Below are 72,089 nucleotides of genomic sequence, written 5' to 3' on the forward strand. Positions count from 1 at the left end.
TATGATTCTGAATCATTCTTGAGCCATCTCCTTGCTGTGTTAGCCAGGAAAAGGTCTTCAGAGAACACCTTTTGCCACAGAGCTCCTGTGATCCAGTGTTTTCCAGATAAGCTGAGGCCCCCAGAGACCCTCGTGGATTGGATCCTGAAAGGATAGCCCTGATAAACCCTTGCTGTAACTAATATTAAATAGTCTGAGTCTCCCTGAGCATTAATGGGTCCCCAGCGATGCTTTGTCATCACCATTTACTTGACTTGCTTCCACCATGGGACACTGTTCTGATCCTTTGTCACAGTTCTAATCAAACTTCTCTTTCCTGTTGCAGGCTCCTCTCTGCACTTCTCTAGAGGAGCAGCTGATCCCGGGAAGGAGAATAGCCCCTGGCTGCTCCAGAAGGAAAAAGGAGACCCTGGGTATGATGATGTTGAACTAGGTGCCCTTGGAACATCTACAGTGGCTTTCCCATGATGTTGTATTAAAAATGAGATGAGACCTCAGATATTCTAACTGCCTGTATTCCAATTGAGTAGTGCTGACCTGTAATTGTATTATATGGAAATCGCTAAAAGTTTGATATTCTGAATAAAGTACTTTTTGCTTTGTTGATATTAATAATTTAGCAAGTTTGATCCAACTACTCTTTGTGGATTGCTCCTCAATCAGTTTCCCTCAAAGAAAATACAATGTGAGTGAACTGACCTGTTTTCTCATCTTCTCCACAAGCTACTCAAGGTATTACTTTGCCCAGGCTCACAAATGTTCCAGGTCATTCTTACTTAGACAAGGGACTCTAAACTTGGTCCTCACTCACACTCTCATTCCTATTAAAATGAACTCATGACAAAAATAAAATCGTGAATATTCATATATGCTCTTCCCTGAGATGTCACATCATCTGTTTTTAAACAATTCATAGACACCAGACATAGGTGTGAGGCTTAGGGTTTCAAAACTGAAGGTGGGGGATTGGCTAGTGGGAGAGAATTAATACGCTTTTTCTCATCCTGCCCAAATTTTCATGGAATAATTAAAAATGTAATTCTACACAACTGTATTGTTGTGTAATTCTACACAACTTCCTTCTTAATCTCTGATTCCCTAGGCTTCTTTTTCCCTTTATTACTCAAGCTCCTCACCCTTTCATATCTAGTTGGTTATCCTTTTAAATTCAGACTTTCCACCTCATCACTTCCTCTTATTTCTTTGGGACATTGTTATTTCTTGTCTGTCCGATTATAAAGCCTTCTAAATGAATTATATCAACTCATAGCTCTCTTCACTACAAGTTAATGGAGGACAAATTGGCACTCACCTACAGACCTGCATTCAAGTGGGTAAGAAGGCAAGGAAGAGGAGACCTAGACAGGAGATCCAGAAGGAATATAAACAGAAAAATCGGGAATTGGCTACGTGAGTTTTACAGATATGGATGGAAGGGTCTGCCATGATTAAACTAATAGAGGAAGAATCAGACCAGTGGGCTTCTTCTCTGAAAACATTGCTACAAGATTGCTTTGATCTGGTATCTATTTAAAATGCAAACGTGATCCTGCTTTGATTTTTCAGGGTAGAGAACTATTCTGTAGCAGTGGCCAAGTAAAGATTACATCTTCAAAACACTCTATTACATGTGAACTAATATAAGGACTGAGAATGGTGGCCTGGTTATGAGCTGAGCCCAACGTATTCCTTAACTGATGGCTCTGGAGGCTGTCTAAAGGGTCAAACCTACACTCACTCTTGCAATCTTCATAAGTCTTGGCAGGGCGAGGGGATTGGAAGATGCATAGAGCTTCTCCTAGTGTAATATACATGGCCATTGGCCATAGGAAAGTGATGAAAGCAATGAAAAGTAAAGTATACCCATCAAGATCATTAGCTATTACTTCTGATGTATGATGTCAACAAAGCCACAATAGAGAGCTGGCTATTATAATTTTTCGTGATAAAACTCAGGAAAATTTAAGGAAGAGGAAGGTAAGACAAGCTTCACTACTCAGATTTGGGAGTTCCAGGACAAGCCTTATTATGGATTGGGTGCTCAAAAAGCATTGAGGAGTTGGTGAACAGCAATCATTTCAAGTGATCTGTGCTGCCTATGAAGGAGACTTTTTTGAGTGGGTGGTTTTGGAGGGTATATCATTACATATTTAGTGGGTTTAGATTCTCTGTTTAGTGATGTTAATGGTTATTTAACAGAGGGTTTGATTTAACTGACCGATATCTTTACTGTGTCCAAATTTGAGAATATCAGTTTTGTATATCTTTTTTTCTAATTTCCTCACCCCCTTATTCCACCTGCTCCCCCCTCCAGTTCAAGCTGTTGTTTCTCAGTCTAGTTGTGTAGGACGCAGCTCCATGGCTCATGCTGGTATTATGAGCCTTGTGCTCCCCACCGGCTGAGACACTTGGTTGCCAGTCATCAGTCGGCTGCTCACAGCAGCTCACGGCAGCTCATGGCAGCTCTCACCGGCTGCCAGCTGCTCACGATGGCTGCCAGTCGTGGCAGCTTGGCACACGGTAACCCACGGTAGCCTGCGGCAGCACACAGCAGCCCGCGGCAGCTCATGCCAATCTCTGGCTGTTCACCGCAGCCCAGCTGTTGTTCACAATCTTAGCTGTAGAGTGCGCAGCTCACTGGCCCATGTGGGAATCGAACCGGCGACCTCGGCGTTAGGAGCATGGTGCTCCAACCACCTGAGCCACCAGGTCGGACCTTCTCATTTTTTAAAAGTGGGATGGATCTAGTTTTTGTGCAGCTAAAAGAGCCAACTTTTGCAACCCTTATTTAAATGTTCTAGATATAAGTAAATAGGAACCTCCAGACTTTATTGATGCTTTTATTTTTATTTGTTTACTGCTGTAACTTTGGAAGAGTAACTTAATCTTCACTAACTTCATTTTTTAAATCATTGTGTGGGAATTCTGGAAATGGCAGAGTACCTTGGATTAGACTAATCCTCACAAAAATAACTACTATAAACTCTAGGAAAAAATATAAATCACAACTATTTGAAGATACTGGAGAGTAACCAAATTTAGGTAAAAGCTGGAGGAAGTAAATTTTTAAAAGATGTAAAGTGCATTGAGTGAAATGCCTGGCTATGTAGCACAAGTGGCTGGAACTCAAGCAGAAAGCCATAGTCTTTCCATATTGAGGAATAAGAGAATGGAGCTTGGGAACACTAAGTGGCTAAAAAATGATGATGAGGAGAATCTCAAAGCAGATGGACATATGGATGAAAGAGTCCTAAAATCTACATGTAAATTGTTAGATGAACAAAAGATGGTATAAAAAGAAAATGGAGAGCAAATTGGTAGTGCTAAATCCAATGATATTATAATTATATTATATGTAAATGGACCAAATCCTCCAATTAAAAGGCATAGGTTGACTATTACACATCTATTTGAGCTGTTTAAATGAACAATAGCGATCATATCAAATGCTGATGAAGATACAGAGAAACTGGATCTCTCATATATTGCTGATGGTAATACAGCCGCTCTGGAAAACAGTTTGACATTTTCTTCAAACTAACCATGCATTTACCCTATGATGCAGCCATTATATTCTTGGGGATTTATCCCAGAGAAACAAAAATTTATGTTCACACAAAACGTGTATGCAAATATTCTTAGCAATTTTATTTCTAATAACAAAATACTGGAAACAGTCCAAATGTCTTCAATCAGTAAATGATTGAACAGCTCTGATACATCCATACAATGGCATACTTTTTAGCAATAAAAAGGAATGAACTACTGATACATACAATAATCTGGATGGGCCTCAAGAATATTATGCTTAGTGAAAAAGTCAGTTGCAAAAGGTTTCATTCAATATGATTCCATTTAAATAACATTATCAAACTGACAAAACTATAGAGATAGAGAAAAGATTAACAAGGAGATAGGTGAGGTGGGATGGGAAGTGAGTGTGAATACAAAGAGGTAGCATGAAGGAATTCTTTTGTGATGATTGACCAGTTCTACATCTTGATTTTGGTCACGTTAGGCTTTTCTTGTATTTTGTATAATTTTTCAAGTTTAATCTTCACTGCTTCCGTTAAAACATAATCTCAGTACTTTGCCCATAATAAGAGGAGATTGATGGGTGATAAAGTATAATATTAAACTTCCCTATTGTTTATATGTACAAATGTCCTATTGATTATGTACAAATATACATAACCATTTTTTACTTATTCACTTATTTCTTCTACTACATACTGATTCCATAGTGGAGAGTAGATTTCCTGTTTTATTTACATAATCTTTTGCATTTCTCAATGGATATGAGCTCTTTATCTTAACCTTTGGGCACCCAAAAATAACCATCCCTTTTGCAGTCATTAAGAAATCAGAATTAACTCTTCATTTAACATGCTTATTTCTCTTTAGTTCCTCTGTTCTTTTTACCCTGGTCCTATCATATAATTTTTATAGCCTCTTGTGAAAGCTGTTAGGCATTTATTTCTATATGATTCTTTTCTTGATTGGTAGAAGGTAGAGGTGCAACAATTTTATCCTACAGATCTCCACTTTATTTTCTTTGCACTAATTTGGATATTGATTTGGATTTGTAAATTACATTCCTGGGTTTATATGTAAATAGGGAAAATATGTTTCCCAACTGTCCCAGACCCATCTACCTGACTCTGGCAGAGCTGACTCTGGGATTAATGAGTTGGTATACACCTAGATCAGAGGAGATAATGACAAGAAAATAGTCCTCACACTGAGGTTGATGCAAAGCCATCTGAGAGATTCTCTTTAGAGCAAGAGGATCCTTATGATCTGAGTCAAATGGCTTCTCTTTGCTTTATGGGGCTATTTAGAGTCTGATTTTGATTTACTAAATAAGTCTTACTTCTCTTTCTTTCTTTTTTAAATTAAAATTTATTGGAGTGACAATGGTTAGTAAAATTACATAGGTTTCAAGTGTACATTTCTGTACAAGTATTACATCATCTATGTATCACATTTTGTGTTGCTTCTCAATTGGAACTGAGTCTTCTCTAACTGGGTAATTGATTCTGCATAGTGTAGTTAAGACAGTTACCAAGGAATTAAAACTCAGATTTGGTCCAGGGAATTATTACCACTTGGAGAGATACAGGCAAACTTTTCTAGCAGGATACACAAGAAGGTGAAAAGTGATGTGCAAAAAGGCCTGGATCATCAATTAATGAATTTGTCTTTGTGCTCATTTGATGAGTGAATGAAATTAGAGAGATTCTAGAAGCTTATTGTTGGTTAGCTGGAGTGAATGTTGCTTCTGTCTTTGCCTTGTATTTGAAATATGTGGCACACAGCGACAGAATCAATTCGTTTTACCATTTACAGAAAAAGGAACTGTGATAGCAAGAATCAGATAACATTCATTCAAGACGTGCACCTATTAAAAGAAATATATTCATCACCCCAATAAATTTTAATTAAAAAAATAACAGAAAAAAATATTCTCTGGAACGAGAAATTTATTCACTTTTAAAGTCAATTATTTTAAGCAGTACAAAATAAATAATATACAGATATTCTCCTGTAGTCTCTATCTCATTAAGTATTTGATGATTACACTAATTCAGTTTAACTTACTGAACTGACATAATTGGAAAATGATAACTTACTTAAAATTGGGAGAGATGAAGGTGAAAGAGGTAAGGACTGGAGAGTGAAGAGGGCTATTTCAGAGAAAAAAAACATGTATAAAACACAGAGCGGCAAAATAATCTGATGGTTTAGGAAATGCTGAACAGTTCAGTACTGCTTGTTCCTAAAATAACTGCAAAGAAATAGCTAACGATCCTGAAGAGAGTTCCAAATATGGGGAGCTTCATAGACTAAACAAAGGGCTTTGAGCTTTCTAATGTAGCTTAGTGTTTCCCAAATTTTGATTTAAGGTACATGGGAAGTTTCTGAAAAATAACTGTACATATAGTTTGTGAACTTTAGAAAATTTTCTATTATTTCATGAATATTTTTGGTAGTAATATGTATTTTATTTTTGAACAAAATGTTTCAGTTAAAAAGATAGTAAATGTAAAGAAAATCTTGGTCAAATAATTATACAGTTAGAATGCAGGTATGGAAACATTCATTATGCTGGCATGCAAATAACTGAATTTTGGAAACTTTGGTATAGCTAATATTGAACCAGTAGTATTTTTGTAGGCAGGAGAATTACATTGTTTGGCTTGCCTGCGCCTCTTCCCCCAGCTTTCTTTTTCTCTCTTTTTGATATAACTCCAGTAAACATGTGAGGATGGTTTGAGGTGGGAAGAGTTCAAAGTAAATACAACCATTTAAAATGCTTTTCAATTGGGCAGGTTAGAATTGTTGGGTGTCAAAACAAATACAGTTAAAGAAGGGAATGAAAAACAGATACTAATAGAAAAGGATGGAAGAAAATAGAATTTTTGAACAATAGAAGGTACAGTTTGATAGGTTAAATTTAGGATGTTGGGGAATAACTAGAAAAAAAGAAGTTAGAGTAAAAGATATTGTTAGGTAGTAGTAGATTTTTGTTATTAATATTCCATAAAACTGTGTGCAAAATTATAAGAGCTGCAACTATTTCTCTTCTACCTGACCAAACCTCACTTTGAACCTCATTTCTAGGTTTTATAGAAGATAGGTAGAATATTTTGGAATATTCAATTATGTGTTTCTGAGTTTATATTTCTAAGAGTAAGCCAGATTTCAGAGTTTTATGCTATTCAGGATAAGCGTGAACTTCTCTGTACCTAAAGGAAGGCAACAGTGTATAGTCTGAAGGGAGATAATAAAACAGATTTTTTAACTGAGATTTCACTTGAGGAAAGAAGAATATTTGAAGACTGAATTGTCCAAGGTCAGTGGGGGTGAATATATCTAGATTCTTAAGAGAATAGCATTCATCTATGAAGCTCAGAGTATTTATTATGAATAATTTATTTTTGTCTTAGATACATGTAAAAGCTTTGCAGTAGTGAAGAAGACAGAATTCTCATTTATTTGAGAAACAATATTACAGAAGGGTTCTTTGAAAAGATACTTGCACCAAAAATGGCAACTACATGCTGCTAAGCTCAACATCGTCATACCCAGGGTCTTGGCTTAGGACCAATGAGGATCCTTTCTCTCCCATGCCACAGTTGATAGCTTCTCTAGGAGACTGAAGAAAGATGCCTGAAACAGTAAGGAGAATCTTGGTTTCAGTGGTGACAAAAAGATAGGACAGAGTCCTCTGGTGGAAGGAGACTAGTACATAGTGCCTACAAATTATCTGTGGGGGCCCGGCACTTGTCTGAAAGACTAGATAGGACTACTTCATACTGACTCAGCTACTCTGTGTAAAGTCTTGTCTTGATCTCTACAGTTAGAAAGGAGGTGGATGAATAATGTCAAGGAGTGGAAAAGAGATATGAATTCTCTCTTCCACACCAGTCTGGTCTGATTTTTTAAGGAATGGAGGAAAAAGATGACCTCTCCTCAACACCTTGATAACAGATAAAGTCTGACCTAAAAGTATTCATGAGAACAATTTGGGTCCTTTGTCAGATGCCAAAAGAGAGCAGCTCAACCAAATCCCACAGTCTCCTGCTCCTCAGGGACCCCATGCTCACATATAAGCAGAAAGCCTAGACCTAAGGATGAAGGTTTTCATCTGCCAATTTAAATAAACAATGAGAGAAAATTGTACCTTAGTTTCCTTCTGGTGCTTAGATTTTGACTCTCCAAGGCCACTACACATGCTGCATTAATAGTGGGCAATGTCAACTTTAAACACTTGGTTACATGGTTTTCCCAAAACAAAATTTTATAGCCCACAAATTTAATTTACATTGATATTTAAAAAAAACTTTCCAGATTACTTTTCACAATCTGAAAGCCCTCAGGGTATAAAAAAATGGGAACAAGCCTCTGCAACTCATAGACATGTCTATATCAATTGATGGTGGGCATAGGCACAGAGAATACAGTATGTTTCTCCTCTCAGAAGAGGTGAAATAGCTACAATATACCTGGGATAAAGAAGAGCTGATCTTATCTAGGTATACAAAGCTACCCAGATTCTTATGGTAAAGAAAAACTGGCTACTGATGGTTCTAAACTCATCTTCTCCATGACAAGGAAGAAAGGTTATTGGAGACAGAGCTGTTCACTCACCTGTCTGGTAATGCCTGGCACCACCTTCCTCCTCTGGAAAAGAATAAATCTCCCTCATCTCAGGAAGAGAAGGAATTTCAGGAACAGGCAACTCTTCAACATCATCATAATCATTACCTGTGCCATTGACATGCTGACCTGGAGACTCTGAAAACAGATAAGGACTTAGGTGGAATAGCAAAATATGGGTTGGACTAGGTGATGTCCTAAGTCCCTTCTAATGCAGGGATTCTAATAGCTAATAAATATAGATACCATATTCTAGGATTGTCTCAAAGGCATATATTTAATCTCAATAGTCTCAGAAATTACTTAAATCTTCTAAATATTCCAATATATCAAAGTCAATAATAATTTTCTAACATGGCTTCTCATACCATAAAATATCCACAAAAGCTATTTTGCTATGAGTTTCAGGTACTATTTTCAAGTATATGATATGAAGTTATAACACATAATATGCCCATATCAGAGACAGAGAAAGGATGAATATGGACCAAGAGAACCCAGGCTGTCCACGTGCCTTCTGAAACTGTGGGAGATACAAAACTGACAGAGAAAGAGAAGCTTGGATATCTATCACTCAGAGACAGGAGATCTCACTAGTCCCAATCACAGGAGGTCTGGCTTTCAATTCCTTCTAGTGCTTGGTTGGCTTTAGGATCGAATCCCCAGGAGCCATTCTGGACAAGCTTCATCCCAAGAGCTGTGCATCTTTACTATTTGGAGAAGGTCCAGAGGGACATTCTCCTCTCTTAGGTCCCTTGTAAATAAGAGCTTCTAATAGTTGGTAAGTACAGGCACCAAACACTCAATATATTCCAGTGTTTATTAAAAGGAATTTTTGGTCTCAATATATACATGATCCACTAAATGATCCAAATATCATACTATCTCAGGATCCAACTGTACTTTACAATGTTCTCTCTTGACACAGAATTTTTGAGATGATCAGTTACAGATGTTTAAAGGAATGGCCTTTGAATCCATAATAATACATTAGAGGAACGTTTATAACTGAGTAGAAGTAGCTGTGGACACAGAGAACTGAGTTTGGTTTTTCCCTTTCTAAGGTCACAGAGTGGGCAGAGAGAGAAAAATTTGTTGTAAACTGGAGAGAAGACATCCTTGCCATCCTAATCACAGGAGGAATTCTCCTCAGATGAGATTCTTCCTTATTATCCCCACCATCCAAGGAAAGACTTATCCCTACTATCTGGGGTCTTCATTCTCCTCATTTCCCCCTGTGTAATATGGCAGCTTAGTCACTAAGTCATCAGACAGATTACCTGGCAGGGAGAAAAACATCACAGACAAACAGAAAAATCTTTCCTATCGTAGGAGGCCCAGCGTTACAGTTCAGAAAAAATCCTGAGGCTTCAGACTTATAGAGAGAAGACTTATAGCTTCTACCTTAGAAGGCTAACCATGTGAGGTTGGGTAAGTGGTTGGGTCTGTACTTGTTGAAGATAAACCATAGCCATCTCATGAACAGAGGGGAGGGCATGGAACACACCTGGGCTGTCCAACAGGTCCTCCTTCTCTAGGTAATCAATCTCCTGGTACAAGGCCTCATCAACAGCACCTTCAAAAGCAGGTAAGGCTGGGGAAAGTGGCATGAGTTTAGAGACTGCCCTCGAGATATTCCATTTACTAATAGACAAAGCCTTCAGTGCCCTCCAATGCTCGCCCTTAGAAAAACCCCTGTGGACTGCTAGGGCCTCTTTCTTAGCCTTGTGCCCTTTGGGGACAGAACGAGGTTTCCTGACCCTGATCTTGATCTTACACTGAATTCCACTGACACTGTTCACACAGGATGTCATAACTTTTTTTTAGGAAGTCATAATTTTTGAATAGTTTTACATTCAACCCAGGACTAAGGATTCAATACTTTCAAATCTTGAAGTCTGTAGTACAGAAAGTGGAGTTTTGCCAAGTAATGGGGTTGAAGACCAATACTTGTGTACTTTTCTTGATATCACAACTGGTTCCATACCCTTCCCACTACTTTCCAGATTATTTAGCACCCTTAAGGCCCACCTGGGTGCTCTCCTCTCCATCTGTGTAGTTGAATCCCCAGGATAATAAGGACTAGGAAGAGAAGGGCACTCAACATGACACAGAGGATCTCAGGTAGGGAGAAGATGCCAGGGACTGGAGCTGAGCCAGAATTGGTACCTGAGGAAAGAAGAGGTCATGAGATTTTAGAGAGGGTCATAAGCCCATGAAAATACCCCTTTATCCTAGTCATCTCCCGAGTCCTCAAGACCATGAAGTCACCATTCAGGTACAACGAATCTGCTTGAACTCCAAGACGTGATCAATCCAGGTCCTGCCTTGAGTGTTGTCAATGAGAACTGAATCTTGTTCTAAGGAATTTTTATAAAATGAAAACTAGTAAAGCTTTGGAGCATTACAGCTGCCACAACTTCATAGGATTATAAATACCTGATCATTAGGCCTTTCCTAAATGGATATGGTTGATTTTGCCAGAAATATGTAGATTCCATAGTGCAAGTCCCTAAAAATATGTGTGTCTCTTCTATCACATGATCCAGAGCAGAACCACTTACTTCCACGAGTGGGGAGAACTGTTGTTCTCTTACCTGGAGAGAAAAGAAGGATGATGGGATCACTGTCCTGAGTTGGCCTGGAAAAAACATAGGGTTATATCTACTATTTCTGCCATATTGGTTATTTCCCAGATATCAGGAGATCAGGCAATAGCCTCTCCTGTAGCCAGAGCACAGAACAGCAGGTTAGCCTAGGAAGTTCTGGGTACAAACTCACACCTCCTTCAATTCTAGCCCAATGTCCTGGCCCTTCCACTCACCTGAGCACCTCACGCCAGCATCCTCCTCATGCTTGCAGTTGCTCTGCTCCCAGGGCTCTGTAGCACAGGCCCACAGGGAGGACTCCTTGCCGCTGCACTGCACCTGGTCCAACCAGATGTGCCCATTTCCTGGGCCAAACGCTGCCTCCTGCAGGGCTTCCAGAGCAGAGCCACAGCCCAGCTGCTGACACACCACCTCGGCCTCTGCCAGGCTCCAGGAGTCGTCACACACCGTTCCCCAGGAGCCATTGTGCCAAACCTCCACTCGCCCTGAGCACTCAGTGTCTCCTCCCCTGAGTCGGAGCTTCTCTTTGTCTGAAAAGGCAGCAGCACGTCCTGTTTCCAGACCTGATGGGAAGGAAGGAGCCCCTGGGAGCCAAAAGGAGAGGTGGGAGAGGCTGATGTACCTATGCAGGGGGCAGCCCTTGGACAGCTCTTGGGTCTCATTCCTGCAGAAGGAGACAAAGGGGAAGCACTGGATCAGGGACAGCTCTGGTGGTGGGGTCTTGCCTCAAACAAGATTATTTAAGGTCTTTGGCTCAGTCCAATGACAAGTGAAAACGCAGACTTCATAATTAATATAATGGGCTGAGTTACTGAGACATTGACTGAATCCTGGTCCTTATCACCGGCTGAAGTTACTTAATATGTTTATTTGTTTATCACTTACCATATTCCACAATACACACACACCCCTGAATGAAAGCTCCACTGGAGGAAGGACCTTGCATATCTTATTCATCTCAGTGTTTCTACTATTAAGACAGTGACTGGTACATTGTATGCATTCACTCAACAAATATATATTGAGAATCTTATATAAATTCTATATATAGGGGCTTGATAAATATTTACTGAATAAATGAAAAGATGAATAAAATCCAGTGAAGTATAATTCACTAAATTCTTGCTAATCAGTAAGATAATAAAGGAAATATAAATTAATGATAATGGCTTGTGGTAATAAATAGTGGATATTAAAAACAAATAAGTCCAGAATTATAGAAGTAATTTGTGTTCAGTATTCTGCTTATACTTTTAAAGGGAAATTATATAACAGATTGTAAACTTTCCTTATCTATTTTTCAGTGTAACACATGGACAAGCAAAGGAAATTACTACAGGGACAGAAACCTTTTTTAAAGTATTACAATAAGTAGAATTTAGAGAAAAATTGATGAATAGACAAATAGTTAGCTAGTCAGACAGAAATGTCTGCATGAGACACAAATAAATATAATAAGAAAAACTACATTAAGAGAATTCAAGGATGGGAACAAAAGAAAAAACACAGATGAGAATTAAAACCAAGGAAAACAGACATAAATTCAAAACAACACAAGAAAACAGAAGTGTACATGGTACTTGCCATAAAATATCAGAATTGGCTTATCTTTCCATATCATCCTATCAAACCTCCTTTTTTATGCAGAGAACATCTCTGAAAATGATGGCATGACCCCTCGGGTGGTTGCTTACTTTCAGGACTGGAGTCTTCACTACTTCTCAACTCATTGTGTTTGATTATAGAAAATTCTCATCAATAGAAGTTCATATAGTTTAATATCTCTTCAGTCTTCCACAGGAGCAAGACAAAGAGGTGAAGAAAGAGAGGCAAGAAAGGGAGTGAGCCTCTGCTTTTGAAATATCTATGTCTCTCAGCTGTTGGATATGTTGGATTTCAGGCAACTTGCAGCATATTGTCCAAGGTATACCTGACTGGTGTGTGTGTGTGTGTGTGTGTGTGTGTGTGTGTGTGTGTGTCTGTGTGTGTGTGTGTGAGAGAGAGAGAGAGAGAGAGAGAGATTGAGAGAGAGAGAGAGAGAGAGAGAGAGAGAAGAGACAAACCAAGGGGCAGGATAAAACTGTTGAAAGGAAAGCACTGTGAAAATGCAAAAGAAGGAAAAAAAGAAGGAAGGGAGGGAAGGAAAGAGGGAAAGAGAAAGAAAGAGAGTGAGGAAAGGAAGTAAGGAAAAAGAAACCAGAAGCAAAGCAACTGTTATCTTTATTCAGACTTCAAATATCTTAGAATGATATCTGTGGGCTTTGTAAGCTTTTTGATTTTGGAACTTCTATGTGATTTGGCTCTAGTTTAGTAGTCAAGTTATTGAAAAATCCCAGCATCTTCTATCTAGATATGAAGAAGACAATTAAAAATAATTAGCCATCTTCTATCTAGATATGAAGAAGACAATTAAAAATAATTAGCCATAGAAAGTAATTTGACAGTATCCTAACAGTTGTGTGTGTGTGTAAGTGAGCGTGTGTATCCTTTGATCTAATAATATCAACATTGGGAGCAATCCTGTAGCAATAAACTCACTAGTATGTAGAGATACATGACAAAAATACAAATTACAAAATTATTTGTAGAGGAGAAAAAAATTGAAAATAATCAGACTACCAATAAATAAGCTAACGGTTATATGAACTGTAGTATCAACCTCTCATGAATGAAATATTTGCCATTGTTTTACAGCTACCTGGAGGAATATCCAGGACATATTATAAAGTGATAAAAGCCAATTTAATAATAATGTATATGATTTAATTCTAATTTTGTAAAAACAAATAACAAGACACCATCAACATAAATTCTTTTATGGGTATAAGAGTTTGGATATGCTTTAGTGAAAGTGGATGAATTTGGAAAATCGTACTTATTAGTCCATTAGTCCAGATTATATCAGGAGGATATGAACGGACAAGGAGTCAGAGGATACAAGTCATTTCTCCTTTTACATTTTATATATCTTCCCTGCTTACAATAAGTAAGCAATGTTTTTGTAATTTAAATGAAAGAGAAAGCAATTGGTTTCTCTCTAAGCATAAAAGGACCTAGTAGAAAGAACACAAATTCCCTGGTGCTAAGCATGGTACAAGCCCAGCAGGAGCAAGTGTGGCTCATTAAGGGAAGAGATGGAGAGACAGGCAAAAGGGGATATAATAAGGAAGGCAGGCTGGCCGTCCTTCTTAATTCCTGATAGTAGTGTTCATTCCCTGGGGACCGTCACAAGGGTGAGATTCCCTATGACACTTGTATTTAGAGTAAACCCAAAGCTGACTCCTAGTAATCTCCATCCATCAGTCAGGGTCTCGCTCACTAGAGCATCTCATAGTGAGTCCCTTTCCTCTTCCAAGGCAGAGTCCTTCAAAGTCTGAGGTCAGCAACCAAGCTACATCTCCTCTGGCATTTCTGCTCATTAGCCTAATTACCGACTTCCTGTAAAATGGTTTTTAGTTATTTTTGCAGTTGGCACACATGCACCTAGACAATGAAACATGTCAGCATCCATTCTGAAGGCTGTTTCCCCCACTGGGCATCAACAAATTAATCAACCTAGTAATTAAAAGAAATTTTTTTCCAGCATTGCATACAACACTCCAGCACCTTACTTCTTATTTTTCGCTCTTCACAGTTTCTCAAAAAGGCTGTGTACATTTTCACTATCACCTTATTTTTTTGATACTTTTATTTCTGGTTTCCACCCTCCACTCTCAAAAGTGTTCTTGTTAAGACACTCGATGACAGACATTGATCTACATCTATTGGGCAATTTTCAGTTCTCATTTATTCAATGTCTCAGTATAATTTAACACATATGACCATTCCCCTTTCCATGAAACTTTTTTTTTTTAACCTGATTTCCAAATACAATATTTTCTGGGTTCCTATTTCCTTGTCAGCTCTCCATCAGACTCCATGCCATTTCATGAAGTACGCTACCCAGCTTTTAAAAGTTAGTGTTCCTTGGATTCTGTTCTAGGCATGCTTATTTTCCTAGTGATCTCATCCACGCTGATCTAAACATCTCTATGAAAACTCCCAAATTTATATCTCCCTCCCAGATTTCCTTTCTAAATTCAAATCACATACTTCTAAATGCCTAATGACATCTCCACTTGAGTGTTCTCATCTGCTTGAAATTTAACGTATCCAAAACTGAGCCCATATAAATGATAAGTGTCTATTACATTGTTTTGTACACCTGAAAGTAATGAAAAAACAAAACAAAACAAAACCAAAAAAACAAAAAACAAAACGAAAACAAAACTGAGCCCATGGATTTCCTCCCAGGAGCTTCTGTATTTTCCATATTAATAAAAGGCACTACAATACTTCTAGCAGTCACCCTTGACTCCTCCAAGCTATTTCAAGTCACTATTATGCATGTATAGTTCCCCTGCAATAATCCTTTGTTTATCCTGTATCAAAGGATGTTTTCTTAATGCAAAATTGATTAACTTACTTCCAGCTTAAAAACCTTTCAATTAGTTTTGATTACACCTTCATGAAAATATCTTTAATTTTGACTACACAATCAAAAAGGTTATCCATTCATTCAAGAACCATTTCTAAATGTCTAGTATGTCAGGTACTATCTACCCCACTGGATATACAGTGGTGAATACAATATTCAAAGTCCTTGATCCCATGGAATTTACAATCTAATAGGAGAGATGGATAATACACCTGAAAATAAATGAATGATCATTTCACATAGTAATAAGTACTACGAGAAGCATAAAATATGCTATAAAATGTAAAATTGTTTGGGCAGAGGAATTAAAACCCTGTAGGAGAGATATTTAGAAAAGCAATCACTGTGTTCAGGGATAACCATGGATTGTCAGGAATATAAAGACTGTTGGGAGAGGTAATAACACTTAAATTGGTATGAGGAGCCTCACCAAGGAAATTAATTTAAAGTGAGAACTGAACGATGAGAAGTTGACAGGCAAGCAAAGCAGATAGAATAACTGGTGCAAGATTTTAAGATGAATAATACCATCTGTCTGGTAAAAGAATACTGAGGCATTAAATGATGGCCAGCCTGCCTTTCCTTACTTCCCCCATGCCTGTACGTTTCATAAATACAAAGAGAGTCAATATGTATAGCCGCTGAGTAGAAGAGTAATAGGAGAGGAAGACTTAGGGTGGGCAGGGGAATGTATGGCTTTGTCCACCAGTGTAAGAAATCTGAGGTCTATCTTAAGTTCAATAGAAAGCCACTGGAAGCTAAAAGGCAAAAAACAAGATACAAACTAATTTTTAAAACTCTTCTCTGGTAGACAGAGAAAGAATATACTGTGGAAGAGAAAGAATATACCATGGAAGAGAAAGAGTGGACTTAGGTGACCACTACTGACTTTTGGTTAATCCATGTAAAAAAGTGATCTTTTCTGGACTAAGATGGTAATGAAAATAGAAAGAGTAGAAGATTAAAGATATATTTAAAGATAGAGCCAACAGAACTTGCTGTTCTATTGCAATGGAATGGAAGGGCAGTGAAGAAAGGAAGGTTGACTCCTATATATCGAGCCTAAGTAACTAAGTAATGGTAGCAGCATGAACTGAAATGGGAAATATAGTGAGGCACAGGGATTGAGTAGGTAAAACCAAATATCATGCTTTGGACTAAATTTGAGTGGCCCATTGACATTAAAATGGAGACTGTCAGGTAACAAAAGCATATATAAGTTTGGAATTAATGGCAAAGATTAGCTGTGGAGGTATATATTTGGCAGCTATAAGTATATAGAAGTCATAAGGTCATGGGCCTAAAGGAGGAAGTATAGATAGCTAAGGAAGAGTAGAGAGTCTGATACTGAGCCCTGAGAGTGTCTAAAATCTAGAGGCTGAGCACAGGAGTGTCAACCCTATAAGAACAAAAACAACAATCAGTGAAGCAGACTAAGGAGAACAACTAATGAGACAGCATGATTGTATGGAGGCAAAAGAACAATTGAGAAGGAAAGAGAAGTCAACCTATTGAATGCCGCTGACAGGTCAAGAATAATGAAAAGAGAAAGATTTGCTATATTTCATTTCCTTACCGATTCTGAGAAATGGTAGCGCCTAAAACTTAAATGGAAGAGCAGACGACACAAAAGTATAGATACAGTGAATGATTAATAACAATACCACTTAGGAAAACTTAGCTGTGGAGGAGAGAGAAGAGGCATGGGGAGTAGTAGTTAGGGAGGGAATTGGGGTTGAGGAAGAATGTCGTTTGTCCGGTACTTTTCAAGATGTGTGACACTCAAGCTAATAAATATACTGATGAGAATCAACCAAGAGACAGGAGAAGTTGACGATGCTGAGGAAGAGGGCATAGTTGAAGAACCTAAGACTTTGACAAGGTAAATGTTACTAGGATCTATAGCCCATGCAGAAGAGCTGGCCTAAGGTAAGGACAGTGGCAACTGACCTTGGAAGCCAAGTAGAGAGCATGTGCACAGACCACAGGTCAGTAGATTTGGTGAAACGAAGATGAGTTTTCTCTGTTCTAATTTTTCTGTGAGGTGAGACGCAAGATCATGATTTGAGAATGGATGGTGGGAATCAGGTTTTGACAGTGTGAGGACAGAAAACATGTAAAATATAATTTTAAACAGAGGGCAAGCACAGTACAGTAGGGTACAGTAGCACTTAGGGACAGTATAGAGTGACCATTAGAGATTGTGTCTAAGAATTTAAAAATAGACTAGCAACATACCATGTGTTCTTTTCTTGCCTTTTTATTAGTTCAGTACAGGCAAAGAGTAGTTAGGTAATTGACTTTAACCATGCTTGTGTGTGCCAGTTAAAACTGACAAAAAAGAGACAAAGGAGTTGAATATAGTTAAAGGAAAACGATTATAACGTTGAATCATATTACCTAATCTAACTAAGGAAAAAATGTGTAGATATGAAGAAAGAAGGAAAGTAAGAAAACTGATAGGGGAAAACATTGGGTATCTCCATGAGGATGAAAAATTATTGGGAAAGGAACATTACAGTTTATAAGCCTTAAGAATAAGAAGCAATGATCAGAGAATAGAATTTAAAGAAATCAAGATTTCAAGATGTGCAGTTATTGATAGTCAACAGTGTGCATAGACAGTGGTGGGATAGAAGGAAAGGTGTTTAGAAATGAGGAACTATAAAATGAGAGGCCAGAATGTTGTCCCAGTTGTGTGCAAAGATGTTTAATTAACTATTCATGGTTCCAGGAGTAAGACACAGATGAAGAACCCGGTGAGCCTGGTGCTGCAGCCTTCAGTGGACAAGGGGGAGTGACGAGATGACAGCAACAAATAGAAGTAGTGGGGGGTATTGCCTCATCGTGTGAATTTCAAAGTAACTGGATGTTGAGAAGAAACAGAACAGGAATTGTTGAAAATGACAACTGAGAGCAAGGAGCATGCGTAGTCAAAGTCAGGAGCCAGAGAAAAGTCCGTTGAAAGACAAATAAACACACAGCTTCTGGTAAATAGGGAAATCGGTATTTTCAGGGAAAAGCCAGGTTTTGATCAGAACATAAAAGTGAAGGAAACATTGAGGGTATAATGGAATTGGAAAATAATGGGCTCCAAATTCTAGCAGGCTCTGAAGATTTGGGGGAGTAGAATGAGGGGAACACAGAAGTACACAATAATTAGGGAGAAAGGCACAGGGAATAAGAGATCAGCCAAGAAGACTGGGATTCTGAGGGCCTCTTACAAGAGATAAATTCAAGCGGAAAGATACGAAGAACCTAGGTCACTGACTTCCCAGCAGTTCCCCATAATGTGGCAGCCAACAGGAGAAAAAAAATTTTCTTTTTCTTTTTAACAAGTCTGTTTTCTTGGGCCGTGCCCAGAAGTCTTGGCTCTGCTCAGCATCTCACCATTCCAGGGTAATCCTGCATCCCTCCCCTCACCCTCTTCCTGACCATGATGGAATCTTCTCAGTACCTCATATTTACCTTGTCCCCTCCCAACTCAGTACTTATATTGACCAAAAAGACCTTTCCACTTTCTTCTTTTGAGGAAATCTCACTCATCCTTCAGGTCTCATTTAACTATGATTTCTTCTTTTGCCCCAGTTGCACACTTCCAAGCATTTTCTCATTCTTCATGATACTTGAAATTTTTGCCTAATGAGAGTTTTCAGCACTGGATTGTAAGCTCTACAACAGCAGTGACTCTATTTCCTTCTCTGTCTTCTTGCCTGGAATATAAATTTGTACCTACAAGGAAGTCAATTATTATTGACCAACAGATTGACTTGAGAAGTAGCCTAAGTGATATAGACACATTTCGGAGTAAAATACCATGAGTTTAAAAGCCAGAGCAATCAGGATTGATTCTCTGCTCTGCCCTACTTTAAGGTGCTGGGCACATGATTTAACTACTCCTAATTAGTTAGCAGTTCCTTAAAATGTTTACCAGAGTAAACATTCATGCTAGCCACATGTTCATTCCAATTTCCCTGATATTTTTCACATAAACCGCTGTCAGCAGAGTTTCCCCTATTTTTCCTTGGAAACAAGATTGCAACAGGTGGATTAAATCATTTTCATCCATTTATGTTTTGTACGCTTATCTTAAAACATCACTTAGATTTGAAAATATGAAATCTCATTAACAACATCCTGCAGGGTGGGACAGACACATAGAAACAGGCAAAATTCACCTGCACACGAGATATAAGCTTCCTCCTTTGAAGAACATGAACTGTTTTTCCAAGGGTCAGAAGGACATTGCCAGAGAGAGAGATCAGTTTTCCGACACTGGATTCCATCCACCCACCGGGGTCTAGAACCTTCCCTAAAATCAACAGAAGAGTTAAGGGTCCCACTGTCCCCACAGCCAAGCTGTCTGCAGATTGTGGACAAGGTCATGGCTTCCATGGGGCTGTGGCAGACACTGCCCCAGGTCCTGTTGTAGAAAACTTCCAGCCAGCCAGCACACTCCTGGTCGTCGCTCACCATCCTAAGGGCCAGGAACTCTAAAATAGAAAGGGGGAAAACACGGCACAGTGAACATTCCACTCAATGATCTAGTTTTTCTCTCTCCCAGAGATTGTGAACACTTATCCCTGACTCTGCTGAGGAAGACCTCAGAAGACTGAAATTTGTCTCCCTTTTCTTTACTTTGTTGGTTTGTGTCTGTTTATTTCTACCACAATGATGCAGTAGAATATGAACTGAGAGGAACACCAACCTGGACACTCTGCACAGAGGGAAAACTGAATCTGCTTCGTGACAAACCTTCTGACAGAATATGTGAAAGGGAGCATGGATAGTGAGTGGGTGGTAGGCAGAATGATGGACGCCCAAAGATGTCTACATCCTACTCGCTGGAACCTGTGAACATATTATGTTTTATGGCAAAAGGGACTGTATAGTTATTATTAAGATAAGGATCTTGGGAGGTGAGATTAATCTGGTATATTGTGGACTAACCAGGTGAGGCCAGTCTAATCGCATCCTTTTTTCAGCTATTCTTAAAAATGGATGAACTTTCCCTTCTTCAGTCAGATGGAAATGAGATTAAGGAAGAATGGTCAGAGGGAGGCAATGTTCTTTGTTTGAAGAAAAAGAAAGGGAGCTAGGAGCCAAGCAATGCATACTTCCTTTAGAAATAGAAAATGCAGGGGAAAGAAATCATCCCCCGAGTCTCCAGAAAGAATGCAGGCCTGTTGGCGCCTTGATGTCAGTCCATTGAGACCCTTGTTGGGCTTATAATATATAGAACTGTAAAATAATAGATTTTGTTGTTTTAAACCACTAAATATGTGGTAATTCATTACAACATCAATAGCATCTCAAGATTTTACTACCATAGGTAACTGATGAGTGAGCCCTGCTTTCAAATGGAAACTCTGTAGGACATGGCTCTGCCAGTCGGTATTTTTGAGAAGGAAGGAGCAGAGCCTCAGCTGCTGCAGGAGGAACTAAAAACACCAATCTTCAAATCTGCTGGAAAGACAGGCACTGTGGAAGGAAGCTTCCTTCTCCTCTGGCCCTTTCGGCAACACCCCCTCAGGGCTCAGACTCCATCCTCAAGAGCTCCACTTCCTCCCACAGCCTATGGACAATGTGCAGCACAGACCTGAGCAGATGACCCCTGCGTCCTCCTTGTGCCAGCAATCGTGCTGCCCCCAGCCCCGGGAAGGGCACTTCCACAGGTGGGACTCCTTTCCCGTGCAGTTCACATCATCCAGCCAGATGGGGTCTGATCCCTGCCCGAAGTGAGCAAAGGCCGTGGCATTGAGAGCTTCTCCACAGCCCAGCTGTCTGCACACCACGTGGGCATCGTTCAGGTCCCAGCTGTCATCACAGATGGTGCCCCAGGAGCCCTGGTGAAGGATCTCCACTCTGCCAGAACAGCGATTACCACCATTCACCAGACGGAGTTGTCTGCTCTCTAAGGAGAGAGAGTCATGCCAGTGGGGCTCTTAACAGGGAAAGAGAAGGGTTTTCTGGTCCTGTGGGACCCCTCACCTGAGCAGTTGGCAGTGCTCTCCTCTGAGGCTGCAGAACCTGCTGGTTCAGACATGGAGTCATCACACTGGGGCAGCACCTGGGTCTGTTTTCCTACAGAAATACGAGTGCTCAGAGGTTTAGTTGAGTTAAAGAACAGGAAATGGAATTAAACTAAATAGTGTTTATTATTTAAAATATACTATAATTATATGATTTAACAAATATGCACCTGAAAACTGCAGAATACACATTATTCCGAAGGGCACGTAGGCCATTTACCAAGACTGATTGTATGCTATAGCAAATATAAGTTCCAAAAATTTGTCAAAGGAAAAATTAAGAAAAAGTAATAAAAAATCATTTTTGACTGCAGTAGAATTAAGCTAGAAACAAACAAAACTAGTACAATCACCTGTATTGAAGTGTACTTTTAGTGCAATAAAATACACCTATATTAAGAGTACATTCTGATAAGTTTTGACAAAGTTGTATACCTATATAATCTACCACCTCAATCGAGATACAACACGAGTATGAACCCAAAAAGTTTCCATTTGTCTCGGCAGCCAATATGTCCTCCACCCCACAACCTCAGGCTCAGGCAAACATTGATCTGCCTTCTGTCACAGAGTTTAGTTTATGCCTTCTAGAAAGTAATGGAATCAAATAATATGTATCCCTTTTTGTATGGCTTCTTTTTCTCAGCATGTTTTTGAGATTTATTTGTGCAGTTACATTTATCAGTTGTTGTCCTTTTCATGGTTGAAAAGTCTTCCATCATCTGAATATACTACAATTTGTTTATTCATTCTTCTGTTAGTAGAAATTTAAGTTGTTTATACTTTCTATTATTGTTAATAAAGTTGGTATAAACATTGATGCTGAAATCTTTTTTTTGTTAGTTTCAGGTGTACAAAACAATGTAATAGTTAGCCATTTATCATTTATACCCCTTACAAACTATAACTCCCCTCCCTCAATTTACTACCCCTCTGACATCGCATACAGCCATTACATTTCCACTGTCTCTATTCTTAATTGATGCTGAAATCTTTCTGTGGACCTATGTTTTTATTTCTCTCAAGTAAACATCTAGTAGTAGAATTGTTGGGTAACATTTTAATTGTACGTTTAACCAAATAGTTTTTTTTCTGGCTTTTTCAAAGTGTTTGTATCTTTTTACATTCCCACCAGCAAAATATGAGAGCTTTAGTTGTTTCACATCCTTGCCAAAAATTGGAATGATAAGTCTTTTAACTTTAGCTATTCTAGTTAGTGAAGTGGTATTTCTGCTTATACTTTAATTTGAATTTCCTTGATGAGTAATGACGTTGAGTATCTTTTAGTTTGGTGATTGGCCATCAGTATATCGTCTTTTGGGACACGTCTCTTCATATCTTTTGCTCATTTTTAAATTGGGTATTTGTCCTATTTTTGAGTTGTAAGAGTTCTTTACATATTCTGAATATAAGTTCTTTGTCCGATACACATATTGCAAAAATTTCCCTATCAGTTGAATACTTTTTCATTTTCTTAATGTAGACTGTCAAAGAGCAAAAAAGTTTTAAATTTTGATGAAGTGTAATTCTTATTTAAATACTTAATGCCTTTTGTGCTTTAGAAAAAGGTTTGCCTACGCCAATATCACAAAAATTTTCTCCTATGTTTTCCTTTATAAGTTTAATTATTAAAAATTTTATATTTAGGTTGGTAATCATTTTCTTAATCTTTTTTCAATTTTTTTAAAATTGAAGTTTATTGGGATGACAATTATTAGTAAAGTTACCATTTTGAGTTCATTTTTTTGGTATGGTGTGAGTAAGGGTTATTGTTCATTTTTTACCCATACAGATATTTATTTATTCCAACATCATTTTTTAAAAGACTATACCCCCTCCATTGAAATATTTTGGCTTCTGTATTAGTTTGCTAGGGCTGCCATAACAAAGTGCCACTAACTGGGTGGTTTAAACAACAGAAATTTATTTTCTCACAATTCTGAAGGCTAGAAGTCCAAGATCAAGGTGTTGGCAGGGTTGATTTCTTATGAGAGCTATGAGGGAAGGAATTGTTCCAGGCCTTCTCCTTGGCTTATAGATGGCTATCTTCTCCCTGGGTCTTCACATGATCTTCCCTCCATGTGTACCTGCGTCTTAATTTTCTCTTCTTATAAGGATAATAGTCATATTGGATTAGGGCTGTCCACATGACCGCATTTACCTTAATTACCTCTTTAAAAGGCCTATCTCCAAATACAGTCATGTTCTGAGGAATCGGGTGTTAGGGCTTCAACATATGAATTGTGTGTGTGTGTGTGTGTGTGTGTATGTGTGTGTATGTGTTGTGGGGGAACAATTTAGTCCCTAGTAGCATTTTAAAAAATATAATCAACTTATTACACATATATTTGGGTTCATCTCTGAACTTCCTGTTCTGTTCCATTGATCTATATATCTATCCTTACTCAGAGACAATACTGTCTGGGTTATTGCAGCTTTATTGTAGGTCTTGAAATCAGGGAGCTTTCAAATGGTTCTTCTTTTTCAAAATTGTTTAGTGCATTCTATTTCACATAGATTTTAGAATTGGCTTATAAATTTCTACCAAAAATATGGTACCTTGGCTGCTTTTGTTTGTGTTAGTGAAGATAAAAATAAGAGAAGCAGTTTGAAACTGCCATCGCCTCAGAGTTATAGTTGGTGATTTATTCACCAACACCAAAAAGGAGTTGGGTGTATATCTTCTAAGATCAGAATATGGTCCTTGTCTTACTGATGATCACTAAAAAGATCTTGCATGTTGCAGGAATTCCTAAAACAGAAGAATATTAAGTCAAAGTTTAAGCCACTTTGCGGGACAGTATAAACATTTTTTTCCAACTCCCTTTTGATAGATTTTGTTCATGGGCGATCAAACAGATATTTTCTTTGTATTATATATTCTCTGCTGAATGGAAGGACATGTCTAGTATTACTCAAGATCCTCAATTTGCTGCAGATTTTGCAGAAATGTGGATAGAGAGACAAACTCTCAATCTGGTGCTCTTACCTGAGCAGATGACAGAGGCTGTGTTTCCACGGGTACAGTCAGGAATGCCCAGGGCAGTCATAGGGCAATTCCATAAGAAGGACTCAGCCCCTGAGCAGTGAAATTGGGCTTTCCAGATCTGATCATCTCCTTCCACAAAGTATGCTCCTTTTGGGGTAGAGATGGCAACTCCACAGCCGAGCTGACGACAGACGACATTGGCGTTGGCCATAGTCCAATGGGAAGCACAGAGCACTCTCCATTCTTCAGAAACATTTATCTCCACTTGTCCCACACACTGAGAGGTGCCATTTTTCATGAGCCGGACTTCTGTGTATGCTGGTAGAAGAGAGGATTTTAGCAAAATCTCATGGTTTCCCAACAGAGTATGCAGGGAAGTTAAAGTCCTGCTCTACATCTTACCTGAACACACAACTTGAACAGTTCCACTGTGCTGACAAGTGCCTCTGGGACAGGGCACTCTAGGGCAGAACCAGAGGCTTGTCTCTTGCCCCTCACACCTGAACTCTTCAGCCCAAACCCGTCCACCTGACTTTCTGAAGGGCACATCCACCAGGACAGACACAGCCTTGCCGCACTGCAGCTCTGCACAGATGACGTGGGCAGTGGGAAACTTAAAGTTCCTGTCAGACACTGGAGTCCAGTCTCCACCAGAACGTACTTCTACTTGCCCTGAGCAGGGTCCATCCCCTCTGACCAGATGCACAAATCCTAAGAAAAAAACAAACTCAGTGAGTAATCACGATCATGGTTTGGCAATTGGAGACAAATCACATGCAATGATATGAAAGCTTTTTTTTTTTCCAGGGGTAAGACATGAACTGAGACTCTGACCATTAGTGTCAGAATTGCATTTTCATGAGTGAGTTTCTAAAGAGAAATCCAGAAGGCTTTATAGGGTCAGTTTGGAATGGCTTGAATCCCAGGAACATACACTTTTAGGTTGGTTAGAAATATGACTTCCTTGTCTAGGGGCCTAGAAACTACAGGGCCCAATGGAATTGTACTGTAATGGGCTTTCAAACTGGGTGCAGAGGTATGACGAGCTGAACTAACCCACAGTGAAAAACAGCCATAGGATTCAAGAGGTTAGAGGGCTATCAGGCCGACAAGGTTAGAAGGACATCCCGAGATTTCTTGGGCTAGAATTCTGAGCAGCTTTCTCTCAGCAGCCAATCTTTAAGTGACTGAGGGTAGGGAAAAATGAGGGCTGGATTCCCGAGTACATGCCTAACAGTAGACAGACTACAGTTCAAGGGAGGAAACATGGATATTAAAACTAGTCCAGTTTTATGATTTCACATTTTACTTTTCTGATAATTTTTGATGGTGAAAAATTCAAGGAATTTCTTAGGTGAGCTGATGGTAAAAGAAGTTGCCCACAGATGAGTCTGGATGTTAAGAAAGCTCAGAGTGTCATAGGAACATGAGTGGCTGGTCCTAACCATCTCTCTTGAAACCCTAATGTTTGTCAATGAAGCTGAGAGACTGAGCTCTCAGGGGGAGTATGCAAGAAAGCCGAGTTTGCTGATCACTTCAGACTAGGGTTTTTTCTCCCTAGACGTGGGAATCTCATCAAATGCTAAAGAGTATAGTTATTGATGTATTTTAAGCTTATTTTTTGTTAAATGTGTATTCCTCTCTTATTTGAATTCTTGAGATAAGAAACCAGCATGTTATACAAAAAATGAGTAAGAGGAAGGAAGCAGAGAGCAAAGAAGCAATAATGTGGAGATTTCAAATTGCAAAAGCCTCAATATGGACGAAAGATATAAATATTTGGGGAAATATTTGTTGAACAAGTTTTTTAAATTAAATGTATTGGGTGACATGGGTTAACAAAATTATATAGGTTTCAAGCATACAATTCTATAATACATCATTTGTATATTGCATTTGTGTTTACCACCCAAAGTCTAGTCTCCTTCATCACTGTATATTTTACCCCCCTTTACCATTTTCTGCCTCTCCACTTCCCATTTCCCCTCTGGCAACCATTAAACTATTGTCTGTGTCTATGATTTTTTTTTTGTTTGTCTGTTTATCTTGAGGGTAAGGGGGTTTGGGGGTGGGAGATGAGGGTAAGGGAGATCAAATATATGGTGATGGAAGGAGAACTGACTCTGGGTGGTGAACACACAATGGGATTTATAGATGATGTAATACAGAATTGTATACCTGAAACCTATGTAATTTTACTAACAATTGTCACCCTAATAAATACAAAAAAAAGAAAATTTAACAACATACTGCGCTCCTCCCATCCACCACTAAACTGTTCCCCTTTCCCATTTCTCCCACTGCACATGAAAAAAAAAAACAATCACAAGAGCTATGAATGGACAGAAAGGAGAATCCAAACAAAAAGCACTGTTGTAGAAGTGGAGTGTGTGTGGGTTATGTGGTAGGTTACGTTGGGAGTGGATAAAATATGAAACTGAAAGAGGGAGACCAAAGAAAAATAATCTTGTTCATGATTTGGTCATTCAGGGACCATATTTTAGATAGAATGAAAATAAAATAAAATCCCAAATCATAGAGAACAGTTTTTAAAAATAAGCTTGCCTGGTTTCTGAGTGTGATCATGATTATTTATGTACATGGTAGAATCCTTTCTAGTAAAGGACTCTGATTAATAAGCATACAAACTTTGAGGCATGCATGATCGAGATTCAGAAATGTTCTAAAAGAATAAAAAGTCTGCCACAGAGAGCAGGAAAGCAGAAATTATACCACAGGAATTAAAGACTTAAAGGATAAGTTTGACATCTTGTACAAGAATGAATGGTGAGAAACAAGATGACCTGCTTGTTTTATATTATTTATCCATTTCTATCTCCCCAGAGAAGGTCAGGTTAGGAAACTTCATCTAATCTGGTTGGGAGGTTCGTCATAGGCTACTCATTTTAGCTAAAAAAATTTTTTTTTTTAAATTAAAGTATGAGGGCAAAGGGGATCAAATATATGGTGATGGAAAGAATCTTTTACATAACAAGATGTTGTTTTCCATATTAATCCCATGAGATTACAAATTTAGAATGTACACTATTTTACTTAGTGTGACATATATGTATATCAGATACTCAAATATATGCTGAATAAGCAATAAGGTCTTGTATACATCAGGATAGAGCCTTCTGAAGCAAATTTTTATTATTTTTCATTTTCTACTTGATTTTAAAATTGAAATGGAAGAATAAGTATGTGAAAATTGCGAGGAAATTTATGAAGTGAAAGGCTGATGTAAGGGTATGAGACATTTAAAATATTAAAACCAATTATGTTTTTGTGTAACAATAGACTAGAGTACAATGGAGCAGAATATAAATACCTAAGACTCAAACACACACACGCACACACACACACACACACAGAAATTTAGTATTTGAAAAAGGTAATATTTTAAATCATTAGAGAAGATAGATTATTCAATAAATACTGTTGAAAAACTTAGGGATAGATTTAAAAACAATAAAGTCAAATCTCTACATGATATCAATATCCAAAATAAATTTTATAGTAATTAAATATATACATATCATAATAAGACATTGAGAGAAAAAATACATTATATGTTTCCTTTGAAAAATACAGTTGAGGCCTTTTGAGCCCCTTCTTTTGCTTGGCCCGCTCCAAACTCTTTGGAGTGTACCTTTTCTCCTAATAATGACGCCCTGGGCTTGGCCCTTTGGGCCTTTGAGCTTTGTGAGCCTTTTGAATCACGCTTTTGTTCAGGCCCACTCCAATCCCTTTGGAATGTACTTTCTCTTCTAATAATAGGCCCTTGAGCCACTCACTGCCTTCTGCTCAGGTCCACTTCTATCTCTTTGAAGTGCACTTTTTCTTTTAATAAACTGCTCTTTCACCACTTAAAGAAAAAAAAAGAAAAAAAAAGAAGAGTTGATTGTAAAGAAGATTCATTTTAGGTCTCTTCTATTAACATAAATTTTTTCAGCATGTCATCTAAGATGACCACACATTTCCATATTGACTAAAATCATTCACCTCTGTGATGTGATAGAGATCCTTTCATTTGTCTATAATTCTGTAAGGACATTTTACTATCTGTACAAGACTGTTAGTAAGAAGTGAAGTTTTAATAATCCAATAATTCCCTAAATGTTATTTGAGGTAAAATAGAATTTGGGCTCACCACAGATAACACCAGTCAGAGGTGGTCAGCATGAACTTTCCATCAAGTTGTATCACAGAAGAGAGGGTCACTGGAAGCCCAGAAAAAGGGAAAAATTGAGCCTCTGATTGGGAAATGAAAAAGGAGAGATAAAAGAGGCTCCAAAAGAGGTATCTTTAAACTCTCTGAGCAGGTCTGATATTTAGGTAGGAAAAAGTTATTTGAAAGCGCTATTGAGAGTCCATTTCATGCTGCTTTATTCAAAATACAAATACCTTTTTAGAGTTTGCCATGTTTCAAGAACTTTGGTAGGTTCTGGGAATGTAATTGTCAATAAAACAATGTTCTTATCTTTGTGGGGCTTTACTTCTTCTAGTGGAGGAGTAAAACAAGTAGAGAGTTTTAAGCCCTTTGGAAAGCCCTCTGTGAGACCTGGATAGCACAAAGAAGGAAACTGTGCATTTAGAGGGATATATATATATATTTTAATTTATTGGGGTGACAATTGTTAGTAAAATTACATAGATTTCAGGTGTACAATTCTGTATCACATCATCTATAAATTACATTGTGTGTTCACCACCCAGAGTCAGTTCTCCTTCCATCACCATATATTTGATCCCCCTTACCCTCATCTCCCACCCCCCATCCCCCTTACCCTCTGGTAACCACTAAATTACGTTCCCCAGATTAATTTTGAAAACCCCGTGGCCATCTTGTAGTTACTGATTGTTTTCTAATCCCCTCACCTTCCCCCTTACCCCCACCTCCCCCCCCGCCCATCTAGCAACCCATTTAGAGGGATATTTATTTATATGAATTAACCCCACCTAAGGCAAAATGAAAATTATGGTCAGATATATCCTTGCGTGGTTTCTTGCTATATAGATATCCTGTGTCCTTAGACAAGTTACTTAACATTTCATTACTGGGACCCTTTCTTCAACCATTCTGACCTTTTCTGACCTCAACCTTGAGTCAATCTTATAACTCATTCTTCTCCTTTTCTACAACCATCCATACAGGATTTACATAAAGGTATACATGGCCTTCTCCACACCATACCTGGACCCTCAATGCTGCTCAGAGAACTGTGTATGTGAAACTTGTCACCTCCTATTGCCGTTCCCCTCCACAGCAGCTACTATAAGTCTCTTCTACCTTATTAAAAATTATGTTTGTCCTCTTAATCCCCTTTTTAGCAAATAACCCCCAAATGCAATTTTCTTATACCATTGAGCAGTCAGGTATAAATTATATAATCTCTTACCATAAAACACATAAATTAATATTTTATTTCATGGCTTAGTTTCCCTCCAAAGTCTGATTTATACTGATTTTTTGAAAGGAAAATGGAGAGAGAATCTTTTCAAGTAACAGTGGAAGGAGAACCTACGAATCAGAGTATTTTATCCATAGTTTTCTGGTCCTACTGAACAAATAACTATGAATATTGATGTATGAATTTGCAAAGGAGACTTGCAATTTGGCACAAATTCATAAGTTCCTCTTTGATTTGTTTAATGACATTCCTTGTGCCTCTATTCCTATGAATCTAATGCAAAACAATGCCTTATACTACATATACAGAGACTATTCAACCAAAGAAAATACATCTTCATTCTTGTCCCTCCCTTCAACAGACTCACTACAAAGGAGACGTGTGTGGTGATTTGCAGAAGTTCATTATTACTAAAGTAAATTATAAAAAATTTATAAAGATTAATTTGAATTGGGATGATACTAGAATAAACTATTTAGTCACTGGAGAAGGAAAGAATAACAGCTGAGACAATAAGGAAAGTAAACGAACTATCATTCACAGATGCTTTGTGCACTCAGGGGCAATGGGTAGGTTCTCAGACCTCTCTAGCCTATCCAGCTTCTGTTGCCCCAGTGATCACATACCAGCTTCCTTGGAACTTTCCATTCCCTCACCCAGTGGACAATGCACTGACCTTACCTGAGCAAATGACTCCTGCATCCTCTCTGTGATCGCAGTCATGCTTCCCCCAGCCCAGGGAAGGGCACTCCCACACATGGGACTCCTGTCCTGTGCAGTTCACGTTGTCCAGCCAGATGGAGTCTGACCCTTTCCCAAAGAAAGCCACGGTCAAGGCACGAAGAGCTTCTCCACAGCCCAGCTGTCTGCACACCACATGGGCATCATTCAGGTCCCAGCTGTCATCACAGATGGTGCCCCAGGAGCTCTGGTGAAGGATCTCCACTCTTCCAGCACAGGGACTATCCCCATTAACCAGGCGGAGCTGTCTACTGTCTGAGGAGAGAAAGTGATGCCAATATGGCATTTAACAGAGAATGAGAAAGGCTTTCTGCTCCTGTGGGACCACTTACCTGAGCAATTGGCAGTAATCTCTTCTGTGGTTGCAGAGCCTGATGGGCTACACTAGGACCACACCTTCATCTGGTTTTCTAGAGCAGTGATCGAAGAGTAATATGGTTGAAAAATAGGAAGGAACAGGAAAAGTTAAGCTGAAAATAATCTAGTGAGTAGTCTGAGTTAGAAATTGTTATATAGATCTTATCTGAGTTAACCTTCTGATTTGTAGCGTTCTATAAGGCATTTGAGAAAGATATACAGGAAATGTTAGAATCTCTTCCCTAAGCAGTTAAACGAGTTCAGAATCACTATAATGGGCTAGCAGCTGGATGAGTTTCTTATAAACCACACACATGTCGGTGCCATCAACCTGAGAGTTAGATGAATTTGCTAAAAGAAAATGGAGTGAAGAACTGAGGTGAGCTCATCAGAAGCCTCAGGAAGTAGCCATGAATCCTATTCCATTCAGAATTGTTCTTCTTGGTATAGTCATTCAGAGCTGAAAAATGAATGGACCATGAGACAGGCCATGGTCTATCCCAGCATATTTCACTTATGATTCTAGGCTTCCGACTCCAGATCTGGATACTGAGTTTAAAAAAATGTACTCCTCTTTGAGTTGATTGGTCACCCTCACATGAGAGATGATGTCAGGTGATATTGACATTGGCCTGATTCCCCTGGGAATCATAGAATGTTGCTTCTTCCCCCAAACAAAGCTAACCTCTATTTGGACTTCATGTCAGGAATTGCTATTTAAAATTTGGAAGATCATGTCACAAACATGGCAGTATGAGGAGTGCGTCTTGAAATCTCCCCTGGAAGTTACAACAAATTGAACAGCTATAATTCAACAAAGTATAACCTAAGCAACACTCAAGCACCTCTGAGAGATCAGTGCATTGAATCATCTGAAGGTGGGCAAATCGGGCGAGCAAGGGAGAAAGGAAGGGGGAAGTGTAGAGATGCTTGCCGCAGGCTGCAATCCAGAGTTCACTGCAGTCTCAGGAGAGGGAAGAATTCAGGCTGCAGGTGCACTTCTTGGGGCTCAAAGTCCTCCCTGAGGGATCAGCGTATAATACAGCTGAACCTAGTGCTCGGGGTAAAGACCTTGGGTGAGACTGTGGTTTAAGCCCTCACTGCCAGGCAGAAAACAGAAAAAAAAGACTCAGCGCCATATCAACTCCTCCCTCACAGTGCTCACCCCCATTCCAGTATTAGAAGTGGGCTCCAGCAGAAATGGTAGCAGTGTCAGATTAAAGAACAGAATATCTACAGCCCTAAGAACTGGAGAGATAAGTCCTGCAACCACAGATACATAGTATGACTAATTCTGGCAGTAGAGAAAGAACTGTAGGGGTGAGACAGCTGTGGGCTGGAAGTCTCCATTGCTTGGAGTCACAAACACACCAGCCACCTCTCATAGGCCACACTGCCCCCCCCTTTCTGGGTAGATCCCTGCAGGGGCAACCAGAGCTGCTCAGACACACAGGCTCTACATTGGGCTGCAGAGGCAGCACTGGGGTTTCAGAAGCTCAGAAATCTATTGCCCATCACATCCTCCTATGGAGGAAGTGCCCTGAGATACAAGTGATCTGCTCATAGAGGAGAAGCCCACCTTCCAGAGAACCTCCCCACATCCCCACTGCGTGAGAGGCCAGAACACAGTGCAATAGAAAATATAACGCCACGGTGTGAGAGAGAATAAAAGGCTGCAGCGGGAGAGAAAATCAAACATTCCACCGACATCTACTGGAAAGCAAAAGAAAGACCTCTTCATATCAACCTGCTGCAGAACCCACTCCTGTAGATGCCCAGGAAGAAAACTAATAATTCATTAATTGCCATGAATAACCAAGGTAACAAGACAGATCAGAAGAAAATGAAAACTCTCCAGAAAATGAACTCAAAGACATGGAAATGTGTGACTTAAATGTCAGAGAATTCAAGATTGCAGTTCTGAAAAAACTCAACGAGATGCGAGAAAACTCAGAAAGGCAGTTTAATTGAACTCAGAAACAAAATCAACGAACAAATGAATATTTTACCAGAGAGATTAAATTTTTAAAAAAGAACCCAATAGAAATTCTGAAGATAAAGAACTCAATTAAAGAAATGAAGAATGAAATAGCCAGCTTGGGTAATAGAGCTGACCAGATGGAGGAAAGAATTAGTGATTTAAAGATAGAAATCTGGAAATGACAAGGATGGAAGAAGAAAGAGACTTAAGAGTTAAAAGAAAAGAAAGAAATCTGCAAGAAATTTCTGACTCCATCAGAAAGAGCAACATAAGAATAATGGCTACACCAGAAATAGAAGAGAGGGAGAAGGGAACAGAAAATATACTCAAATAGTCGATGAGAACTTCCCAAAACTGTGGAAAGAACTGGATCCTTGAATCCAAGAAACAAACAGAACACCTAATTACCTCGATCCCAACAGGCCTTCTCCAAAGCACATTACATTGAAGCTGTCAAATGACAAATAAAGAATTCTCAAGGCAGCCAGGGGGCGGAAAAGCAGTAATCTATAAGACTATCATCAGACTTTTCATTAGAAACTCTACAAGCCACGAGGGAGTGGAATCAAATGTTCAAACTATTGAAAGAGAGAATTATGAGACAAGAATAATATATCCAGCAAATATATCATTTAGATATGAAAGAGGAATAAAGACCTTTCCAGACATACAGAAGCTGAGGGAATTTTCGAACACACGACCTGCATTACAGGAAATACTGAAGGAGGCTATTTGACCTGAAACAAAAAGTAGAAAGAATACAAAACCCATGAACAAGATTATGAACAGATAGACAGAAGCAGGAAATGGCAACCCATACACAAAATAGGGCACTATACACTTAAACATAACAGGAAGGGTAGAGAAGATAAAAACATTAAAAAAAAAAAAGGAAAAAGAGAAGAAAAAGACAACTCGCTACTGCAACTCCAAAATCAACTCACAGCATAAGTAGGGATAACTTGAGACAACAAACACATAAAAGGGGAGAGAGTAAAGGTCTGGATCTGAAAAGGGGAATGGAGATAAAAAGCATGCTTAAAAAAAAAAAAAAGGACTACTTTATATATGAAACTTTCTTTTACATAAAGTAAATGGTAACTACTCAAACAAAATCCAGAAATGAGACATATAACATTAAAAAAAGAAGAAACAGGAGGAAAAAAAAAATCACAGAATACCACCACACTAAAATAACAGACAGCAACAAAAAGGCAAGGAAACAATGGATGCACGGAAATACCAGAAAACAAAAGATAGAATGGCAATAGAAAATCCTTATATATTAATCATCACCCTAAATGTAAATGGACTGAACTCACCAATTAAAAGTCACAGAGTAAGAGATTGGATAAAAAACAAAACCCAATCATATGCTGCCTCCAAGAGAACATGTCAGCTGCAAGGACAAATATAGACTCAAAATGAAAGGGTGGAAATCGATATTCCAAAAAAATGGTATCCAGAGAAAAGCAAGTGGCAGCCTTTATATTGACAAGATACTTATATCGACAAAACAGAGTCAGGATAAAAAAGGTAAGAAGAGACAAAGACGGACATTTCATAATGATAAAGTGGACAATACAACAAGAAGACATAACACTTACCAATATACATACCCCAATCAGGGAGTACCAAAATATACAAAGCAACTACTAACAGAACTGAAGGGAGAAATTGACCAAAACACAATTATAGTAGGGAACCTAAATACGCCATTGACAGCCACGGATACATCGTCCAAACAGAAAATCAGTCAGGAAATATCAGCCTTAAATGACACATTAGACCGAATGGACATAATTGACATTTATAGAGCACTTCATCCTAGAACATCAGGCTACACATTCTTTTCTGGTGGATATGGAATATTCTCAAGGATAGACCATAAGTTGGGACATAAAACTAGCCTCAGCAAATTTAAGAGCTTATTCTCTGGTCACAAAGCTTTAAAATTAGATATCAACTGAAAAAAGAAACAGGAAAAACTACAAACATGTGGACATTAAACAACATGCTTTTAAAGAAGCAACAAAAGGAGAGATCAAAAGATACATAGAAATTAATGAGAATGAAAATACATCCTATCAAAAGTATTGGGATGCAGCAAAAGGAGTATTAAGAGGGAAATTTATATCATTACAGGCCTATCTCAAAAAACAAGAAAAATCCCAACTAGACAACCTAACATTACACCTTAACGAACCATAAAAAAACAACAACACACAAATGAAACCCAAATTCAGCAGAAGGAAGGAAATAATAAAAATTAGAACAGAACTAAATGGAATAGAGAACAAAAAGACAAAAGAAAAAAATTAATGCAACAAAGAGCTGATTCTTTGAAAAGATTAATAAAACTGACAAACCCTTGGCTAGACTCACTAAGATAAAAAAAGAAAACACACAAATAAACAAAGTCAGAAATGAAAAAGAAGTTACCATGATTACCACAGAAATGCAAGGGACCACACAAGAATACCATGAAGGACTATATGCTACCAAATTCAATAACCTAGAAGAAATGCACAAGTTCTTCGAAACATATAGCCTCTCTAGACTGAATCATGAAGAACTGGAAAATTTAAATAGACCAATCAACAGTAAGGAAATTCAATCAGTCATCCAAAATTTTCACAAAATCCAAAGTCCAGGACCAGAGGGTTTCACTGGTGAATTCTACAAAACATTCAAAGAGGATCTAACACCTGTCCTATTCAAACTCTTCCAAAAAAATTGAAGAATAGGCAATACGTCCTAATTCATTTTATGAGGCCAACATTACCCTGATACCAAAACCTGGCAAGGGTAACACAAAAAAGGAAAATTACAGACCAATATCTTTGATGAATACAGATGCAAAAATCCTACACAAAATTCTAGCAAATTGAGAAAAACAATACATTTAAAATATTACACATCACCATCAAGTGGGGTTCATCCCAGGGGCACAAAGATGGTTCAGCGTACACAAATTGATCAATGTGATACACAACATAAACAAAATAAAAGATAAAAATTATATAATTATGTCAATAGATGCAGAAAAAGCATTTGACAGGATACAACAGTAATTTATGATTGAAACAGTTAATAAAATGGGTATAGAAGGAAAACACCTTAACATAATAAATGCCAAATATAACAAACCCTAAGCTAATATAATTAATGATGAAAGCCTGAAGCCATTTGTTTTACATTCAGGAACAAGACAGAGTTTTCTCCTATCACCACTGTTATTCAACATAGTATATTGGAAGTCCTAGCCAGAGCACTCAGGCAAGAGAAAGAAATATTAATAGAAGGCATCCAAGTTGGAAACGAAGAAGTTAAATTGTCACTTTTTCCAGATGACATGACACTATATATTGAAAACCCTAAAGATTCTACCAAAAAGCTATGAGAAACAATAAACAAATACAGTAAATTTGCAGGATGCAAAATCAATGTACAAAAATTCATTGCGTTCCTACATACTAAAAATGAAATCTAAGAAAAAGAAATTAAAATAAATAAAAAGAAAACAATTTCTTTTGCAATTGCAACAAAAAGAATAAAATACTTAGGCAAAGACTTAACAAACGATGTGAAGTATCTATACACTGAAAACTATAAGACATTTTTATAAGAAATTGAAGAAGACAAAAAAATGGAAAGATATTCCACATTCATGGATTGAAAGAATCACATAGTTAAAATTGCCATGTTAATTAAAGCAATGCATAGATTTAATGCAATCCCCATTAAAATCCCAATGGCATTTTTTTTTTAACAACTGATAGTTAATTTATTAAAAAGATTGACTAAGCATCTGCAATGGTGACTTCAACCTCGACTCCTGGCTCAATACTGATGGAAGTAATCTGCTTAACAATCTCAGAAGGACTGTGCAAGTTAATCAGTCGCTTCTGGATCCTCATCTGAAAACGAGCCCAAGTCTTAGAACCTTCCCCACAGGGAGTTTTTCTTATAGTGATGCTCAGAGTCTTGATAGGCATCTGAACTGGTCCTTTTACTTTGAGATTTTTTTCCTTTGTGCCTCTGATCAAGTCAGCACACACCTTCTCCAAGGATTTTACTTTGTGGCTGGTTAAAGTAATTCTAATTTGGTGAATCGCCACTTCTGGTTCCACAGGTGTCTTTCTGGTATATTTAAAAGCCATGGCTGGGGCACGGCTTCCTGACCGACTTGTTCCTCTGCGAGAGTGAACAGCGGTGAGTCAGGAGCAGGAGCGGGCGAAAATGAACAACGATTGAACTACGACTGCGTCTTCCACGAAGAGCAACATTTTAAAAATAGAAATAGATAAAAAAAATCATCAGGTTTGTATGGAATCACAAAAGACCCCAAATAGCCGAAGCAATCCTAAGGAAAAAGAATAATGCTGGAGATACAACACTCCCTGACTTCAGCTGGTATTACAGAGCAACAATAAGCAAAACAGTATGGTATTGGCAGAAAAACAGACACACAGACCAGTGGAATAGAATTGAAAACCCAGAAATAATCCCACATATATATGGGCAGAAACATTTTTTTAAAGGAGCCAAAAACATGTAATGGAGAAAAGAAAGCCTCTTAAAAAAATGGTACTGGGAAAATTGGAAAGCTACATGCAAAAGAATGAAACTGGACTGCTATCCATCACCATATGCCAAAATTAACTCAAAGTGGATCAAAGATCTAAACATAAGACACGAAACAATAAACTGCATAGAATATACATATACTAAACTTATGGAGCTCGGGTTTAAAGAGGATTTTATGAATTTGATCTCAAAGTTAAGGGAAATAAAAGCTAAAATAAATGAATAGGACTATACCAACCTAAAAAGCTTCTGCACAGTGAAAGAAACCATCAACAAAACAAAGAGGCAACCAACCAAATGGGAGAAGATATTTGCAAACAATGCCTCCAAGAAGGGGCTAGTATCCAAAATATATAAAGAAGTTTTACAACTCAACAACAAAAGTAATCCAAACAATCCAGTTAAAAAATGGGCAGAGGACCTGAACAGACACTTCTCCCAAGAAGACATACAAACGGCCAACAGATATATGAAAAGATGCCCAACTTCAGTAGCTATTAGGACAATGAAAATCAAAACCACAATGAGATATCACCTCACACCTGTTAGAATGGCTATCATCAACAAGACAAATAATAACAAGTATTGGAGAGGCTGTGGCGAAAAAACTCTCATACACTGTTGGTGGGAATGTGAATTGGTACAGCCGCTAGGGAAAACAGTATGGAGTTTCCTCAGAATTATTAAGAACAGAATTACCATGTGACCCAGCAACCCCTCTCCTGGGTGTCTACCCCCAAAATCTGAAAACATTTGTCTATAAAGATTTATGTACTCACTGCAGCATTATTTACGGTGGCCAAGACATGGAAACAACTGAAGTGCCCTTTGATAGATGATTGGATAAAAAGATGTGGTAATATATACACACAAGGAAATAGTACTCTACCATAAGAAAAGATGAAATACTTCCATTTGCAACAACGTGATCGGACAATGTGATCGGATCCTAAGATAATCATGCTAAGTGAAATAAGTCAGACAGAAAAAGTCAAGAACCATATGATTTCACTGATACGTGGGATATAAAACTGAAGGAACAAAGGAACAAGACAAACAAAGAAACAAAAACTCATAGACACAGACAACAGTTTAGTGGTTACCGGAGGGTAAGCGGGGAGAAGGAACTAGTAGAAGAGGGTAAAGCAAATCAAATATATGGTGATGGAAGGAGAACTGACTATGGGTAGTGAGCCCAAAATGTGCTATATAGATGATGTATTATAGAAATGTACACTTGAAACCTAATTTTACTCAAAATTGTCACCCCAATACATTTAATTAAAAAAATTTGGAGTTATTTTTTCTCTGGGGGAGAAATATCATGTATTTCTAACCCCACCTCAGAGCAGAAATAGGTTATATTCCTGCTCTGAAAGCAATTGAACAGACAATTTTGAGAGACCCACTGTATTATTAGTCTCTCCTTTAAGAGAGTTACATGTCTATCAATGCTGCACTTTAAGTAAATGATGAAGTAGAGATTAAAATCTAGAACTTCTGCTTCCATGAAGATAGGAGGTGTTCACAGCAGGCAATGGTCCTACTGGGTATAACTAAAAAAAGCTGAAAATTGTTAAAAAAAAAAAAAAGTAAAGGCATTAGACATCAGTGGATACAACGTGGACTAAATATGCTAAAATTCTAAAGCGTGGAGTTTATTTCATGGTTATCCAAGGATCTACAGCTTCTTTTTCTCTATGGGAATTTCCCAATTCAATGCATGGGTTACCAGCATAGAATCTGGGCTTAGGCAAGGCAGAGAACTCCTGCTGGGACAAAGAAACCAGCATAACTTTGGGAGTTACCTATTGCTAGAATGACAGAATTGAATGCTTGAGGGCCACTCTTACACAGCAGGTTTTCTCTTCAAATATTTTCCCAGTATAAAAGCTGTAAAGAGTAGGAAGACAAAGAACTATGCCAAAAATTTTGGAAAGCAGAGTAGATATTCCCTCATTCTTTTGGGTGCTAAGCTATCAAACCATCCAGGTTCTCAACTGAAAACCCTGAAATCCCATGCCATAGGTACAGGGAAAAATCAGAGGTAGACTGAGTGTTATCAAAACTTAAACCCAGATTTGTTCCAGCTCAGTTCTACGTTGTATTTAGATATTTTGGTGATCAGGACCCCTTCCCCACCTGCCTAGAAGAACAGAAGATGAGTCTTTTCAGATCTTAGAAAGTACAACTGAAATATCTTTTTTTCATATACAATTTTTAGCATTCAATAAAAATTTACATGACATGTAAAGAGATGGGATCACATGAAAATTAACAAAGTGAAAAAAGAAGATAAGAGAAGGCAAAACACACATGATAAAGATGTTGGAGTTAGCAGATAAGGATTTTAACTATGATCGATGGATTTAGGAACAAGGAAGGAGAAACAAACAGGTGAAAAGATTTTTAAAAATTAACAAAGAATTGTAAATATATTTTAAAAATCAAAGTAACAATTGGAAACTGAAAATAAACTGTCTAGAATTAAGAATTAAATGAATAGGTTAAAAGAATTTCAGATAGCTGCAATGAACATCAGAGTACATATATCTTTACAGTTAAATGTTTTTAGATTTTTTGTGTATATACTCAGGAGGGGGATTGCTGGGTCATATGGTAATTCTATTCTTAATTTTTTGAAGATAGATGATTGGATAAAGAAGATGTGGTATGTATACACAATGGAATACTATTCTGCCATAAAAAAGATGAAATAGTGCCATTTGCAACAACATCGATGGATCTTGAGATTATTATGCTAAGCAAAATAAGTCAGACAGAAAAAGTCAAAAACCATATGATTTCACTGATATGTGAGATATAAAACTGAAAACAACAAAAGAACAAGACAAACAAATGAAGAAACAAAAACTCAGACAATAGTTTAGTGGTTGCCAGAGAGTAAGCAGGGATAGGAGTGGTAGATGAGGGTAAAAGGGATCAAATATATGATAATGGAAAGAGAACTGACTCTGGGTGATGAACACAAAATGTGATATATAGATGATGTATTACAGAATTGTACACCTGGAACCTATGTAAGTTTACTAACCATTGTTACCCCAATAAACTTTAATTAAAAAAAAAATTCCACAACCTCAAAAAAAAAAAAAAGAAAAGAATTTCAGATAGAAATAAAGACAGTATAGTGAGTTAGATGAGGCCTAGAGAAGAGAGAAGGCAAAGAAGAGAAGGAGTAAGAAGTGGAGGAGTGGTAGTGAAGAGACAGAAAGAAAGCCACAGATGCAATATTTGAAGAGATAATGGTTGAGAATTTAAAAAATGGATGAAAGTTATAACTCACATATACAAGAAGCTCAAAGAAGACTAAGAAAGATATAAAAACCCCACACCTAGTAAAGCTGCTGAAAATCAAAGAAGAAGAGAAAAGCCTGGAATAATAACAAATGTGTCTAATATAAAGAAGGCAAAAAGAGAGAGAGAGAGAGAGAGAGAGAGAGAGAGAGAGAGAGAGAGAGAGAGAGAGAGAGAGAAAGGAGTATAAAGCAGGTGGGTCAATTAAAAGCAAATGGTAAACCATTCCCTGCAAGATCAGGAACAAGGCAAGGTTGCCCACTTTCTCCACTTCTATTCAACATAGTGCTGGAAGTTCTAGCCACAGCAATCAGACAAGAAAAAGAAATAAAAGGCATCCAAATTGGTAAGGAGGAAGTAAAATTGTCATTATAAGCAGATGACATGATACTATATATAGAGAACCCTAAAGACTCCACCAAGAAGCTATTAGAGCTGATAGATGAATTTAGTAAAGTAGCACGATATAAAATTAATATTCAGAAATCCGTTGCATTTGTATATACCAATAATAAAACATCAGAAGGAGGAATTTAAAAAACAATCCCATTTACAATTGCTTCAAAGACTATAAAATACCTGGGAATAAATTTAACCAAAGAAGTAAAAGATCTGTACTCAGAAAATTATAAGACACTGAAGAAAGAAATTAAAGAAGATACAAATAGATGGAAACACATACCATATTCATGGATAGGAAGAATTAATATAGTTAAAATGTCCATACTGCCTAAGGCAATATACATATTCAACGCAATTCCTATCAAACTACCAACGTCATTTTTCACAGAAATAGAGCATATAATCCTAAAATTTATATGGGACCATAAAAGTCCCTGGATAGCTCGGCAATCTTGAGAAATAAGAACAAAGTGGAAGGTATAACGATACCTGACATCAAATTATACTACAAGTCTACAGTAATCAAAACAGCATGGTACTGGCATAAAAACAGACACATAGATCAATGGAACAGAATTGAGAGTCCAGAAATAAATCCATGCCTATATGGCCATTTAATCTACGACAATGGAAGCAAGAATGTAGGGTGGGGTAAAGACAGTCTATTCAATAAATGGTGCTGGGAAACGTGGACAGACACATGCAAAAAAATGAAGCTGGACCACCTCCTTACACCATATACAAAAATAAATTCAAAATGGCTTAAAGACTTAAATGTAAGATCTGAAACCATAAAATTCCTAGAAGAAAATATAGGAAGAAACTTCACAGACATTACCTGGAGTAAGATTTTTACTGATATATCCCCTTGAGCGAGGGAAGTAAGAGAAAAAATAAACATGTGGGATTACATCAAACTAAAAAGTTTTTTCACAGCAAAGAAAACCATCTATAAAACAAAAAGGGATCCTACTGAATGGGAAAAGATATTTGCCAATCATATATCTGATAAGGGGTTAATATCACAAATTTATGAAAAACTCACTCGACTCAACTCCAAAAAAACAAACAACCCAATTAAAAAATGGGCAGAGGACATGAAGAGACATTTTTCTAAAAAGGACATACAGATGGCAAACAGATATATGAAGAAATGCTCAATCTCACTAACCATCAGAGAAATGCAAATGAAAACCACAATGAGATACCACCTCACCTCAGTCAAAATCGCTATCATCAATAAATCAACAAACAACAAATGCTGGTGCGGATGTGGAGAAAAGGGAACGCTTTTGCACTGTTGGTGGGGTTGCAGATTGGTGCAGCCACTATGGAAAACAGTATGGAGGTATCTCAAAAATCTGAAAATGGAACTACATTATGATCCAGCAATTCCACTCCTGGGTATCTATCCGGAGAAATCCAAAACTCTAATTCAAAAAACTTTATGCACTCCTATATTTGTTGCAGCACTATACACAATAGCCAAGACGTGGAAACAACTGAAATGCCCATCGGTAGATGACTGGATTAAGAAACTGTTGTACATTTATACAATGGAGTATTACACAGCCATAAAGAAGAAAGAAATCTTACCATTTGCAACAACATGGATGGACCTAGAGAACATTATGTTAAGTGAAATAAGTCAGACAGAGAAAGACAAATACCATATGATCTCACTTATATGTGGAATCTAAAGAAAAGAATAAGTGAATGAACTAATCAGAAACAGTTTTGGAGACATAGAGGAAAAACTGAGGGTTGCTAGATGGGCGGGGGGGTGGGGATAAGGGGGAAGGTGAGAGGATTAGAAAACAGTCAGTAACCACAAGATGGCCACGGGGTTTTGAAAATTAATTTAGGGAATGTAATTAATAATGTTGTAAAGATTTTGTAGGGTATCTGATGGACACTTGTCTCATTAGGGAGACCACCTCAGGGATGATATAGATGCCTGATCACTGCACTGTACACCTGAAGCTGAAGCTGAACAATAATGAATGTCAACTACAAGTTTATATATATATAAATATATATATACATACATATGTATATATACATACATACATATGTATATATGTATGTACATATATACTTACAAGAAGTGGAGTACAGGAATAGAGACAGTGGAAATGTAATGGCTCTGTGCGATGTCAGAGGGATAGTGGATGGGGGAAGGGGGGTTCACACAGTGTGAGGGATATAAATGATAAACGTCTAAGTATTACTTTGTCTTATGCACCTGAAACTAATAATAATAAAAAAAACACACGAGGTACCATCTACACCTCCTAGTATGGTTATAACCAGAAATACAGAAAAAAAAAAAAAAGCAAATGGTAACTACTAAGCCAACAATATTAGTAATTGCATTTAAAGTAAATGGATTAGCTTTCAAGTAAAAGCCAATCTAGATAAAAAACAAAATTCAAGTAAAGGTTATGTGCAAGATACTCACCTTATATATGTGACCAAAGAAAGGATGAAAGGAAAATAATGGAAAAAATGTATTTAAATACTATATAAACATTAACCGTAAGTCAACAGGAGTAGCTATATCAGTATCACAAAAAGTAGACTTTAAGGTAAGATTCACTAATTGAGTTAAGAGGGTTTTTTCATGATTATAACAGGATAAGACCTAATTAAGATATTATAAATATCAAAATCAACCATTATTAACATATGGCCCAAAGCCAAGGAACTGGAAGTTTCAAGAAACATAACAAGGCTATTTCTGTTTACTTTGCTCATTTATTCAGTTCTTTAGATTCCACACATAAGTGAGATCATATAGAATTTGTCTTTCTCCGACTGACTTATTTCACTTAGCATAATGTTCTCTAGGTCCATCCATATCGTTACAAATTGTTGCTAGATGGGAGGAGGGTGGGGATGAGGGAGAAGGGGAAGGGATTAGATAGCACAAATTGGTAACTACAGTATTGCCACGGGGATATGAAAGACGGTTTGGGGAATATAATCAATAATGTTGTAAAGATTTTGTAGGGTGTCAGATGGACATATATCTTATTAGGAAGACTACTTCACGAATGGTGTAGATGCTTGACCACTGTACTGCACACCTGAAGCTGAAGCTGAATAATATTGTATGTCAACTATTATTTTATATATATATATATAAAATAATAGTTAAATAATTGTCACGGGATAGGGAGTACAGCATAGGGAATATTGTCAATGGAGTTGTAATAGATTTAAATAATTGTCACGGGATAGGGAGTACAGCATAGGGAATATTGTCAATGGAGTTGTAATAGATTTATGCAATGTCAGAGGGGCAATAGATTGGGGGAGAGGGGGTATCATTTTGTGAGGGGTGAAATATCTAACTATTACATTGTTTTGTACACCTGAAACTAATAATAAAAAAATAAAAGAAAGAAAGAAATATAACAAGGGAGTGAGAAACAGAACTTCTTGCTCCTGTTGGGAGTAGAATTTCCCAAAGAAGAGAGACAGAGACTTCTGACTGGAAGGGCTTGAAATGAAGAGGAGACATGAGTTAGGGAAGGGATAGAGAAGTAAGGAGTATTGCTAAAGCAGCCAGAGACCAAGGCTCACACCTAGAAGACCTGATTTTCCAGGCATGTGGCTGGATTATTCTCATTTCAGGAGTTCACACTGATATTTTGAGTCAAGAGCCTAATGGAGGCTAGATTTCATGTAGGATCTGAGGGAACTACAGGGAGAAAATTCACCACAACGACATTGATAAGCATAGGATTCTTCCTAAATAGCAGATCCTTTAGGATCTCAAGTACAAGCGCAAGTACCCCAGTGGGACAGGGAAAAATTGACCAAGAGAAGCACATCCTGAAGTCGCTAAGGCTGGATGCCTCTTCTGCTTTCGGTGCTAATATCAATCCATTTATGAACACTTATATTTCACATCAGTTTTCTCTGCTGCACAGTGAGGTCAGAGGACCATCAATCCAAGAGGTAGGAATGGAAAACATCACAGGCAAGAATACAAAGTTCTGCCAAAAAACCCAATACTGGGGGAAAAGTACAGTAAAGCAGAAAAACATCTGAGCTGTGGGTTTGTGGGGAAGAAAAAGAAGCTCAAAGTCAGGCTTAGACTGCAGGTGCAAGGTTATTGGGGGGTGTAATTAGAGTTCATATTGGGAGTGCTTTCTTTATAGGCAGGAAGGTTTCCATATCTGCCCTCATCATATACACATACACACCCATCATCACCACCACTACCACCTCCACCACCAAGTCCACCAGTCTGGCTTAAAGAGTGTGAGTTCTATGAACTTCTATTTGAAAAGTTGACTTCCACTGGGCAGACATATTCTTATTCACACATTTAGTCTTCTAACTCTTCTTCCTCTCTCTCTTTCTCTCTCTCTCTCTCTCTCTCTCTCTCTCTCTCTCTCTCTCTCTCTCCACACACAAACACACACACATACACACACCCATTTGCTAAAAGAGCAGAAATACCAAAATACTGGTGGGGAGAAACATAATATAGAATACAGAAAGGACAGATGAGAGAGGCAGACTGGGGTAGTCCCTCAGCCATAATCCATTACAGGAAGTGATCAGACATTTTCTGAGCTTTTAGATGGTGGAGAGGGCTGAAAAACAGATTCAGGTTAATCTGAGAACACAGTTTACATCTCTGCAATATTTTACTTGTGAACTTGGAAAACAGAATCCCCACAGAAGAAAAATCAACATTGATTGTCACTAAAGATTATTTTTGGTCAAAACCAAATGGTCAATAGAAAGGCATTGTCTTTATAATCTCAGGGGCCGTTCCCCCCCGAGTTTTAGAGCGAATCCAGCATCGCTGCTGATTTTAAGGCTTAAGGCTATGCTTACCTTGAGCACTCGCTAGGACACTAAAGAGGAAAAAAGCAAGTCCTTGGAGAAAGTAGTGTCGATTCATGGTTGTTTTGACCGTCTTGTCTTCAGGTAATAGTCTCGGCTTCCTCACACCACGCAAGGAATCCTCCCAGTCCTTAAAGGGAGCTCCTACACCAGGAAGAGCATTACATAGTCCCACACCCTGACATCGCTATCTTCCGGGAGCGAATAGAAGCTCTGCTTAACATCTTCCCTACCGTCAGAGACTATATAAAAGGAAACTTTCTGAAGTTCAAACACCAATGAGATGCCGAATCTTAAATATCTCCTTATATGAGATACAAGGTTTTCTGACATCAGGTGTTATTCTGCCCCCAAAGCTGATACGGTAAAGCTATATTTAAAAAAATTTATATATGTGGCTTTCTCTTCTCCACCTCAGAGGTCTGGCTCAGTGACTGGTTCAGCTCAGCTGGTGAGATCAGTCAGATGCACTGTTTTTGGGTCAGTTCTACTACCCCATGAGCCCAAGCCAAAAATGATTTTTGTTTAATTAGGCCTAGATGAATGTCAAATGACCATCATGTTGTGACGTCAAAGAAACAAAAAGTATCTAACAGTAACAACAAAAATTCAGCTGGGTAGAAAATAGGATTAGAAAGGAAAAATCAGCTAAATAAAGAAAAAATGTGAGACGGACATTAAGGGGACATGATTATTGGCTACATAGTAGACTTTCCTCTCATTTCATTTCTGGTTGGTAAATGAAAGCCTTATAAAGATTCAGGATTTTTTTTTTCTTTTTTAATTAAAGTTTATTGGGGTGACAATGGTTAGTAAAGTTACATAGGTTTCAGGTATACAATTCTGTAATGTATCATCTATATATCACATTGTGTGTTCACCACCCAGAATCAGTTCTCCCTCCATCACCATATATTTGATCCCTTTTACCCTCATCTACCACCCTCCTCCCCCTTTACCCTCTGGTAACCACTAAACTATTGTCTGTGTCAATGAGTTTTTGTTTCTTTCTTTCTTTGTCTTGTTCTTTTATTGTTTTCAGTTTGATATCCCACATATCAGTGAAATCATATGGTTTTTGACATTTTTTTGTCTGACTTATTTCATTTAGCATGATATTCTGCAGATCCATCCATGTTGTCATAAATGGCACTATTTCATCTTTTCTTATGGCAGAATAGTATTCCATTGTGTATATATGCCACATCTTTATCCAATCATCTATCGAAGGACATTTCAGTTGTTTCTAGGACTTTTGACGGCAACAAGGAGAAAGTCTGCTTTTTTTTTCCTTCCCTCACACCACAGATTATTTTTTGTCCCCGAGACTACCATAATCAGTACACACTTCACCTAGGAATACATTACAGTTTCCTGGGACATGGTGGGTTACAGATTACAAAGTAATTACAACATTAATCCCCATTTTACAATGTGTCGGTCTGTACCTGGCAATCCAGTCTTCAGTGGTTAGAAAGAGCCTGCCCTCCTACTCTTTGGTCCTTTTTCTCAACATTTCTGTTCCTATGCCTCCCCTTCTTCTGTTCATTTTCATATAAACCAGTTAATCTGCTTTCACATTCTTTTCAGGACCTTTGAGTAAATAAATAAGATGGATGTCATTACAGTGCTTGGAAATGAAATCAATTTTACACAAATTGCTTATCTCACCTTTGGTATCAATAAAACAAGTACTCATAATGTTATCACTTTAAAAATTTTTTTGTTGAGATATATAGGGGTCCAAAGTCATTTTTCTGAATGTGGTTATCCAGTATTCCCAACACTTATGGAAGAGACTATCTTTCCCCATTGAATGTTCTTAGCTACCTTGTCAAACATTAGTTGACTGTATACACAGGGGTTTATTTCTGGGCTCTATTCTGTTCCAATGATCTATGTGTCCATTTTTATGCCAGGACCATACTATTTTAATTATTACACTATTGTAATGTAGTCTGAAATCAGGGAGTATAATGCATTTGGCTTTGTTCTTCTTTCTCATAATAGTCTATTCTGTGTCTTTTATGGTTCTACACAAATTTTAGAATTTTTTTTCTATTTCTGGGGAAAATGCCATTTGAATTTTGCTAGGGATTGTGTTGAATCTATAGATGGCTTTGGGGAGTAGGGACATTTTAACAATATTAATTCTTTCAATACATGAACATGGAATATCTTTCCATTTGTGTTTTCTTTAATTTCTTTTGCAAAAGTCTTGTATTTATTGTACAGATTATTTTACTTCCTTGGTAAGTTTATTCTTATTTTTTTTATGCTATTATGAATGGGATAGTTTTATTTCTTTTTCAGGTGTTTCATTGCTTGTGTATAGAAATGCAACCGGTTTCTGTATGTTGATTTTTACTGAATTCATTGATTAGCTCCAACAATGTTTTTGTTGAGTTTTTAGAATTTTCTATATATGTGATCATATAATCTGCAAATAATGATAATTTTACTTCTTCCTTTCTGATTTGGATGCGTTTTATTTCTTTGTCTTGCCTAACTGCTGTAGCTAGAACTTCCTGTATTATGTTGAATAAAAGAGATGAGAATGGGCATCCTTGTCTTGTCCCTGACCATAAAGGAAAAGCTTTCAAATTTTCACTATTGAGTATAATGTGAACCGTGCGTTTGTTGTATCTGACCTTTATTATGTTGAGGTATGTTACTTATACCCATTTTTTCAAATATTTTTTCTGTATCTATTGAGATGATCATATGATTCTTTTCTTTTGTTCTATTAATGTGATGTACCACACTTATTAATTTGTGTATGTTAGCCATCCTTGCATCCTAGGGAAAAATCTCACTTGTTCATGATGGCTAATCTTTTTAATGCATTATTAAATTCAGTTTAGTAATATTTTATTGAGAATTTTTGCATCTATATTCACCATGGATATCGGTTTTCTTTCTTGTAGTGTCCTTATCTGGCTTTGGTATCAGTGCAATGCTGGGCTTATAAAATGAGTTTGGGAGTTTCCCTCCTCTTCAATTTTTTGGGAAGAATTTGAAGATTGGCATTCATTTCTTAAATGTTTGGTAGAATTCTCCGGTAAACTATCTGGTCCTGGGGTTTTCTGTTTGGGGAAGTTTTTGATTACTGATTCAGTTTCTTTACTCATTACTGATCTGTTCAGATTTTCTGTTTCTTCCTGGTTCAATTTTTGGAGGTTGTATGTTTCTAGGAAATTATGAATTTCTTCTATGTTATCCAATTTGTTGGCATAAAATTTTTCATAGTAGTCTCTTACGATCCTATGTATTTCTGTAGTATCAGTTATAATGGTTGTGCTTTTGTTTATAATGTGGTCTTCTTTTGTTTTTCTTAGTTATTCTAGCCAAAGTTTTGTCAATTTTGTTTATCTTTTTGAAAAACCAGCTGCTAGTTTCATTGATTCTTTTCTTTATTGTTTTTCTGGTCTCTATTTCATTTATTTCTGTTCTGGTTTTTGTTATTTTCTTATTTTGCTAACTTGGGCATAATTTGTTATTTTCTTTCTAGTTCTTTGAGTTTTAGAGTTAGCTCGTTTATTTAAGAACTTTCTATTCTCTTAATGCATGCATTTATTACTATAAATGTTCATACCAGGGCTGTTTTTGCGTCATCTTATAGCATTTATTACTATATATGTTGTGTTTCCATTTACATCTGTTTTGAGGTACTTTTTTATTCCCCTTTGCCTTTTTTTTTTTTTTTTTTTTTTTTTTTTTTTTTTTTTACCCATTTGTTGCTCAGGAGTGTGTTGTTTTATTTCCACATATTTGTAGATTTTCCACCTTTATGCTTTTTGATTTCCAGTTTCATACCACTGTGGTTGGAAAAGATATTTGGTATAATTTCAATTTTCTTAAATTTGTTAAGACTCTTTTGTGTCCTATCATATCTCTCATGGAGAATGTTCTAGTGCATCTTAGAAGAATGAACATTCTGCTGCTATTGGGTGGAATGTTTTATAAATGCCTGTTAGAAGACAAACAAATGAGAAACAAAAACTCATAGACACAGACAATAGTTTAGTGGTTACCAGAGGGTAAGGAGGGTGGGGAGTGGGAAATGAGGGTAAGGGGGATCAAATATATGGTGATGGAAGGAGAACTGACTCTGGGTGGTGAACACACAATGGGATTTATAGATGATGTAATACAGAATTGTACACCTGAAATCTATGTAATTTCACTAACAATTGTCACCCCAATAAATTAAAAAAAAAAAGATAGGTTGGGGGTAGGGTGGGATTCCTATAACAATCATTCTTTTAATAAATGTGCCCAAATCAGTTGGAATTTAAAGATTTTTAGGTACAACTGAGCAGGATGTTTTTATGATCACAGGATTTTCTTTTTAGACATGTTCAAGTCCTGATAAATATAATAATAACGACAATAATGACCCTTATTCAAAATTTCACTTAGCATCTAACAAAAGAAATTTACTTAAGATAATTTATGTAAATACTTAAGATAATTTATGTAAATTATCTTAAGGAGCAGCTTAAAAAGGGGCATAAGAACATGACTCTAAGTCTATGTGTTACAAGAGATGTACTAATAAAGGGCTAATTAGCTAACTGATGATCAAAAAAAAAAAATGCCTGTTAGGTTTGTTTGGTATATCATATGGCTCAAATCCAACATTTCCTTGTTGATTTCCTGTATGGATGATCCATCCATTGCTGAAAGAGGGGAATTGAATTTCCCTTCTATTATTGTATTGTTGTCTATTTTCCCCTTCAGATATATTAGTTTTCGCTTAATATATTTATTTGCTCCAATGTTGGTTGTGTATATATTTATGATTGTTACATTTTCTTAATGAAACAACCCTTTTATAATTATATAATGACCTTCCTTGTCTCTTGTTACTACTTTTGGCTTAAAGTCTATTTTGGCTTAAAGTGTGTATAAACATAGCTACCCTGCTCTCTTTTGATTTCCACTTGAATGAGATATCTTTTTTCATTTCTCTCACTTTAGCTTATGTATGTCCTTAAAGCTTAAGTGAGTCTCTTGTAGGTAGCATCGTTGAGTCTTGTTTTTTTTTTTTTAATTTTATCCATTCAACTACTCTGTTTTTGTTTTTTTTTAAAGATTTTATTGGGGAAGGGGAACAGGACTTTATTGGGGAACAGTGTGTACTTCCAGGACTTTTTTCCCAAGTCAAATTGTTGTCCTTTCAGTCTTAGTCGTGGAGGGCGCAGCTCAGCTCCAGGTCCAGTTGCTGTTGCTAGTTGCAGGGGGCGCAGCCCACCATCCCTTGTGGGAGTCGAACCGGCAACCTTGTGGTTGAGAGGTCGCGCTCCAACCAACTGAGCCATCTGGGAGCTCAGCGGCAGCTCAGCTCAAGGTGCTGTGTTCAATTTTAGTTGCAGGGGGCAGAGCCTACCATCCCTCGCGGGACTCAAGGAGTTCAACTGGCAACCTTGTGGTTGAGAGCCCACTGGCCCATGTGGGAATCGAACTGGCAGCCTTCAAAGTAAGGAGCATGGAGCTCCAACCACCTGAGCCACCGGGCCGGCTCCTACTCTGTGTTTCTTGATTGGTGAATTCAATCCATTTACATTTAGAGTAATTATTTATATGTAAGGACTTACTAATGCCATCTTATTAATTTTATTCTGGTTGTTTTGTATTTCCATGGTTTCTTTTCCCCTCTGTTTTCTGCTTACCTTTTAAAATTGGTGATTTTTTTGCATTGGTATGCTCTCTTTTACTTATCTTTTGTGCATATATTCTAGGATTTTGCTATTTAGTTACCATTAGGCCTACATATAACATCTCACTGATAAAAGTCATTTTAAACCTTTAGCAACATACCTTTGCTTGCCTGTTATAACTCCACCCTTTCATCTGCACTTTTTGTATTTTTGATGTCACAATTCTTAAATTGTGTATTTGTTAAAAAATTATAGCAGCTATGGTTATTTATAATAATAACTTATTTTAACCTGTATAGTATAGTTAAGGTTTATACAATGTTCTAGTACAGAATTAGAGTTTTCTAAATCTAACTGTGTATTTACCTTTACCAGTGTGTTGTATACTGTTATATATTTTAATGTCACTGATTAGCATCATTTCATTTCAACTTGAAGAACTCCTTTTGGCATTTCTTGAAAGGCAGGTCTAGTGGTAATGAACTCCCTCAACTTTGTTTGCCTGGGAAAGACTTTATTTTCCTTTATATTTGAAGGATAACTTTGCTGGACACAGTATTCTTGGTTGGAATTTTTTTCTTTCAACTCCTTTAATGTGTTATCCCACCCTCTCCTGGCCTGCTGGATTTTTATTGGAAAATTTGCTAATAACCTAATTGGGGTTTCTTATAGGTTAAATTTTTTCTCCTGACTGCTTTCAGTATTCTCTCTTTATTTTTGACTTTGACAATTTCATTATAATGTGTTTTGGATAAGTCCTTTTTTGCATTGGGATAATAGGGTGATCTATTAGCTTTGTGAACTTGGATGTCCAAATCCCTCCCCAGGTTTGGGAAGTTTTCAGCTACTGTTTCTTTTTTTTTTTTTTTTTTTTTTTTATTTATTTATTTATTTATTTTTTTTTATTTTTTTATTTTTTTAATTTATTGGGGTGACAATTGTTAGTAGAATTACATAGATTTCAGTTGTGCAATTCTGAATCACATCATCCATAAATCACACTGTGTGTTCACCACCCAGAGACAGCTCCCCTTCCATCACCGTACATTTGATCCCCCTCACCCTCATCCCCCACCCCCCAACCCCCTTACGCTCTGGTAACCACCAAATTACGTTCCCCAGATTAATTTTCAAACCCCGTGGCCATCCTGTGGTCACCGACTGCCCTCCAATCCCCTCACCCTCCCCCCCACCCCCCACTCCCCCCGCCCATCTAGCAACCCTCAGTTTTTCCTCATTGTCTCCCAGTTTCTGATTAGTTCATTCACTTATTCTTTTCTTTAGAATCCGCAAATAAGTGAGATCATATGGAACTTATCTTTCTCTGTCTGACTTATTTCACTTAACATAATGTTCTCTAGATCCATCCATGTTGTTGCAAATGGTAAGATTTCTTTCTTCCTTATGGCTGCATAATACTCCATTGTATAAATGTACCACAGTTTCTTAATCCAATCATCTACCGATGGGCATTTTGGTTGTTTCCATGTCTTAGCTATTGTGTATAGTGCTGCAATAAACATAGGAGTGCATAGAGATTTTTGAATTGAAGTTCTGGATTTCTCCGGATAGATACCTAGGAGTGGAATTACTGGATCATAAGGTAGTTCCATTTTCAGAATTTTGAGATACCTCCATACTGTTTTCCATAGCGGCTGCACCAGTCTGCAATCCCACCAACAGTGCACAAGCGTTCCCTTTTCTCCACATCCGCGCCAGCACTTGTTGTTTGTTGATTTATTGATGATAGCCATTCTGACTGGGGTGAGGTGGTATCTCATTGTGGTTTTTATTTGCATTTCTCTGATGGTTAGTGAGGTTGAGCATTTCTTCATATGTCTGTTTGCCATCTGAATGTCCTTTTCAGAAAAATGTCTCTTCAAGTCCTCTGCCCATTTTTTAATTGGATCGTTTGTTTTTTTGGAGTTGGGTTGAGTAAGTTTTCCATAGATTTGTGATATTAATCCCTTATCAGATATATCACTGGCAAATATCTTTTCCCATTCAGTAGGATCCCTTCTTGTTTTATTGATGGTTTCCTTTGCTGTGAAAAAACTTTTTAGTTTGATATAATCCCACATGTTTATTCTTTCTCTTAGTTCCCTCGCGCGAGGGTGTATATCAGTAAAAATCTTACTCCGGGTAATGTCTGAGAAGTTTCTTCCTATATTTTCTTCTAGGTATTTTATGGTTTCAGACCTTACATTTAAGTCTTTAAGCCATTTTGAATTTATTTTTGTATATGGTGTAAGGAGGTGGTCCAACTTCATTTTTTTGCATGTGTCTGTCCAGGTTTCCCAGCACCATTTATTGAATAGACTGTCATTACTCCATCGTACATTCTTGCTTCCATTGTCGTAGATTAAATGGCCATATAGGCGTGGATTTATTTCTGGACTCTCTATTCTGTTCCATTGATCTATGTGTCTGTTTTTATGCCAGTACCATGCTGTTTTGATTACTGTAGCCTTGTAGTATAATTTGAAGTCAGGTATTGTTATACCTCCCACTTTGTTCTTATTTCTCAAGATTGCCTTTGCTATTCGGGGTCTTTTATGGTCCCATATAAATTTTAGGATTATATGTTCTATTTCTGTGAAAAACGACGTTGGCAGTTTGATAGGAATTGCATTGAATATGTATATTGCCTTAGGCAGTATGGACATTTTAATTATATTAATTCTTCCTATCCATGAACATGATATGTGTTTCCATCTATTTATATCTTCCTTCATTCCTTTCATCAGTGTCTTATAATTTTCTGAGTATAGATCTTTTACTTCTTTGGTTAAATTTATTCCCAGATATTTTATAGTCTTTGGAGCGATTGTAAATGGGATTGTTTTTTTAATTTCTCCTTCTGATGTTTTATTATTGGTATATACAAATGCAACTGATTTCTGAATATTAATTTTGTATCCTGCCACTTTACTAAATTCATCTATCAGCTCTAATAGCTTCTTGGTGGAGTCTTTAGGGTTCTCTATATATAGTATCATATCATCTGCATACAATGATAACTTTACTTCCTCCTTACCAATCTGGATGCCTTTTATTTCTTTTTCTTGTCTGATTGCTGTGGCAAGAACTTCCAGAACTATGTTGAATAGAAGCGGAGATAATGGGCATCCTTGCCTTGTTCCTGATCTTAGGGGGAATGGTTTTAGCTTTTCCCCATTGAGTATGATGTTAGCTGTGGGTTTGTCATATATGGCCTTTATTATGTTGAGATAAGATCCCTCTATTCCCACTTTCTTAAGGGTTTTTATCATAAATGGCTGTTGAATTTTATCAAATGCTTTTTCTGCATCTATTGATATGATCATGTGATTTTTATTTTCATTTTGTTAATGTGGTGTATCACATTAATAGATTTGCGGATGTTGAACCACCCCTGCATACCAGGAATGAATCCCACTTGATCGTGGTGAATGATCTTTTTAATGTATTGCTGAATTCTGTTTGCTAATATTTTGTTGAGGATTTTTGCATCTATGTTCATTAAAGATATCGGCCTGTAGTTTTCTTTTTTTGTGGTGTCTTTGTCTAATTTTGGGATCAGGGTGATAGTGGCTTCGTAAAAAGTGTTTGGGAGTCTTCCCTCCTTCTGGATTTTTTGGAAGAGCTTGAGGAGAATTGGTGATAATTCTTTTTTGAACGCCTTGTAAAATTCACCTGTAAAGCCATCTGGTCCAGGGCTTTTGTTTGTTGGGAGACTGTTGATTACTGATTCAATTTCCGTGGTGGTAATCAGTCTATTCAGGTTTTCTGTTTCTTCTTGAGTTAGCCTTGGAAGGTTGTACGCCTCTAGAAAATTGTCCATTTCTTCCAAATTGTCAAATTTGTTGGCATATAGTTGCTCATAGTAACTTCTTAAAACTCTTTGTATTTCTGCAGTGTCCGTTGTCACTTCTCCTCTTTCGTTTCTGATTTTATTAATTTGGGTCCTCTCTCTCTTTTTTTTAATGAGTCTGGCTAATGGTTTGTCGATTTTGTTTATCTTCTCTAAGAACCAACTCTTGGATTCATTGATCTTTTGTATTGTTTTTCTGGTTTCTATTTCATTTAATTCTGCTCTGATCTTTATTATCTCCTTCCTTGTGTTCCCTTTGGGCTTATTTTGCTGTTCTTTTTCCAGATCCCTTAAATGTGAAGATAAACTGTTGATTAGTGATGTTTCTTGTTTCTTTAGGTAGGCCTGCAAAGCTATGAATTTCCCTCTTAGGACTGCTTTCGCGGCATCCCAAAGATTTTGGGTCGTCGTGTTTTCATTTTCATTTATCTCGAAATATCTTTTGATTTCTTCCTTGATCTCCTGCTTGACCCATTCATTATTTAGTAATAAGTTATTCAGCCTCCATGAATTGGTGTGTCTTCCCGTTTTTTTCCTGTAGTTCATTTCTAATTTCATAGCATTGTGATCAGAGAAGACAATTGGTATGATTTCAATTTTCTTAAATTTATCAAGACTTGTTTTGTGGCCTAACATATGATCTATCTTGGAAAATGTTCCATGTGCGCTTGAGAAGAAGGTGTATTTTGCAGCATTGGGGTGAAATGTTCTGAAAATATCGATTAAATCCAAGTGGTCCAATGTATCATTTAAGGCTGTTGTTTCCATATTGATTTTCTGTCTGGAAGACCTGTCCCTTGTGGTCAGAGGTGTGTTGAAGTCCCCGACTATAATAGTGTTACTGTTGATCTCTGCCTTTATGTCAGTCAGTACCTGTTTTATATATTTAGGTGCTCCTATGTTGGGTGCATAGATGTTTACTAGGGTTATGTCCTCTTGTCGGATCGATCCCTTTATTATTATATAGTGCCCATCTTTATCTTTTAGTATGTTCTTCATTTTAAAGTCTATTTTGTCAGAAATAAGTATTGCAACTCCAGCTTTTTTCTCGTTTCCATTTGCATGAAATATCTTACTCCAACCCTTCACTTTCAGCCTGTGTGTGTCTTTTGTTCTGAGGTGAGTCTCTTGTATACAGCATATACAAGGGTCTTGCTGTCTTATCCAGTCAGCCACCCTATGTCTTTTGATTGGAGCATTTAATCCATTTACATTTAAAGTGATTATTGATAGGTACATAGATATTGCCATTTTTAAATTTGTAGTTAGGTTGTTTTGATCTTTCTCCTATTTACAGAAGACCTTTTAGTATTTCTTGCAATGCTGGCTTGGTGGTAATAAATTCCTTTAGCTTATTTTTTTCTGGAAAGCTCTTTATCTCTCCATCAACTTTAAATGATAGCCTTGCTGGATAAAGCAATCTAGGTTGTAGGCCTTTGTTTTCCATCACTTTAAGTATCTCCTGCCACTCCCTCCTGGCCTTCAATGTTTCTGTAGAAAAATCATTTGATAGTCTTATGGGAGTTCCCTTGTATGTAACCCTCCGTCTTTCTCTTGCTGCTTTTAGGATTCTCTCTTTGTCTTTAAGCTTTGCCATTTTAACTATAATGTGTCTTGGTGTGGACCTGTTTGGGTTAATCCTGGTTGGAACTCTCTGCACTTCCTGGACTTGTATGTTGGTTTCCTTCATCAGGTTGGGGAAGTTTTCAGACATTATTACTTCAAATATGTTCTCAATCCCTTGCTTGCTCTCTTCACCTTCTGGTATTCCTATGATGCGCATGTTGTTGCGCTTGATGTTATCCCAGAGGTCTCTTAGGCCATCTTCATTGTTTTTTATTCTTTTTTCTTTTTGTTGTTCCGTTTGGGTGATCTCTGCTACCTTGTCTTCTAAGTCGCTGATTCGATCCTCTGCTTCATCTAGCCTGCTGGTAATTCCTTCAAGTGAGTTCTTAATTTCGGTAATTGTGTTCTTTAGTTCCAACTGGTTTTTCGTTATGATTTCTACATCCTTCTTTATGTTTTCTCTAAGCTCGTTTGTTATGATTTCTACATCCTTCTTTATGTCTTCTCTAAGCTCCTTAAACATTCTTATCACCAGTGTTCTGAACTCAGTCTCTGAGAGGTTGGTTACGTCTGCTTCATTTGGTTCCAGTTGTGGAAGCTTCTTCTGTTCTTTTATTTGGGACGTGTATCTTTGTTTCCCCATTCTGGCTGACTGTGTTTATTTTGATATATTAGGTAGATCCCCTAGAGTTCTTAGTTCTTGCTAGGTTATCTTGTGTAGTATGTGTCCTTTATATTTGACTCGCACCACGTCGTCCTCCTCTGCGTGTGCTCCAAAGGTGAGTCTTGTGTTGTGTACACTGTCCCGTTCAAGAAGATCTTTAATTGCTTCCCGCTAATGAGCAGGTGGGGTCAACTCCTGGGCTGACCTGCCGTGAGACTTGGCTCTGCCCCCCGCAGGGCACTCTGCTGCGTGAGGGTTGACCACCCCAATGTGATTTGGCCTCTATGGGCTCCAGAGCCTGCCGAGAACCCCCTCTAGGTAAGTGACCTGTAGGTCAACCCCGGCTGCACTCCGATTTGGTCTGGAGTTGGCCCCCAGATATGCCGAGTCCCGTGCCACCCAAGCTGGGCCCTGGCAGGGAAGTCCCAGAACAAGGCAAATCACCAAGCACAGCAGCAACGACAACAGCAAAGAAGAAGAAAAGAAAAAAAAAAAAAAAAAAAAAAAAAAAAAACAGCCGATAACCCCCGCTCAACACAGGCAAAGATATCAAAGATACAAGATAAAGCAAAACAAAACCAAGCAAAGCAAAACAAAGCAAAACAAAAAGCAGCGACCGTCTCGGCCTGAGCCCATCAAGCAATGACCAGGTTGTCCTCTGCTGTACCAAAGAGCCCCCTGCTTATTGCGCAGGCAGAGCCGGTCACCTGGTGCTCAGAGAGACTTTGGGACTGCAGACTTAAAAGCGTGGGCCTGAGGGGTCTGGATGATAGTCTCCACAAAGTCAGTGCAGCTTCTGCCCTTGTCCGCACGTATGCACACCGAGAGGAGCACCACCAGTCCTTTGTCCAGAGCTCGTGAGTCCTAGGGCACTCCTTCAGTGTGTGTGTATGGGTGCGGGCGGGAGATTTCTGATCTGCTGACCGTGCCTCACAAGCTGGGCCCTGGCAGGGCAGTTTCAGAACAAAGCAAATCACCAAGCACAACAACAACAACAACAACAAAGAAAAATATCAAATACGTTCACATGCAAAAACCACCTGATAACCCCACTCGACAGAGGCAAAGATATCAAAGATATAAAGACAAAGCAAAACAAGACAAAACAAAGCAATACAAAAAGCAGCGACAGTCTCGGCCTAAGCCCACCAAGCAATGTCCAGGTTGTTCTCTGCTGTACCAAGGAGCCCCCTGCTTATTGCGCAGGCAGAGCCGGTCACCTGGTGCCCAGAGAGACTTTGGGACTGCAGACTTAAAAGCGTGGGCCTGAGGGGTCTGGATGATAGTTTTTACAATATCAGTGCAGTTTCTGCCCTTGCCTGCACAAATGCACACTGAGAGTGGCACCACCAGATATGTGACCAAAACTCTTGAGTCTTAAGGCACCTCTTCAGTGTGTGTGTGTGAGTGCGGGCAGAAGATTTCTGATCTGCTGAAAGCCCAGAGCTGCGCCTGCCTCACTGCTGATCTCCGGGTGTGTCTCGGCCGCTGCACCCACCCCACCCTAGGCAAGCCAGGAAGGGTGGGGGCTGGAGATGGAGGGGTCTTCACTCTCCCAGCCCAGCCGTGCGTCGCCCTCTTCCCGCAGGCCAGAAAAGGTGGTGGCTGGGGGTGGAGGCGTCTCTTCTCTCCTAGCGCAGCCAAAATCTCGCACACTGCCCAGTCTGCCTGGGTCAGGGCTGCCCGTCAGGCTTCCCAAAGCGTGAGCGTTAGATACCACTTCTCAGTTCAGGGGCCGGTTTAAGTCTCTGGAAGGGCGGGGTAAGATTGGGAGGGCAGGGCGGGGGGGAGGGGCCCAGGTATGGAGACTGCGCCCCCCGTCCGCCGCAGGGCGCGCCGCCTTCCCGGCGGGAGAAATCAGCCGCGGGACGCAGGGAAAGCGCCCGCCTCCCGGTCTCTGCGCTCTGCGCGCCCGGCACAGCGGGGCTGCACCGCGGTTTCCAGTCCCAGTCTTTGGAAGGGCGGGGTAGGATTGGGAGGGCAGGGCGGGGGGGAGGGGCCCAGGTATGGAGACTGCGCCCTCCGTCCGCCGCAGGGCGCGCCGCCTTCCCGGCGGGAGAAATCAGCCGCGGGACGCAGGGAAAGCGCCCGCCTCCCGGTCTCTGCGCTCTGCGCGCCCGGCACAGCGGGGCTGCACCGCGGTTTCCAGTCCCAGTCTCTGGAAGGGCGGGGTAGGATTGGGAGGGCAGGGCGGGGGGAGGGGCCCAGGTATGGAGACTGCGCCCCCCGTCCGCCACAGGGCGCGCCGCCTTCCCGGCGGGAGAAATCAGCCGCGGGACGCAGGGAAAGCGCCCGCCTCCCGGTCTCTGCGCTCTGCGCGCCCGGCACAGCGGGGCTGCACCGCGGTTTCCAGTCCCAGTCTCTGGAAGGGCGGGGTAGGATTGGGAGGGCAGGGCGGGGGGGAGGGGCCCAGGTATGGAGACTGCGCCCTCCGTCCGCCGCAGGGCGCGCCGCCTTCCCGGCGGGAGAAATCAGCCGCGGGAAGCAGGGAAAGCGCCCGCCTCCCGGTCTCTGCGCTCTGCGCGCCCGGCACAGCGGGGCTGCACCGCGGTTTCCAGTCCCAGTCTCTGGAAGGGCGGGGTAGGATTGGGAGGGCAGGGCGGGGGGAGGGGCCCAGGTATGGAGACTGCGCCCCCCCGACCGCCGCAGGGCGCGCCGCCTTCCCGGCGGGAGAAATCAGCCGCGGGGCGCAGGGAAAGGGCCTACCCCCGGTCTCTGCGCTCTCCACTCCGCCTGGGATCCCGTGCCTGCCCGGCTCCGTGGTTTTCGGTTTTCGCCCCCGCCAGCTGAGGCTCCGCTGGGGGCTGGGCTCTCCCGCCGCTGCCGGCCGGGCGCTCCCACGCCGCTTCTCCTCCTCCTCTCCTTGCTCCGTCCAGTTAGCTTATCCCCAAGAATTTCTTAGCTTCAAGCAATCCACGAATCTCTCCACAATATTGTGTGGTGAGCGAAAATTTCCTCGATGGGTTATAGTTCCCGTTTGCAACAAGATCTGGAGGAGAACTCAGATAGTGCGCCCTGTTGCCGCCATTCCTATGACGTCACTCCTCAGCTACTGTTTCTTTAAATAAACTTTCTGCCCCCTTCTCCTTCTGGAATTTTAATTATACTAATATCTGTTCTTTTGATGGAATCCCATAAATCACATAGGCTTTCTTTACTTTTATAAATTCTTTATTGTTTATTCTCCTTAGATTTGGTATTTCAAAATTCTTGGCCTCCAGATCACTTATTCTGCCTCCCATTTTCAGAGTACTGCTGCAGATACTCTACTGTATTTTTCATTTCATTCATTGAATTCTTCAGTTGAATTCTTTATCAGCTAGATGGCAAAATTCCATGCCTTTGGCTTGGTTATTGAAGAATTATTGTTATCTTTTGCTGATGGCATGTTCCCTTGATTTTTTAATATTTCTTGCAGTTTTGCATTGTTGCCTTTTATTTGAAGTATCAGCCACCTTGTTAAATCTTTAGTACTTGCCTTCAGATGGGATATACTCTTTGTTGATGCTGTTAGGTCTGGGGCATTCTCCACCTGAATGGATACAATGCTCCACTTTTTTTTTTTTTTACTCTATTTTGGCACATTTCTTAAACTTTTATTTTCTTTTTCTGGTTCTAACAACTCACCAGGCTGGCTACTGGAAATCTCTCTTTTGTTTTCCTGCTGAAATCCTTAGCACAGTCATTAGGAATCATGCCCCTTTAATACTCTCTGTTATTCTTCTCTACCTCCTTCTTAATCTCCTCCTCCCCACCAGTAATGGTGGTCCTGCATTGTATTTTGGGTGCTGCTGGAGAAAAATGGGTTTCTCTAGCTGCATCCTGCACAACTGGGGTAGCTGGGTACATGCTCATTGCTCTCCTTTTGCACCATGGGAGCGGTTACAACTGCTGGATAGTTCATCCCTGTGCAGTGTCTCCTTGAGGGAGGGGTGGTGCTTGCAATGTTCCTATTACTATCTCCATTGCTTCTACATCATATCTATATCTATATATATATATCTAATTTTATGTATATTTATAAATGTTTTATATATCATTTTATATATATTTATAAATATTTTATATATGTACATATGTGTGTGTGTGTGTGTGTGTGTGTGTGTATGAATCTCCCCTTGGGAAGGCTGGACTTCTGCAAATTCTCTCTGCAAATTCTCTCTTACCTATGGGTATCTGCCTAGGTCAGCACTCTCCAGGGTTTTTCCTGGCTGTGGAGAAAGGGATTAGGGTAGGTTTGATGGCTTCACTTATTCCATAATCTGTACCAAGGTCTGTCTGCCTATTACTGTATGCATAGTTAGGTAAAACTACTCCTGAATTCATATGCTGCAGGAACTCATCACTCCCACAGAGACACTTTGTTAATGGATGAATATCTCATTAGTTGTTAAAAAGAGGGACAACAAGGAAAAACATGTTAAGCTGCCATGATGCTTATGTCACGCCCTGTTTTATTACTTTTAAAATTTAATTGGTATTTGCTTCAGGGAAACAAAATTGCAGGATTATAGAAATCACAAGAAGTCATATGCTGTGAGGATTAATTAAGATAAAATGTGTAAGGACTTTATACTGTGTGTGACACATGGTAAGCATTGAATTAATGTTAATTATGGTATTCAACAATAATTGAACTTTGTGTACTTATAATACATCTGTTACATACTAATATTTATTGACCATATGTTAGATGCTGGGGATAAAATGTTAAACAAGTTAGAGACTCTCCCTGACATCACCTTTAGCTATGAAGACTTATATTATGCATATAAACACAGAAACAAATGGTTAACTATAGATGTAAGAGGAGCTATCAAGGGAAAGCACAGTAGTCAATAAGAATTTATACTAGGAAGAACATAGCCCAGCCAGAGGGTGTTGGGAGTGTGGGCAGAAGAAGTAAAAGGTGATCAAGGACACTTCTCCTTTAAAATATATGTTGAAATTGAGATATAAAGTGTTAGTGGGATTTTGTCAGGCTATCTTGGAGAGCAGAAAACCCTCCCAAAGAAATAGATATGTGGTGATAGAAGGAGAACTGACTCTGGATGTTAAACACACAATGCAATATGTAGATGATGTATTATAGAAATGTACACTTGAAACCTATATAATTTTACTAAACAATGCCACCTCAATAAATTTTAAAAAGTAGAGTACATAAAAATACCCTGTGGTAAGTAAGAGTTTTACTTCTTAATTTTTTTTTAATTTTATACTTTAATGAGTGCAGAGTATTTCAAAAGTTTTACTTTATATAGGATATTTGATAAGACAAGGGACTCCTAAAACATGAGGAACAAAGAGAACAGAAACAAAGGTTGACGCAGAATATACACATTAATGCAGGTTATGTAGGATTTTAGAAACCACGTTAAAAAAACAATTGTAACTTTTTCCTATTTTTCTTTCTAAAAGTTTTATAGTTTCAGGTGTTATGTTTAAGTCTTTGATCCATTTTGAGTTGGTTTTTGTGACTGGGTTAAGATAATGGTCCAATTTCATGCTTTTGTATGTAGATATCCAGTTTTCACTGACATCATTTGTTGAAGAGACTATCTTTTATCTAATGTGTACTTTTGGCATCCTTGTTGAAGATTATTTGACAGCATATATGTGAGTTTATTTCTGGGCTTTCTATTCTGTTCCATTGATGAGTGTGCCTGTTTTTATGTCAGAAGTATACTGTTTTAATTAGTATAGCTTTGTAATACATTTTGAAATCAGGAAGTACGATGCTTCCAGCTTTATCTTTCTCTCTGTTTTTTTTTTTTCCCATATATTTGATTCCCTTTACCCTCATCTACCATCCCTCTCCCCCCTTACTCTCTGGTAACCACTAAACTATTGTCTGTGTCTATGAGTTTTTATTTTTTCAAGGCAAACTCTTGTTCTTTTGTTGTTTTTAGTTTTACATAGCACATATCAGTGAAATCATATGGCTCTCTACTTTTTCTGTCTGACTTATTTCGTTTAGGATTATAATCTCAAGATCCATCCATGTTGTCACAAATAGTACTATTTTATCTTTTCTTATGGCAGAACAGTATTCCATGGTGTTTATATACCACAACTTCTTTATCCATTCATCTTTTGATAGACATTTTGGTCGTTTCCATGTGTTGGCCACTGTAAATAAAGCTGCAATGAACATTGGAGTAGGTCTTTATGGATAAATGTTTTCAGATTTTTTGGATAGATCCCCAGGAGAGGGATTGCTGGGTCCTATGTTAGTTCTATTCTTAATTTTTTGAGGAACCTTCACACTGCCGTCCATAGCGGCTGCACCAGTCTGCATTTCCACCAACAGTGTATGAGGGTTCCTTTTTCTCCATGGCTTTCCCAACACTTGTTACTATTTGTCTTGTTGATGATAGCCATTCTAACTGATGTGAGGTGATATCTCATTGTGTTTTTTATTTGCATTTCTCTGATTATTAGTGATGTTGAACATTTTTTCATATATCTATTGGCCATTTGTATGTCCTCTTTGGAGAAATATTTCTTGAGGTCCTCTGTCCATTTTTTAATTGGATTGTTTATTTTTTGTTGTTGTTGAGTTATATTTATTCCTTATGTATTTTGGATATTAGCCCCATATTGGAGGCATTGTTTACAAAAATCTTCTCCCATTCAGTTGGTTGCCTCTTTATTTTGTCAATGGTTTCGTTTGCTGTGCAGAAGCTTTTTAGTTTGATATAGTTCCATTCATTTATTTTAGCTTTTACTTCCCTTGCCTTGGAGTCAAATTCATAAAATGCTCTTTGAACCGAAAGTCCATAAATCTAATACCTATGTTTTCTTCTATACAGTTTATTGTTTCAGGTCTTATGTTTATCTCTGTGATCCATTTTGAGTTAATTTTGGTACATGGTGACAGATGGCAAACTAGTTTCATTCTTTTGCACGTGGTTTTCCAATTCTTCCAGCACCACTTATTGAAGAGGCTGTCTTTTCTCCATTGTATGCTTTGGCTTCTTTGTCAAAAATTATCTGTCCATATTTATGTGGGTTTATTTCTGGGTTCTCAATTCTTATCTTTGTTTCTCAAGATTGCTTTGGTTATTTGGGGTCTTTTGTGGGTGCATATGAATTTTACGATTTCCCCCCTATTTCTGTGAAACATGCTATTGGAAATTTAATAAGAATTGCATTGAATTTGTATATTGCTTTGGGTAGTATGGATATTTTAACAATATAAAATCCAATGATTTCTTCTATATGACACTAAAAGCACAGGCAACAAAACCAAAAGTAGACAAGTAGTACTACATCCAACTAAAGACCTTCTGCTTAGTAAAGGAAACAATCAACAGAATAAAAAGTAAAGAGTAAAAAGAAACCTACAGAATGAGAAAAAATATTTAAACCATATATCTGGTAAGCGGTTTAACCTCCAAAAGATATAAGGAACTCATACAACTCAATAGCAAAGAAACAGATAACCCAATTAAAAAACAACACACAATATGATATATACATAATGTATTACAGAATTGTACACTTGAAACCTATGTAACTTTACTAACCATTGTCATCCCAACAAACTTTAATTTTTAAAAATGGACAAAATACCTGAATAGATATTTCTTCAAAGAAGACATATAAATGGCCAATAGGTATATGAAAAGATGCGCAACATCATTAACCATCAGACAAATACAAAGCAAAACCACAATGAGATGCCATCTCACACTTGTTAGGATAGATACTATGTATAAAAAAAGAGAGGACAGCAAATGTTGGTGAGACTATGGAGAAATTGGAACACTTGCACACTGTTGGTAAGAATGTAAATTGTGTAGCCACAATGGAAAACAGTATGACATTCCTCTTAAAATTAAAAAGAACTACTATATCACCCTCCCACCCAATCTCACTTCAGATTGTATATTCAAAGGAATTGATATCAGGATCTTGAAGAGATATCTGCACTTCCATGTTCATTGCTGCATTATTAACAATAACTAAGAAATGGAAACAACCTAAATGTTCATCCATGGATGAATGGATAAAGAAAATGAAATGTGGTTTATACATACAATGGAATATGATTCAGCCTTAAGAAAGCTGCAAATCCTGCCATGTGCAACATGCAACGTGGATGAATCTGGAGGACATTACAGTAAATAAAATAAGCCCGTCATAGAAGGACAAATATTGCATGATTCCACTTATATAAGGTATGTAAAATAGTGAAACTCATAGAAGCAGAGAGTAGAATTGGTAGTTGTCAGGGGTTTAGGGGAGGGGAAGATGGGTAGTTGCTGTTCAACAGGTATAAAGTTTTACTAGTTATGTGAGATTAATACATTTTAGAGATCTGTTTTACAACACTGTGTCTGTAGTTCATAATACTGTATTGTGCACTTAATTTGTTAAGAGCTTAGGTCTCATGTTAAGTGTTCTTACTATAAAAAACAAAGTCAGCTGAACTAAAGTAGGCTTGCTAACAGTAAAAATTAAGAATCAAATAAATGATAATTATTTAAATTTCATATTATTTTGTTTATTATGTGATAATTTCAAAGCTGGTGGCAATCCTTGTTGCATGCTGATTTACACTAGTGACTGAAGGGAAAAGTTCTCCAGAGATTGTTTGAATTATGGAATAAACTCTTAGTAATTCTACAATAGAAGAAATCAGTTTGATCCTGACTTTTTAAAGATGTGAACTGGATATCTAGGTTTGTTTAGTTGTCTAATATCTTTAGTATTTTTAATTATTTTAATACTGTCATCTAATGGAGTAAAGAATGAATGCAGCTGTTTCTTTTCTCTGCCATCTTCGTTTTAATATTGAATCCATCCAAAAAAAGTCTAGCCTGGTTTTCATTTTGGTTATTATGTTTTGGAAGCACTGGTGCGTTGCCAAGGTCATCCCCTTCAGGACTAAAGCGCTCCTCTAGGGGTTGACATATTTCAACCTGACATATTACATCTGAATTCCTCTCTGGGAACTGACCGCTGTTGCAGGGAGTTTCCTCCTCTAAGATCTCACCTCTACCCCAGGGACAGCCCATAACCAATGACTGGACAAAGTAGGAGTATTAAGGCCCAGTTCTTTTGCTTCATTAGGACAATTATGAAAGGCCATCCTTGCTCTTGAGCTCCCCATGGAAACCAACTAGCCACATGGTGGCAAGGTGTCTACATTGAACCCCCTTGACCTGGAAAGGGTGGTGATTCATCTTCACTGGAATCAGCACATATTTCAGGTATAGGCTTGCTTTTCCTAGCTGCAAAATTTCAGCCAGCACCACTACTTGGGGTCCTATAAAGTGTTTAATTCATTGGTGTGGGATCCCACACCACATTGCTTCACCCCAAGGGGTTCACTCTATGACAAAGAAAATTTGCCAGGTGTTACATGACTGTTAAACCAAAGGTTCTATGACCTACCCAAAATCTGCTACACTGTCATAGTGATGAAAATACCTGTTGAAGTTGTAACTTAAGACCAGCTTGGAGATGATACCCAGAAAATGTGTGTGTGTGTGTGTGTATATATATATACACATATATACATATATATGTGTATATATACACGTATATATATACATATATATATATACACATATATATATATGTGTGTATATATATGTGTGTGTATATATATATATGTGTATATATATATAAATGTGTGTGTGTATATATATATATATCTTTTGGCACTCTGATATATCTATATCTATATCTATATCTATATCTATCTATCTATATCTATAGATTTAGATATATCGGGGTGCCAAAAAATGTATACACATTTTAAGAGATGTTATCTATGCTCAAACAGTAGTTCATCATAATCAGAAGTGATTGGATGCTGATGGTAACCACTTTGAGCACCTCTTGTAATTGCAGAAGTCAAACATGTCTTGTATTCATCTTTTGTTATCGGTATATATTGAGTATTACAATTAATATAGTTTTTTTCCTTTCTTAAAATGTGCATACATTTTTTTTGGAGAGATTGTATATATATATATATGTATAAAATGTTAATTACCATTAAGTTAATGGTAGTTAAGTTAATTACCATGATATGGTTACCATGGTATACCCAACAGGTAAGAATATGTAGACCAAGAACCAGTGAACATAAGAGTGGCTATGCTTACCTTCATTCCCACTAGTCCACTTGAGGAAATTGGACTTCCCATCTTCCAAGTCTAGGCTTTGTGGATTTAGAAGGTCTGGTTCCCAGAAAGAAGAGTGATTCCACAAGTGGACACAGTATGTGTCACATTAAACTTTAAGCTTCAGGATCTTCATGGTAAATTATCAATAAGCTAGAAAATGATAACCTCCTTACAGGGGTAAATGGTGCTTATCATCAATACTTAATGTATAATATATACTTAATGTATAAAGCAAGTGAATCAGAGAGGCACAAAACGTGGCCTTGGTGGACGCCATAGTATGACCCTCTTTTTGACTAAAGCACTAATTTCCCAGCTGCTGTGGGTGTTGGTGGCTGTCCCCTCCTTGGGGATAGTCCTCATCTAATGACTCTTCAGTACATGGGTATACAGGCCCAACACCTTTGCCTCCATTTGGGATAACTAGGAAGGGCCAGTGTGGGATCAGTACAGGGACAACTGACAGCTCCAGTGTGGGATCAATTGAGCCTATGTTGTGATTGCTTTACAGTTCAACTTATCCCTCTGTACAGTCTGACTCCATTAGTTCCTGAAGAGAGTATTTGTCAATATACTTTCTGTTCTCAAATCTCCATCTGAGAGCCTCTCTCCTGGGAAACTAAGCTTGTAACAGTTTTGTGAAAAATAGCCAAGCACTCTAATAGTGACTATTTAAAATGTTAGTTCTTGATCCTTATTTTGGTACCACATATGAAGCATTGGAGGATTCAGCTCAGGGTTTACTACTCTATGCATTTCTATAAGTTATAATATTGATACCCTGAAGTGTGGATCACTGCATATTACACCATACACCATACTCAATGGGGAAAAGCTAAAAATATTCCCCTTAAGATCAGGAACAAGGCAATGTTGCCTACTTTCTCCATTTCTATTCAACGTAGCTCTGGAAGTTCTAGCCACAGCAATCAGACAAGAAAAAGAAATAAAAGGCATCCAAATCTGTAAGGAGGAAGTAAAATTGTCATTATATGCAGATGACATGATACTATATATAGAGAACAAGAAAGACTCCACCAAAATACTAATTAGAACTGATAGATGAATTTAGTAAATAAGCAGGATACAAAATTAATATTCAGAAATCAGTTGCATTTGTATATACCAATAATAAAATATCAGAAGGAAAAATTAAGAAAACAGTTCCATTTACAATTGCTTCAAAGACTATAAAATACCTAGGAATAAATTTAATCAAAGAAGTAAAAGGCCTGTACTCAAAATATTGTAAGACACTGAAGAGAGAAATTAAAGAAGATACAAATAGATGGAAACACATATAATGCTCATAGAAAGGAAGAATTAATATCGTTAAAATGTCCATGCTGCCTAAGGCAATATACATATCCAACTCAATTCATATCAAACTACCTAGGACATTTTTCACAGAAATAGAACATATAATCCTAAAATTTATATGGAGCCATAAAGGACCGTGGATAGCCTCAGCAATCTTGAGAAATAAGAACAAAGTGGGAGGTATCACGATACTTGACATCAAATTATACTACAAGACTACAGTAATCAAAACAGCATGGTACTGGCATAAAAACAGACACATAGATCAATGGAACAGAATAGAGAGCCCAGAAATAAATCCATTCCTATACAGTCATTTAATCTACGATAATGGAAGCAAGGATTTATGGTGGGGTAAAGACAGTCTCTTCAATAAATGGTGCTGGGAAACCTGGACAGACACATGCAAAAAAATGAAACTGGACCACGTCCTTACACCATATACAGGATTAAGTTCAAAATGGATTAAAGACTTAAATATAAGGCCCAATACCATAACAATCCTGGAAGAAAACATAGGGAGTATATTTGCAGACAATACTCTTAGTATTTTTACTAATATATCCTCTCGGGCAAGGGAGTAAGAGAAAAAATAAACATATGGGATTATGTCAAACTAAAAAGTTTTTTCACAGCAAAGGAAACCATCAATAAAACAAAAAGGGATCCTACTGAATGGGAGAAGTTATTTGTCAATGATACATCTGATAAGGGGTTAATATCCAAAATTTATAAAAAACTCACTCAAATCAACTCCAAAAAAACAAACAACCCAATTAATAAATGGGCAGAGGACATGAAGAGACATTTTTCTAAAGAGGACATACAGATGGCAAACAGACATATGAAAAAATGCTCAACCTCACTAATCATTAGAGAAATGCAAATAAAAACCGCAGTGAGATACTACCTCACCCCAGTCAGAATGACTATCATCAGTAAATCAACAAACAACAAGTGCTGGCAAGGATGTGGAGAAAAGGGAACCCTGTATACTGTTGGTAGGGTTGCAGATTGGTGTAGACACTATGGAAATCAGTATGGAGGTATCTCAAAAAACTGAAAATGGAACTACTTTATGACCCAGCAATTCCACTCCTAGGTGTCTATGCAGAGAAATGCAAAAATCTAATTCGAAAAAATTTATGCACCCCTATGTTTACTGCAGCACTATACACAATAGGCAAGACATGGAAACAACTGAAATGCCCATTGGTAGACGACTGGATTAAGAAACTGGTACGTTTATACAATGGAGTATTATGCAGCCATAAAGAAGAATGAAATTTTACCATTTGCAACGATATAGATGGACCTAGAGGAACATTATGCTAAGTGAAATAAGTCAGACGGAGAAAGACAAATACCATATGATTTCACGTAAATGTGGAGAAGGTGAGGGGATTAGAAAGCACAAATTGGTAACCACAGGATTGCCACGGGGATATGAAAATCAGTTTGGGGAATATAATCAATAATGTTGTCAAGATTCGGTAGGGTATCCAATGGACACTTGTCTTATTAGGGAGACCACCTCAGGGATGGTGTAGATGCCTGATCACTGCGCTGTACACCTGAAGCTGAATAATTATATATATATATATAATGTCATATATATATATATATATATATATAAAATGTCAACTATAATTTTACATATAGTTGTACTCCACTGTACTCCACTTCTTGTGAATATACATATATATATATATATATATATATATATATATATATATATACACTGATCACTGTGTTGTACACCTGAAGCTGAACAATAATGAATGCCAACTATAATTTTATATATATATATACATACATATATATATGTATGTATATACTTACAAGAAGTGGAGCACAGCATTAGGAATAGAGACAGTGGAAATGTAACGGCTGTATGTGATGTCAGAGGGGTAGTAGATTGGGGGAGGATGGTTATCACTTTGTGAGGGGTATAAATGATATGTCTATTACATTGTTTTGTACACCTGAAACTAATAAAAAATAGTCATAGGGATGTAAAATACAACATAAGGAGTATAGTCAATCATATTGTAATAATTATGTATGGTGTCAAATGAGTACTAGATTTATCAGGGTAAATTATATAAATGTCTAATCACTATGCAGTACAACTGAAACCAATAAATATTGTATGCAACTGTAATTGAAAAAAAAATGATTAAAGTTGCTTTTAAAAAAGATAGCAATTTTTAAAATCTAAAAAAATAAAAAATAGAAGGATCTGATCTTTTATTTTTTAATTAAAGTTTATTGGGGTGACAATTGTTAGTAAAACTACATAGATTTCAGGTGTACAATTCTGTATTACATCATCTATAAATCCCATTGTGTGTTCACCACCCAGAGTCAGTTCTCCTTCCATCACCATATATTTGATCCCCTTTGCCCTCATCTACACCCCCCTTCCCTCTTACCCTCTGGTAACCACTAAACTATTGTCTGTGTCTATGAGTTTTTGTTTCTCATTTGTTTGTCTTGTTCTTTTGTTGTTTTTGGTTCATATACCACATATCAGTGAAATCATATGGTTCTCTGCTTTTTCTGTCTGATTTATTACACTTAGCATTATACTCTCAAGATCCATCCATGTTGTCACAAATGTTCCTATATCATCTTTTCTTACCGCCAAATAGTATTCCATTGTGTATATATACCACAACTTCTTTATCTCTTCATCTATCGGACATTTTGGTTGTTTCCATGTCTTGGCCACCGTAAACAAAGCTGCAATGAACATTGGAGCACACGTGTCTTTATGTATAAATGTTTTCAGATTTTTTGGGTAGATATCCAGGAGAGGGATTGCTGGGTCATATGGTAATTCTATTTGTAATTTTTTGAGGAACCTGCACACTGCCTTCCATAGCGGCTGCACCAGTCTGCATTCCCACCAACAGTGTATGAGTGTTCCTTTTTCT

General features: G+C 38.0%; 3 protein-coding genes across 3 annotated transcripts in view; 1 reads left to right on the forward strand and 2 right to left on the reverse strand.

Moving 5' to 3' along the window:
- The window catches only part of LOC117028745 (antigen WC1.1-like), a 5,183-nt gene extending 4,715 nt beyond the window's left edge, over nucleotides 1-468 (forward strand). The window contains exon 4 of the mRNA XM_033117636.1: nucleotides 326-468. Within this exon, the coding sequence (XP_032973527.1) occupies nucleotides 326-468 (143 nt within the window). The remainder of the gene's footprint in view (nucleotides 1-325) is intronic.
- Nucleotides 469-6,973: 6,505 nt separating this feature from the next.
- LOC117028746 (antigen WC1.1-like) lies at nucleotides 6,974-30,711 on the reverse strand. The gene is made up of 13 exons (XM_033117637.1): nucleotides 30,366-30,711; nucleotides 24,673-24,981; nucleotides 24,271-24,588; nucleotides 21,241-21,333; nucleotides 20,849-21,163; nucleotides 19,428-19,742; nucleotides 11,395-11,436; nucleotides 10,988-11,302; nucleotides 10,728-10,760; nucleotides 10,195-10,332; nucleotides 9,671-9,757; nucleotides 8,155-8,301; nucleotides 6,974-7,173 (listed from the first exon to the last, which is right to left on the reverse strand). Exons 1-13 carry the CDS (start codon nucleotides 30,709-30,711, stop codon nucleotides 7,058-7,060), a joined length of 2,574 nt encoding a protein of 857 aa, XP_032973528.1. The 3' UTR covers nucleotides 6,974-7,057.
- Nucleotides 30,712-36,566: 5,855 nt separating this feature from the next.
- Nucleotides 36,567-36,926, reverse strand: LOC117028569 (40S ribosomal protein S20-like). Its single transcript, XM_033117336.1, has one exon. The coding sequence runs from the start codon at nucleotides 36,924-36,926 to the stop codon at nucleotides 36,567-36,569; it is 360 nt and encodes a 119-aa protein (XP_032973227.1).
- Nucleotides 36,927-72,089: the final 35,163 nt, after the last annotated feature.

Source organism: Rhinolophus ferrumequinum, chromosome 10 (genome assembly GCF_004115265.2).
Source record: "Rhinolophus ferrumequinum isolate MPI-CBG mRhiFer1 chromosome 10, mRhiFer1_v1.p, whole genome shotgun sequence".
Lineage (NCBI taxonomy): Eukaryota > Metazoa > Chordata > Mammalia > Chiroptera > Rhinolophidae > Rhinolophus > Rhinolophus ferrumequinum.

Bases quoted from the DNA above. Each gene is read 5' to 3' on its own strand.
- LOC117028746 (XM_033117637.1), bottom strand. From the start codon at position 30,711: ATGCCATATTGGCATCACTTTCTCTCCTCAGACAGTAGACAGCTCCGC. The intron at 11,437-19,427 runs GTGAATTTTGCC...CTCCTTCTGCAG, and splicing joins AGCTTATATCTCGTGTGCAG to GAATGAGACCCAAGAGCTGT. The intron at 10,761-10,987 runs GTGAGTGGAAGG...TTTTCTCTCCAG, and splicing joins TGCTGGCGTGAGGTGCTCAG to GTAAGAGAACAACAGTTCTC.
- LOC117028569 (XM_033117336.1), bottom strand. From the start codon at position 36,926: ATGGCTTTTAAATATACCAGAAAGACACCTGTGGAACCAGAAGTGGCG.